At 43.9% G+C, this 71939-nt stretch overlaps 2 protein-coding genes across 3 annotated transcripts; both read right to left on the bottom strand.

Moving 5' to 3' along the window:
* Positions 1 to 13266: 13266 nt before the first annotated feature.
* Positions 13267 to 44556, bottom strand: LOC104337234 (potassium voltage-gated channel subfamily A member 1-like). 2 transcript variants are annotated; one of them, XM_075441805.1, is made up of 4 exons: positions 41041 to 44556; positions 16277 to 16407; positions 15703 to 15838; positions 13267 to 13929 (listed from the first exon to the last, which is right to left on the bottom strand). In XM_075441805.1, exon 1 carries the CDS (start codon positions 44377 to 44379, stop codon positions 42532 to 42534), a length of 1848 nt encoding a protein of 615 aa, XP_075297920.1. In that variant the 5' UTR covers positions 44380 to 44556; the 3' UTR covers positions 13267 to 13929; positions 15703 to 15838; positions 16277 to 16407; positions 41041 to 42531. The 2 variants fall into 2 exon arrangements, with proteins under 2 accessions (XP_075297920.1, XP_075297912.1); XM_075441797.1 differs by lacking the exons at positions 13267 to 13929; positions 15703 to 15838; positions 16277 to 16407 and adding an exon at positions 27682 to 28251 and having other exon boundaries at positions 41041 to 44462.
* An 8728-nt stretch (positions 44557 to 53284) lies between these two features.
* LOC104333015 (very long chain fatty acid elongase 4) lies at positions 53285 to 63549 on the bottom strand. Its single transcript, XM_075413481.1, has 8 exons — positions 63345 to 63549; positions 61673 to 61738; positions 59702 to 59889; positions 58550 to 58630; positions 57604 to 57663; positions 56345 to 56459; positions 55421 to 55548; positions 53285 to 54043 (listed from the first exon to the last, which is right to left on the bottom strand). The coding sequence occupies exons 2-8, from the start codon at positions 61728 to 61730 to the stop codon at positions 53873 to 53875; spliced, it is 801 nt and encodes a 266-aa protein (XP_075269596.1). The 5' UTR covers positions 61731 to 61738; positions 63345 to 63549; the 3' UTR covers positions 53285 to 53872.
* Positions 63550 to 71939: the final 8390 nt, after the last annotated feature.

Here is a 71939-nt window from a genome sequence, read left to right as displayed (position 1 = left end):
GATTATTTCATTCAACATGATTATTTCTACATCCCAAGGTAACTTCAGATTTTCCATTTTATTATGATTTTGCAGATTCATGCTCAATTTGCACCCCAGTGTAACTATTTGGTCATTTTTTACAAAAATATTTTTTCACCATTCATTTTCCAACTTGCTTTAGATTACAATTGGCAACTATATGAGTTCAAGTCCACCCACAATTCCTTGCTGAATTACATCCTACTTTTTTGGTCTTCCTTTGCAGAACTGCAAAGGTTACGCCAAATTCCAATGAGTCTCCCCAAACTGTTTGCACCTCTTTTGCTGTCTCTGCTTCTCCTGTTTAAGCTGACTCATGACTTTCACCCTAGCTTACTCCGCTGCACATCTCAGGGATGGAGTGGTTCTCCAAAGACAGAGGGGCTTGTACACATATCTAAAATTCTGCTCTCCTCCTTTTAATCAAAGTTCACTATTAAGGACTGCAACAAAGCAATAGGTTCTGTCACTACAGAGCTGGGAACAGGATTGTTTCATTTCCACTGCACTTGTTACATCAGCTTTATACATAACTTTTGTTTGTTCTGCAATGTCATATAGACCAAAACATGTACTACAGCTGGTGATCTTTAACCATGTACCTACTGACATCATGAAGCCCATGTTTCTTACACATGCATACTGGATAGCATGTTGGCACTTACACTATATATGCATGTGTCCTGCCATGATGTTCAAGAACTACCACTCAGCTCAGACACGAGTTGGACAGAAATACCTACCAGAACGGACATCTGTATGAAAACCACACACATCTCTAACACCCACAGGTTCCTCTTAGAGTCATCAGAAGAAATGAAAGAATCCCCTTGTTTTGTTTTCAGGGAGAAGCTATTGACAATACTTCTTTAATAAACCATTTATTTTCAAATCTATTCTTAAAACCAAGTTTGCTAGCATCGTAGAACCACCAAAACCGCTCTACACATTGAAACATCACATATCTGAAAATGAATACCTTTAACCTATACCTGATATATTCTTAACACCTGCTTCAAGATCCATCAAAGTCAGTGGACTTGGACAAAGAGGGAACAATGTGAGCGTGCATGGGCCAAAAAGGTCCACTTACAGTGATCCGATTCCAGGCTCAAGTCTCAGAGGAGAAATTAGAGGAAAATAAGAAAAGCCATTTTGAATTCCAGCTATTACTACTGGGTACCCATTTTACAAAATATATTTGACAACTATTTAAAATAACAAAAAAGCACTCTAAAATAGTAAGATATCAGCCCAGTGGCATGCTTAGTCTGATTGCAGGTTCCTTTCTCTATACTCAGCTTGACAGTCTGAGAATGATGAGAAACCTCTATGATTGCAAGTCCTCCATGTATCTTACACTGGGGAATGAAAATGCTTCAGAGCAGTCATTCCAGAGCAGATTTCCTGTAATGATGTTATCTGACTATGGGGCCTCTTCCTAATTATTTTTCATATTCTGTACCCGGACAGATTTCCTTTCAGTGGCATCCACTGACTACATGGAATCTTTCACAGAGTAGAAATATCCCCACACTCTTCTTTTTGTCTGTCTTTGTCATTGTATCCTCCAACTTGTACCCCTACCTGTCTGCCTCATGTACCCATTAAGTTCTGTATTCCCTCCTACCACTTTGAGGTTAAGCTTATTAATGTTTTGATTATTTGTCTTCCAGGACTATACAGTACCTTCCCCTCTCCTGCCCATGGCTGTACTGTGGTGGGAATTTCACCCTTACAGAGAAAATCGAATAAGAGAGCAGATGTGTGGCCTTTGCCAAGAGTCACTTCTGGAGAGACCATCTGGGGGGCCCTGCTGTCCCACAGAATTTAAATTGGGACCTTTCAGCAGCTCGTGATTTTAACTTGAAAGAGAAAAAAAAACAAAGCTGTTGAGAGAAGTTTCCCAAGTGAAACTTAAGACTCAGAAGGCAAGGAAAGAAGGTTCTTTTTTAAAATATAAACTGCTATAAACTATAGCACTATAAACTGCTGCTCTGGAATTGAGATAAATTTAGTATGGATTCATCACTGAGAAGTAACTTCTCCTGGTATGTGAGCTATCTGCGAGCTTTTAAAGCTGTCTTCACTGGACTCTATAGAGGAGTAAACAGAATGGCATGCATCTCGCTGTATACGTGCGCTTGCATGGGAAAATCCAATTTAATCCACAGAATTTCAGCTCTCCACATTCTGTTCCTAGCCAGGCAGCTGCTTTTAGAAAAATCTTTTATCTTGAAGGAAGACGAGGAGCAAACATCACTGACTGCAAGTGATCAGAAGCAAAGTTTCTACTGCAAGCACCAAACGCTTTGAGCTGTTCCAAGCATCTGACTTCTGGTTAGAAGTGTTCTGTGAGCAAAGGACAGCGGACAAGAGAGAAAGGAAAGAAATCAGAAAACAGAGGGCTGATTAGGGATCTAAACAGATCTCTTTTTGTTACAGAGTCTTCTTAAAGTCATTTCATGATTTTCAAGTTTAAAGAACAACATACACCATAAAACATATCTACTTTGCCAGATCCAGCTCAGTGAGTCAAGAAGTTCACATTTGTAATAGTTGTTTCCCATCTTTCAGTGCTCTGCTGGCTGTCAAACTAATGCACATCTCATGGTGCATGAAGCAAATCACTGGAGAGAAAGGGGAAAGGGCCACTGAGGTCACTGATCCTGCAGCTAATGCAAGGGCAGATTTTGGTTTTGTCAGGTCAAGTTTTCTTCATGTTGTGATCAGTTCAGCCTCTTTGGCCTAGAATCTTCTCCCACTCACCTGATATGAACTCGACTAACATATCTGAAGACCAGCACTTAAACTTCTCCAAGTGTGACAAACAAAGAGAAGGAGAAAGTTTTTCCACTGGTCCTGACTTTGTGCATTTATTCACACTTACACAGACTGAGTGCAGCTTTGTAGTCTTTCACGCTCATTTCATATTTGCATCCGTCAGATAAGTGGAGAACAATCTAAATTTAATCTATGGAAAAATAATTATTGTTGGGCCACCCTGATCACCAAACATTAGTAAGGAACCACAATCATCCAATCTAGGTTTCACAGCAATAGATATAAAAATTATTTTCTTAAACGTCCAAGTGTGAAACACAATGTGTAAATAAAGAACAGTCCAGAGACAGTGCAGGACCTGTTTCTCTATGGTTTCCAACGAATTGATGGAGGTGCTTTCAGACTACAAGGACAGAGGGAAGCTTACAAACAGGCTGACAGGGATCCTGGTTGTGAGCCATAGAAAGCTGACCACATACATCAGACCAGATAATCTTCCACGGCAGGAAAAATGCAGACCTTATTTACTCTCAGTTTCTGTCTTGACCATCACTGTAGTTTTCTCAGTCTTTAATTTCCTGGCAAATGGGAGATGTCTCATCCAATTTTGAGCAGAAAAGGAGCTAGTTTCATCCAACGTAACAGTAAAGTTTTGTTTCACCTTCTTATCTGATTTCTATGACACAATACAAATAAGATTATTTAAGTGTAACCATAATTTCATACATATTCTGTTCATGGCACTGTGTCTCATCTCAGTTATGAAAAAAATTGCTAGCTTATAAAATATTTCAGTCTGAGCTTTCAAAATTTTCAATTCCTTTCATTAAGAATTTTTACTTCTGTTCTAACTTTGGGACAAAACATAAGGGGAAAGAAATCAAACTATGAGAAGTAAGAATTTCCCAAGTGATACAAAAAGTGACTGTCTAGAAATAACTATTCTGAATCAATCCACATCAGGAGAAAGCCAAAAGCCTTTCTGAAACAATCTGTGTTTGAAGTCACTCACACTGCGGTGTGCCTCATGATCAGAAATCTATGTTGGAATGGAGCTGAAGCCTTTACACTATTTCTAGACTTTTTTAAAAAGTGGTTACATTGGAAATGTGGCCCTTGAGTGAAGCTGCTTTTTGCAATTTCTTTGAGGAAATATCATGAAAACTGCTCTCAATAGCATGGCTACTTGAGACAATAGTCTTATGGAATCTTCCTGTACATCCTATTGCCTTTTCACTTGAGATATTACCAGCAGACTCCAGTTCAGAGATACTAGTATCATTTGTACTCAGGCATTTTACTGAAAGGAAAAGGCTAATGAAATCAGTCCACTCTGTGAAAGAAAGATAACACTGTGTCTGCATCAGCCCTTTAATTCACTGAGATCAGTTCATTAGCTGCAACTTTTCTCCTAACACAGCCTGCTGCGATAAATCTCAGCACTGTGTACGCAACTCTGTGTCAGCTCTTGTTGGCCGCCTTGTTTTAAAAGCCAGGCAGCTACAATTGGAGATGTAGGATTACAAGACAGCGTGCACTAGGTAGCTGATGCACACTTAAATATGTACTGACACCCATGCCACAGCTCTGCTTCTGAGCGTTTGTTCGTTGACACAAACTAGCATGTTTGAAATGGGTAACAGATGGTTTCACTCAAAAAATGCAGGCTAACGGATGAGCACTTCTGTGATTGCTTTGTGCATGGAAAGTCCTTTGTAGCAAACATTTTCCCTCCTGAGCACAAAGCCCGAGATGACTTTCAACACCAGGCTTTTTTTCCAGAAGTTGTGTTGAGGAGATTGGCTTTGGAATACTAGTTGGCGCAAATTTTCCCACTTTCCACTTCTCTTGCATGCATTGTTCCGTGACTAGCGGAGCCACGTTTTCAGCACAAAGCAGAGAGACCTTAATGGTGTCTGATTCAGACCATCTCACGACAAAGGTAATTACTATGGCAGCATGGTGGGAAATCAGTTTGAAATAGACTGATTATTTTGAAATAGACTGATGCTATGGAAAACTGTGAACTTCCAGAGGGTTTAAAATAGCAGCCTTAAGCCATAGGACTGAACAAAGTTTAAAGTGAAAGAAATCCAGTGTGATGTTCACTTCGCCCCATATCTACTTAGATCTTGGGAGGTTCAAGCCAGTCATCAAGAAGTGTTTCACCAAGATGTAGTGCAGCCCTCGAGCAGGTGACCCAGCAAAGTGATTGAAACTCCACTCTTGGAGGTTTTCAACACTTGGGTGGAGACACCTGCAGCTGATCTAATCTAGCATTGACAGGAGTCCTGCTTTGCAGCTGAACTCCAGACCTCCAGAGGACCTTTCCAACCAACAAGTCTATGATTCTATGATACTTACACATACACGTAATAAGAACTGTTTTACAATGTTGGTATCAATACAGTAAAAGGTAAGGCTGATTCAACAGTCTGATTGCTGGCTTTCAAGGCACCCACAAGCCCACACTACTTTTATGTTAACAAGCTGAGAGAAGGGATATCATTGGCCTTATAACACCATCTGTGAACTGCAGTATTAAAAATCATTTGCCTGTTTTTAAAATTCACAGGTTGGGTACTTGACTACTCTCTGGGAGACACCCAGAAAACAGTGCAGTTCATTGCACTGAATTTATGAGGCTTCAATTACTTTTTTTCCCCTTACATTATTCCCTATTACTTTCTTCCCCACGGTACCACCTACTGCAAGCCGTCTTTCTCCAAGTCTTTCATACTTTCTTTATAACACTGTCAGCAGCCTCTAGACTAACCTATTCCTTTATGAATTTGATGCATTTATTTGCTCAGATGGAGCGTGCCATCTTTGGTGCTCACTTCTACACAGAGAAAAGGAAGCGTTACGTAGCCTGAAAACAGCTTCAATTTAATCAAAGCACCTTCTTCAGAATAGACTTGCTATGTCTTTGTGTCCAAGGGGAGAACAAGAGAATACTCTTATCTCATTTTAACCTGCTTATCAGCCACCCCAACTTCCTTGCAAAAGAATCTATTATTACTCCATATCCCATCCACACGCTTTCATGTGTTTCTACTTTTACTTAGACTATAGCTCTCAAAAGGATGACTTTCAAATGCTTTTCCCTTGTGCCTACCCTGAACATTATGTGAACCATAATAAAAATGATCAATTTCTAAACTAGACAGACACAAGTGTAAAGACCCTTTGAGGTTTGAGCTTCATTTTTTCGGAGGCTGGGTCAGGAGATAATTAGCTAGATTTTATTCTTGGAATCTCCTTATATTATGAATAAAGTTGTGAGGAGGAATTTCTAGTCTTATTTGCACCAGTGCAAATACAGAGAATGGCAATGCTCACCACGGAGTTCTTCAAGACATGCACCACTATCATAGGGTAAGTGTTCATCTCGGTGGAAGGCAAGATATTTTGTTTTACCAGCAATTCATATAGACAGAGTCAGGGAAGCCAGGTCTGCCCCTTTCTTTTTCCCATTAGCTCTTGTTCATATTCCACTCAGAAAATCTGTTAGATGTTCAACAGTAAGTGATAAAAGCTGCCTCCTATATAGGTGTTGCAAATCGCATCCTGGTGCATTAAAATGCTTTAAACAGACTTCAAAAAACCCAAACATAAATGTTAAAATTATATTGCTATGAAGAGTTCTCTCTTCCAAGATGCCAAACCTTACCTAACAAAACCTCAATTTAAGTGAACAAAAGTTTGGTCAGCTATGAACTGTCAGACTCATTATATTTATTGTTATTTGTATTTTGAAAGTTTTCAGTACAGGCTTTATTTGTGGACATTTCCAAAGGAGGCTGATCTGGGGGTGCCAGTTTGGCAAAGCAGGCTGGAAAAAGCTAAGGAGAAAAATATATCCCTCAGCATTTGAAGATCTTTATTCTTTTCTACGTGCGCATAGCAAATACATGCAGGGAGCAGACTGCTTTTTTTGGTCACACTGATGAAACACGAAGGGCATGGAAAAATCAAGCAAAGCTGAAGCAACCCACAGGCTCCCCTGGGTGCGGGTGCTGAGGCTGGGAATTCTCCACCTGCACAGCCAGGCAGTGCCGGGGGGCCCAGGTATGCACAACGTAGGATGGAGAATGGCATTGCGAGGGCTCTGATGGGTGAGTTTTGTTCTCTGGCTTACCTTTCTCATAATGCACAGCTGAAAAAAGGCAACTCTAATCAGACAGGAAGAGGTTTGCTCTTACATGCTATTTGCATTTCAGCCTGGGCTGTGAAGAGAAAATGAGAGAAAGAGTTGAAAGAAACTCACGGGATATTCGGGTAATGAATTCTAGCAAACAGCATAATCAGGCTGTTGTGCGAGAATTCTCCACTGACAGATGGGAATTTTTTTTTTTCCCCACAGTCTTGTTTGTGGCTCTCTGATGAGTTGTTTAGATGGATATCTCAGCTTCAGACTCTTGCAGATGACTGTAAAGCTTGAGGGAGCTTCTATTTGTAACTCAGTAGCCATGATATGCCCTGCCCACCTAAGTCAGATGGGTATTTTTCTGTTACTCATACCCGGTCAACTTCTAAAACCTTAAAGCTCTTTCAAAATGGCTACAATAACCCTGCTACTGCAGATACCTGACAACCCATGTGAATAAGTCATTATAACCTCCAGATCTACAAAAAGCTGAATCACAAAAATATGTGAAGAAAAACAGGTTTCTAAGTACTTTGATGAGTTCACAGGAGAGTAAATAAGAGATACCTGGCAATTGGTCATCTTTCCATCTTTCTTACACTTTAGGAGCATGCACTTCTCAAAATGGCATTTGCGTTTCTTCTTTCAGTGAGTGATCTTGCTTAAATTAACCCCAATTACTCATTATCCTTCCCAGAGGCCTGTAACCTCTATGCAGCTGAGGAATGATAGCTGTGATCCATTTATAAAATAGATATTACCTACGTATAAATAGCACTGAAGCTGCTGGCATCCCTTCAGTTCCCAAAGGCTGCTCAGCTGATTTCTCACTTCTTAATACTTCTTCTCTAGCAGCCTTACTGGAGCTTCAGAGTCATGGTTCAGACTGGAGACTTGCCTATGGCACAAAAGCAAGCCCTCCACTGTGTTTCCCAATCAAGAAGGGATGAGCTCACTCTTCATTAATTAGCAGAGCACACATCTGTTTCTAATTTCCACACTAGCATGCATTTCACTGATGGGAGGGGGAATGAGGCAGACCCCAGGGTTACTAGAGGAAAATGAATTCCTGCCTTCTAGCTCCTTTTCTTCCCAAAAGCTACTTTAAGCTTTACTCACTATGGATAAAACCTAAGGGCCATTGACTCAGCCAGGAGTCAGCATGGTACAACAAGATACTCATCCTGTCCTTCCCCTCATTGACACAGCAGGGAATAAGGGGTCATTCTCACTAAAGGACCCCTCTGCGCTGATCCTTCTGCTGCCAAAGTAGACCAGATTTTGCCACTCACATGCTAAAAAGCTCCCACGTGGCCATCATACTCACAGCCCATTAACTCAGCTTGACTCAAAACACCAGGTTCAACTATAGCCTGACATGCATTTTTAAACCCAGAAGCATATAAGCACAGAGCTCCTCTGCCTTGACTTTCTGGGTTAGACAGGTTGAGGGCCTGGGCAAAAGCTCTTACTCCAACCTCAGAGTGAAGCAGGATGCTCACTGTGGAACTGGACCTGTTCATCTCTGCAGCTACCAAGGTCACCCTGACCCCATCTAGCACCAAATAAATGTTTTCCTCCTTTGTCTTCTGCAAATTACTTAAGCAGGGCACCCCTCTGGAGCTAGAAATGAGGGCTGCAGTGGCTGCAGCGGCTGCTACCTATGAGGGAGGAAGGGAGAGGAAGCAGTGAGTGGAAAGAGACTGGCACAAGCAGAGCAGCTTCTGCTGCAAGTGAAGGCTCTCCAGCTGCGGCTGCGTGGGAGGGAGCAGAGATTCTGTCAGCAAGCAGAAAGATGGAGTGTTTGCAGTGATGTGGCTTTGGTTTTTTTTAAACACAAGCTAGTTTTATTCTCCTGTGGCCCCTTCCTCGTGTGGAGCTCTCAAAGACAGGAGTTCGTGACACTTCAGACCATACTGAGGACAGGTTACCCGACTGGGCAGATGGGGGCTGTATCAACAACCTCAAGCACTTTAAATCAACAACGAACAACACACCCAAAAGTATCCACTCCCTATCATGAACAAAACATGTTTGGTCATTACCGGATTTCTCATCCTAAGGTGACTCCTGATGTCCTACTTTGTGGCCTGCAGAGCTAATGTGGGTACATGCGCAAGAGACAGCGAAATGATAGCCGAGATCCTTTTAAAGCTGCGAAAATCCGGCATGGTTTCAAGGGGGTTGAGGCGGGGGGAAAGAATAATAAAAAAACCCCAAATAAATCAAACTCCTTATGCTTCTTTCCCACCCTCCGTTTATCTACTCTCCATGAGCAGGGATGAGAGCAGCTCTCTCAAGAGCGCTGCATCAGTATTTTCCGCCCGCATCTGCTGTGCCCAGGCGAAAACGCCTCAAGGCCTGCCCAGCTGTACGTCCCCCACAGTGCAGCTAATGTGCTGAGAGGCACTGTTTTGCCCTAGTAATTTTGTTTACACATGTTTCCGCTGTGTTTTATTTTCTGCATGCCTGTGCTGTCATCTTATTTACCAGCTTTTCAGCCCCAAAGGTAAAAAAGCAAAATGACATACCAAGAACAAAAATGAAAAGGCAGGAGGCTCACAAGAACGCCCTTGCTCGTCTCGCGTAGGCAGTAATATGCTCTTTCACCGCTGCCCTTGCTGCCACGTGACAAACTGCACCTCTGTACCGAGTGTTCCCCATGTCCTGCCTATTTTTCCAACTGGGCAGTGCAAAGTAAAGGGATTTGTGGAGTGACAGTTAATTCAGATAATTGCATTTTCCTACTGCCTGCGTAACGGAAATGCCAGAGCTCTGGGGGCAGAGGATTCCACGTGCACTTGCATGCCTTATGTAGCGCACCGTATGCCTGCAGCTGCCCTGCTCTAGTCCCATCTGTTGGAGACTGATGTTGATTTTGCTCATCTTGCCTCCTAAAAACCCAGCAATGATAATGAATGAACTTAGCAGAGTTCAGCAGAGTGTTGGCAGCTGATACACCTGGGCATATTGCGGGCACGTGCTCTGCAAGGTTTCTGTGCTGCAAACATGCTCACAAGTCTATGGATCTAAATCCAATGACTAAACATCGCAGCCAGGTCTTTGCACCACATTCAGCTCTGTGGATTTCCGTCTATCATCTTTCTTCTTATTAGGAGACTTTTCTGTTGTGTTTCCTGCCTACCTTGGACATTTTTCCTGCAATTATAGGCACAATGCCCAAGCACAGGGGCTAGGAGCTGGTTAGGGACAAGGTCAATTTCTAAGCAACCTCCCTTTTTCAACTTCAAGATAGTTTCATCCAAATTGATTTTTTATTGTAAATTAAAAGTTGATAAATAGAATCAAAGTGATTTGATTAGCCTAGTCTGAAATACAAGCTTTTTAAACCGTGAATATATTTGCTGTTTTAGCTTTTCATCCCAGCCCAAAGTGGAAATCATCCTCAGAACCTCCTGATTCTCAAAGAATGAGTAAACCCAGTTCAGGTACCTATGTGCTTTGATCCTGGCACGCAACATCGCAGGCTTTCAAGTCTACCATGGAAATATTTATCCATCTAGATGTACAGCTCCTACTAGAACATCTCACATAGCTAAGATTATAATTCTTCAATTATCATTTTGTCGTTATCCTTTGCTTGAACCCCCTTACCAGTTTCTTCCTTTAACAAGAAATTCAGTACTAGAGCCAAACAAAATCTAGTCATCATATGGCAGATACTTAAGGAGGAATGTTAGAACATATCCTGGCCCCAGTCAATCAATTTTAGGGGACTTCCTGAAATGAGGGCTGCACTCTATGATAACTGTTTCTTTTTGAAGATTTCTATCCAGGCTGTGCTCTGCTCGCTTTACCATAGCAAGAAGCAGACACAAAGTCCTGAGTTTTTTTAACTACGCATATGTTGCAATTCCATGCATTTGTCAGAATTCTGCAAAAGTTACAGTAGCAACTGAATTATAAAAAGAAGCATTATCTTTGGATTGCAAGAACAGAGGACAGCGGACACTGTAAGCCGTGACTGTCCTGGCAGGGTTTATCAGAAGAATGAAGCAAGAAAGGTAATAAAGAGAAAGGCCATTTGCCATACCTAATAAAAGCAATTTGTGAAAACAAACAATTTCCTCCAGGAGGTCAAAATATGCTTTTTATCCTCTAATAATGACAAGGAGAAATTAGAAAGAAATTAACAAACATGCTTTTGGCAAAATAGCAGCAGTAGTTCACATAAATGGAAGAAGATGTCCTGTAACTAGTAACCCTAATTATAAGCCAGCCCCAGCTCTTTGTTCACATGAATATATCTTGTTACTGATTGGAGATCTCTAGATGTGTATACTATACCTCCAAGATGTAACAGGAGTCAGAAGCTGTCATTTCTGGGTACAGGATAAAATATGACTGCAGTCAACAGTGCAGTGAGGAAGATATGTCTTGGTGTAGGTAAGTCTATAGAGTCAGACTAGTCACCTGTCATCATGACTACTGTCATCTCTCACAGTCCCCAGACATCTCACTGGAGGTCCTATTGCCCTTTCCCTCTGGCAAACATCCTACAGAGTAGCAGACAGAATAGACAGAATTGGTTCAGACTTCATTCTGTTTAAATGGAGCACTTTTCAATTTATACAATTTAAAATCCTGAACATAGGCTTGGCATACAGCATTAAATGGATAAGGATGAGGAATGTCTTTACCACTCCGAATGCTTTGTAAATAATTGTATTTGATGGAGCAAGGATTTGTCCACAACACATTGAAGCTGATAAAAAAAATTTCCCATTGACTTCCCTAAACTTTGGAGACAGCAGTAATAAGCTACTATTGTTTCTCCTGGCAGTGAACATCTTCTAACAAATACGCCAAGAAAAGCTGAATCTCCACAAGGCAGAAGAGACATTGGATGGTTACATGTCCTTGCTCTGAGGCATTTTAATATCTATGAGTGCTCATAGCCCACAGAAGTTTAAGTTCACTCTAAGCTCAAAGCCTATTTCCAGACACTCCAAAATGTACTCATTGAAGCCTCAATCCCGCATCCACTCGTGCATGTGTGCAGTCTGTTCATGTCAGCACAGAATTAACTGTCACTAGATCTACCCACTACAAAAGTGAAGCACAGAATACCAAGGGAGTTGTACAGAACTTGAACATCCACGTGACAGGTGTGCAGGTCCATCAGTCAAAGACCTAAGGCTTGCATCAGCCCACAGACTCTCCAGGTCAAGTTACTCTTTTCTTTTCCTTACTAGAGAGGATAAAAAAAATGTCCTCCAAAAAGATTGTGCTTCATATAAACAAGTTGCATTTCAATGCAGCTAAGCTCTCAGGTTTTCAGTGACTATTATCCAGAAGAGCTCCACTAATGTCAAACAAATTAGGCTAGCTCATGCCAGTGGAGAATATGCCTTAAAGACTCTGAAAAGGCAGAGCCAGGTCCTACAGCATTCAGTTCAAAAAGTACCACAAGAAAGTACTGTCCTCACACAAATTTCTCAGAGCCTTCTCTTTTGCATTAACTTCAAATGGCGGAGCAAAACAACCTCCATCCTTTGGATCTGCTCTTTGGTTCTCTCTAGGCTCACTCACCAAACAGCCGTTCATCAGAAGACGTTGGCTTTGTCTGTGCTCTGCCTCAGACGTAGGGTTCAGGAACAAGTCAGCAGGATGTGGATTCTCACAGAAATTTTAGGTAATGTACTCAGATGAGTATTTTTTAACTTCCAACGAGAGCCACATGCTTGGAACGCATCTAATATACCTCCTCTCACAAAGGAAACTCATGCTAAGCCATTCAACACAACCCAAGCCTTTGCTGTTCCAGGCCAGCGGCAGATCTCCTGGGCTGTACTCCTTCTTAGTCATACAATGGCTGAAAGCTCTGAAACTTTAAGCTAGCACTCCTTAGAAACTTGCATATTCTGTGACGAAGGATGTACTGCAGTCATTATTTATCCCTGAGCTGTAGGGACATAAAAGACATGAGCAGCCTGATGAAATGGGTGACACTCCACTGGCTCACATGGCTAATACCAGTTCTAAAGAGCCACAGTGAGAACTGAAATAAAGAACATACACCTACAGGAAACAGAAAAAATCTACTTTTCAAGTACAAATAGCCTTATGAATAATTATTCCTGAGCTGAGCTTACCACTCACTGGTAATTTTTTCACCATCTCAAATCCTACATCAGAAGAATTTCAGGCTGTGGCAGACAGATACAGATTCAAGATAGATATAAATATAGATATAGATTAACCCGTTTACAATTATCAGTCATTATTATTCAAAAACTGTTATCACTATTATGCACATGTGACATGGTTCTGCAGAATGGAGACATAATTTTATTGAGTTATAGATGGGAAAAAGGCATAAAGAATACAGATAATGCACATTTCTGAAATAGCAATATAAACATAAACAGAAAAATGTTCAAGTCAAAGCCACATTTAAAATTAGACTAATCTTCAGATCCATTCTAGACGTGTATGTACAGCATTTTTACTCTAAAAGTAGAAATACAAACTCCAGAGATGCAACACATCTCAAGAATACAAAATAAATAAAGATGAATGTCAATAAAAGAAAAACAACAAATACTTGAATCTTCTTCCAGAATGATGAGAAATTTTGATATGTAAGAACCATGCTAGAAGATGCCCAATCCATGACAAGAACTCATTTATTTCCAAACAAAATCTCAAGTAGTAAAGTCTTCCTGTGCCTGGGAGTGAGTTCAAAGCATTTAAACTTCTTTGGGACCCCTGGACACACCTTTTGTGGTGCTGAACAATTCCTCTATGAGAGAAACCTCCAAGCAGAACAGATTTTCAACATTTTGCATGAAGAAATCCAACTCACTGAGAGTATATGCTTGATGGGCACATCACAGTTATTTATCCAGGAGAAAAGTTTTCAGTGACTTCTGACCCAGGATGACTTGAGAACAAGGAATAAACGAGTTTGGTTTCAGTCTCTGCAGCAGTGTCTTCCTAATGGTCAGTATCTGCAGGAGGAAAGCAAAGCTATAGCAAATATCAAGAGCAAATCCTCAGGCTCCACACTGGATACAGAATTATGGCTTAGAACCAAGTGAAAGATGCACCATTGTTTCACTGTGCTTTCAAGGGCGTTAATGTTAATTAAGTGACACCAAGCACCATCAGTGGTTTTCCTGCTGGAAATGGCTTCTTCATCAATTTGTTTGCATAACCAAACATCCTAGAGAAAAACAGTATAGTTTCCAGTTCTTGCAAACTAGATTTTTACAGTAGGCTTTTTTCTCTTCAGAAAAATAGGTCAGTTCCCCTGCAGTAATATACACAATCCAAGGTTTACGTTTCTGCTTCCAACCAGTACGCTGAATGCAACGAACCCTTCAAACTGGGCATTTGAAAATGCAACTGACTCCTGCAGCTGGTCAAATGACTGTTTGCAAGGGACAGATTCCCCCTGACTTCAGAGTTGAACCGAGGCCTAAATACTTAAGCCTTTTTCTACTCTCAATCTCACTGTCTGAAAATATGGACCATAAATATCCTGTCCCAGGAGATTAGCCCTGGAACTTTATTGGAACTTAAAATTACGTTCAAACCATGTCCTAATAAAAACAGTGACTATTAAATAGTAAATAAAATAGGTTCCAAGGATGTCAAATCATGATTACAATGACTTCCATTTTTGTATAACTTCAAAAATAAGTGTTTTTTTCTTTACATATTGGAAAATAAAAAGACTTGATATACAAGAATAATTTAAATAGATGGGAATATAAATGTAAAAAATAAGAGAAGATTGCTTAAGAACAGTATTTAAAAAATAGAAAAGACATTCCCAGGTAGCTTCCCAGGCAGCCTATGTAAGAAAAAATTAAAAAAAAAAAAGAAGAAAAAAAAGGGGATTTTTCAAGTAGTTTCTACTCGGTGGGATCAAAGAAATTGGTTTCAACAGGGTGTGAAAGGGAGCACAGAATACTCTGACCATAACCGCATATCTGAACCATACTACTTTACACACACACTTGCCTTAAATCAAGTGACTTTAAATCAATCATGATTAAACGGCGGCTTTTTTCAGTGTGTGTGCAAATGCTTCGCTTCCCCAGGCAGCCCTGAATGTGCAAAGAGGAGGGAGAGTCCCACAAAGCCGGTCATTCACATTCCGAGTGCGGCAGCACGGGGACCACACGGCCACCGCGCTGCTCGCCAGAGAAGGTTGCCCTGGCATTCGTCTGTACGTTCCCCAGTTTTGGCAAAGTTTTCCACAGTCCTGACAAAGCCTGGAGGTGACTTACATGAAAAGAAAGCAAAGTGAAATACTTTTGAAAGATTTTTGAACTGAATCTGTGTGAAATAAAATAAAAATTTCTCCCCACTCCCAAAAAACAAAGACACAGTTTCTATCAAAAGAGCTGTCCATGTGTTAATCTGCAGTGAAGACTCCGTGCCAGAGCTGGCACCCTTTGAAGTTAACGGAAAAGCTCCTGCTGTCTTTGTGATGCCCAGATTCCTGACTGAATTGAAAAATAACATGGCATTAGACTTCCTAAGCTCCAGATAGCTCTCTGAAGATCACTGTCTTACTCCAGTGATTACAGGAGAGGTCAAGGTGACCGGGTTAGATGTTGCACTCGCACACTTCAAACTGGCTGAGCTGAAAACAGTCGCTCCCTAGAAGGGCTCCTGCTTTTGTTGTGAGTGAGCTCAGAATGAGCCTCAGCCAGGACAGAATGGCAGATTTGAGTAGAAAAATAAGAATTCACATTTCAAAAATAAAATACCTGGCTTTTCTTCTGGTTTTATTGATGCTACTTTTTCTACTTTTTTTCCTACTGATCCATGTTAGCTGGAATCAAAGTTGAATTTTACGTCAGTTTTTCACAGTGTTTTTATACTTTTCTTCTTTCTTTTCTCCTCCTGAAGGAAGAAGAAGAAAAAAAGAAAGGTTGGAAAAAGAGAGGGACTTTAAAAGAGACATTATTTTAATTTTTTAATAAACACATTTATTCAAGTGATGATAAATTAACTGAATTTGATGTTGGCACGCAAAATACAAAAAGTATGAACGTTGCAGAAGTGGCATTTCGATTTGGTTATATATTTTCTGTTGTGGGAACTTTTTGATTAAGAATTTTCAGCCAACTCAAATGCACAAGTATTAGAAGTCCCTGCAATCTGACATCATGAGCCATAATCTTTCAGAGTAGCATGGAGAGATCTGTTTCATGCAGCAGAGCATCTACGGTATAACATAGTAGTATATGTAATACAAGCTAGGATAACACAGGGTAAGAGATTAATATTCTGCATCATACTGTGCTCTGTTATTTTTATCCTGCTGTTTCTTTCACTCACCATCTCATGACTCACACTCTCCCCATGCTGGAATTTCTGTTTCAGTCTCGTGGCTCACTGGTGTGTTACGGAAGACGATGCTGTGGAAAGCCATCTGGAGAATAACGCTACTGCACAAGCTCCAGGTCGCGCTTAAAAACAAAAGGAGACAACGTCACTTCTTTATCACATAACTGCTCTGACTATTGCAGCCTCTGTAGCAAACTGTCTTCAGTATTTGTGAGGGCTGCAGTTCTTCCTCTTTTTATAGCCTTGGTGACGTTGCTGGATATAAGGTGGCGAAAGTGTTCCAAGTTACAGACAGTCACATGGAACACGGACACTGCACAAACCTTTAGAAAAATTATAGGACTCATCCTGGAGGTGACAGGGGCTCTTGTGAGACAGGTTAACGGCATTCAAAATCAGTAAAAGAGATGCTCCTTACACGTTTCTTCATTAACATTATCACCTCAGGGATATGGTCTTTGATGCCACACTAGACAGACCATCGAGGATCTGTGCTTCATGAGGCCAAACCACAATTCCTTGATGTGGAATGGGAAGGCCAGGTCACAAGAGGAATTAGATGCTTAAATCCTTACTAACTGCATGCATGACTACTGTGATCCAAAATGCAGAACATCAAAATCCCAGTTCAGTCTGCTGCTTATAATCCTGTACTCATACGTCTTAGTGGACGCAGTTTCCCAAGTGCCTAGGCTCTGGCCTCTGTTTAAATCCAGAAGTAACATGGCGTTTACTAGTTAGGAACCTAAGTTCTACCACATCCCAGAAATTAGGGTGATCAGAGGAAGCATAATTATTTTCTTTTACCTCTTAGCAGAGTGTTAAGAGCCCTTGCTCAAGAAATCTGATTCCCTCCTTTGTCTGCCTGTATCTGAACTTTCATCTCCATCTTCCTGAGGGCACTTTCTAACCACTCAGAAGCCAAGATCACAGAGGGTTCACACTTTACATGAACAAGAAAATACTCCCTATGCTAAAGGGAGTACTTCAATACCATTTGAATCAGCAATTTGACACTACATAATCCTTAAAAAAATATTCTTACCAGAAAATAACTAGCAATTCTCAGGCTGGAAGGTCATGTTTTCTACTTTTATGCCCTGTCACTTTAAAAAATGAACGTCATTGGAAGCAGTCAAAGAAGCCTTGTTCACAGAATATCTACATCTTGCGAAAAAAGGTAATTATGTGGGGAAAGGAGAATAAAATCCTAACTCAGGGATGAGAATTCCACTCAATAGCAAGATTCCTCTCACGTAGCTAGTGGAGGAACGAGCTCTCCACAGACCTTAGTGTGTATCCAGCCAAAGTAATCTGCCTTTTTGCTGAGATGGTAGGTAGGAGTCAGCTTGATTCTGGAGTAAGGTTAGCAGAAGGATCATTTATACAGGTAACACTGGAAAACACAGCATATTTTATTCCTATGACTGCTATGTTCTCCAAATTTGCCTTGGGGAAAACTTCCTATTCTGTCACCTCATGTGCTTCACATGGATTTCTGATGATGATTCAGAGAGTAGTCTTTTGCTGGTGAAGTAGCCTAATCCAGCAGAGACACTTTGCTGCTCAGCATCCAGACGCCAGCTCAAGTCACCCATCACATCCTCTGCTCTCTTTTCTTGTCCATTCCCAACGTCACTGGCTGCCTGGAGGGCAGCAGATGTGCATGATAGAGAAGGAAGACTGAAGGCAGCACATTCAAATGTCAGGTCTTCCCTGAATCCAAAGGGCAGAATCTTCCCTCAGTCCACCCTCAGTCTTCAAACGTGACCTCAACACACCAGTTATGTCACTTCTCGCAGACAATTCCTCCAGCTGGAGGACAATCAATGCAAGAGCCTGAGGAGAGCCCGAGAACGTGATTAGTGACCTGAAATGAAGGCTGTGCCAACTGCAGTAGAAGCTTCCACTAGAATCTCTTCCACTAGAGTCAGCACCTCAGGACAACAAATGCTGCTGCAGTTTGAAAGATGATTACTGAAGGCAAAAAAAAAAACCAAAAAAAAAAAAAACAAGCTACAGGGAATCGGAGTAGCCAGAGAAATCTTGTTAAAACAGCAGTGTCCTGCTGTGAGCAGCTGTGAGCCTTCTGTTCAGGCTCCTTGGTACCACTGTCCTAAACAACAAGTTTTTCCTTGTCAAACTCATCTCAGCAGCCCTTCAGAGTAATGTTTGTGCTGAGCTGCAGTCTCTTGTCTCGAACCTGCATTTGTCTGCAGCTGTTCTAATCTGACTGTACGAATTAAAGTGGACTCTTCACAATATCTTACTTGTCAGCTTTGTCTCACCATCTGAGAGGCACAAAAGGCCAGGAAAGCAACTGCTCAGAACAGTCAGGAAGCTGCTGGTGAAGGGGAGCTCTCCACTCACACAAAGTTGGTACCGAGTCTCTGCACTCCCTCCCACTCGTCTCCTCTGAACACAAGGAAAGGAAGATGCAGGGGCACAGTCCACTCTGCTCACTTGTAGTCAACTGGTGTACGGGATAGAGCAAAGCAAAGGACTTTCTCAGTGAACCGTTTCCTTTGGAGAATGTTAGGTCCTCAGAAAGGACATTTTTCATGGAAACATGCCTGTTTCAGTTCAGAGTTCTCTGAGAAAGGTTTTCCCAGTCAGATGGGAGGCGGGCTCTTTACCAGCTCTAGCAGACAATAACTCGCAGTTCCTACAAGCTCGAGCAGACTGGTCTTGAAACATCTCTTTGTGATAGCTGCTTGTATGTGGCTGACGGGCCACAAGGCCTGAAAGACCACATATCCTGGATTATAATTGTACAATATTTTCTGGACCAGCCTAAGCATGTTGCTAATTAGAACAATGCAAAGAATGGTCTCACTCATTGTGACTTCACAAGATAACAGTGAACATTATCAAATGCACAGCAGAAGATCACAAAAGACAAATTAAAAAGGAGGACTGCTATGTTTCGCCGCATTCCCAGACGCAGCAACCAGGAGATCAAACAAAGCTTGGCCTACACTATTCTTTGGTACATGTTACACACTGGATGGGATTGCTTGTGGGCAAAAAAAGAGACTGCAACAGTAGAAATCCAACCCTTTCGCAGATATCCCCTTGGAATTTTAAAGGGCCAGTTCAAACCCCAAGTTGGCAGCAATCTGATGATGAACTTGAACCTGAGTGTCTAATGTTGATTATAGACCTGAGTCTCTCACACTGATGAGGTGTGCTATCCTCCTTTCATCCCACATGAAAAATCAGACAGTTGGAGTTTATGGAGAAAGGAAAACTGTATCCCCCACCCAGGGTACTGCACCCAGGTACGCAGTGAACTCTAATGTGGGTCGTAAAAGACTTTGGTCAACTGGCTGTCAAATAGAGCAGCCCACAGTTTTTTTCTCATTACTTCAAGCTTTCAGGAGGTTTCCATTCAACTCTGATAGCTTAAAACAGCAAGACCAACCTGCTTCCCCTTCATGCTCATTCAATGGGAAGGTCAGTGACGCCCTGATTCTATGATTCTTGGTGTGTGTCAATACAGCCTTCTAGTTTGCATATTTACATCCTTACTTGAAAAAATGTCTTTTCTCACTGTTAAGCCCTAAAGCCATGCATGTACTTTTCTCTTCTGAACTCATCCCATTTTAATCCTATGCCTTTCATCCTTATCTGCTAGTGGATCTCCCATACTCATTTTAAACAAGATTTTTAGTAGGGATTCTAGAAAAAAATAAAACTAACATGATTTTCTAGTAGTGATTCAAAAGATGGAGTTAGGGCCTAGAGGGTAAACTAAATCTTAAAATATATATAGCCACTATAATTTCTGGATAGCATTGATCCAATTACACACTGCATCCCCTGTAACTGCACCTTCATGGCAAATGGAGGCCCACCGCTGGATAGAAATGTTATATGGCACTGAAAACAACAAAGAAGGATGTTAGTTCCTTGCTCAGTGCATCACGGGAAAGCACTTAAAGTGCAAGAATTTTGCCTTGAAGTGTAACTTCATATACTATGAAGTATAGTACTATATTTGAAACAAGAATTAGAAGGAAAGGAATCTGCAAAAACCAAACATGACTACTTGATATGTCGGCACCAAAAGTGTGTGAGATATTTCTCCATCTTACAAAGAGTTTCTGTCCTAAGAGCAAAGGCTCATAGTTTGTTTTTCCAAGAAACTACAAGTAAGTTTTAGACTTACCAGTATTAACTGATTTATGCAACTTTTATACTTATTCTGTCCATGAATCAATTAGTTGCCAATCTCACTGTATTTTAAGTGAGATCAGCACCAGATGGAGAGCAGACTTGCTTATTAAGGGGTTTTATCAAAAGAGTAATTCAGCAAATATACCTCTGAAACCCAGTATTGATATTGAAAAGTCTAACAAACTTTCCTAAGAAATCACCTGATACTGTGGCAACTGGATTCAGTTTTAAGTTATTGGCAGAGATCGGTATCCCCTCCTTGAACTGCGCTCTGTCTAAAATAGAGCACTGAGCTCAGTTCTGACCCCCGCAAAGCCAGTGGCACAGCGCCAAGCGTCTTCAGCTGCATCAGGACCGGGACTATTGTTTTTAAGACAGACACTGTCGATTACCTAAATCGCACACTTTGACTCCCATGGTAAGGATTAGATTAGCTCTTTCATTTCCATTCATGGAGTTTAATTAGATCGGCCTTGATCTGTTCAGCAACATGAGAGCAATCATTCCGAGGCATCGTTTTTCCTCTATTCCTGCTTCTACGCAGGCTCTGTGAGAGTAGACTTTTTCTCTGTGAACTGGGAATGTAGACCAGGAGCACATTCACATCAAAAAAACACAGAATTTGCTGAAACAATACCAGCTCCCTTAATATAACGTGGCATCAGGCCAGGTTCCTGGTCCTGCAGCTACCGGCTGCCTGTCTGCCAAGGCAAATGCAGGCAAAGGCTGACAAGGCAATGTTGAGTCTGACAGCACAGAACTTCAACAGGTGTTGCTGGAGCCTGGAGGAGGTGGTGGCTCTCCGAGCCTCGCAGAGGCTGTCAAAACCAGCGGGACAGCTTGGCAAGGCAGCCTTGCTAACGGCTCTGGTAGTTGTACAAAGAACCAGGCCATTCATGAATTGAAAAAGAGCAAAAGACGAAAGCATGTTTCAGGAGAGTCCCACACACCACAGTTTTACTTCCGCTACAACACTTGAACATCTCAGAACTAAGATTATTGCGCTCAGCGGAGTCCTTAATCATTCACCATCCTTCCTCTTGACTTAAAGCACTCAGCAGCCTAGCTTCGCCTCCTAAAATCTACAGAAATAACCAGATCAACACAGCTAGATCCGAGCAGGTCATAACCTTCTAGTTCTTATTCAGAGGACAGTCTTCCAATGAATGCTCTAGTCATTTTTTCCTGTGACATCTCCACCTGCTTCAAGGAAGGCTGAATGTCCACTGTCAGTGACACGTCTGGTGTAATCACGGAGGAAGACCAGGTAAGGGTCCCCAATGGTCTTGTTACACTGAATATTTACATCCTCTCTGGAAAGGCAGAAGTGAGATAGAGTAGCCTGCAAACGCTCAATTTATTTACAGCAGTTGGCACACAAAGCAATTTTAAAGTCCTTCAGAGAAAGAGGAAAGAGCTAGATGAATGCACACCAAAATGGCCAGTGAAACTTGCCACCACATAATTTGTAAAGAGAAAATCCTCATATGTATTACAGAGATTTAAATATTTGCATGCGTTCCAAAAAAAGGCTTGAGCACCTCTGGGTATACCTATACAAGCTGTTTCAAAAGAAGCTAATGTTCAACATTAGCATTTAAATCTGAATCAGCCTGACACTCGCCACAGTGAACATTCAAGGGATGTGGCTGCCACCACATTGGGTCAGTGCTCTACTTCAGTTACTGAGAAAGACCATCAGTGTGGACACAGCATTCATCACCTGCAAAGTGAAGGCTTGTGATCGCTATGCAAGCTGCAGCCAAAGCTACAGAGATGCTAGGGTGCACGTGGAAAAGAGAATGAAGCTGAAAATGTCACATCATCTTTCCATTAATCAGTGGGTCAGCCCCTTTTGGGATGCTGTGTGCAGCTTTAGATGCTGGAGCTCAAAACAGATGAGAAGGTTTACAGGAAATGTGCCGATGATCCAGGGTCTCGATAAACCGTCATACTGAAAGCTGCTGGAGAGACTGGATTGCTTGCCTTAGAAAGGCTACAAATAAGAAGACTGGGCAAAATGTATGGTATATAGAACCTGGCAAATCAGAAAGACTGGCACCTTTTGTGCTCTGAAAAAAAAAAGTTCACGGACAATGACTAATATAAAAGGCAGGAAATGTAAAAACAGGAAGAGGAATTACTTTTTTACACAAAATGAAATTAAGCTATGGAACTTAGTGACACAGGCAATCACACAGGCCAAAAACTTCAATGGATTCCAAAGGGACAGGACACTTATAGGAACATCCAGATTATCCAGAGTTATAAAGTACAGACAATAAAAACATGGAATAGATTGCTATCCGAGCTATCTTCTCAAATACTGAACACTAGTGTGGCACGCTATGATGCTACACAAGGCCTTTAAACATCATTTCATTACTTGTAACCCTTCAGACAAGTTTTCTTCAGGAAAGTCCAAAAGTCTCATTTGCCTCAAATTCCTTCTACCTTCTGAAGCTCCTTTTTTTCCAGGTTAAGCATTATCTACTGACGGTCACACCCAGCCTTATATGATGCCATGTGATGCCATTCTAGAAAGCACAGAAACAGACTGAATCGTAATTTAGGCTCAGAGCTGACAGTGAATAATAATTATCTCATCCTCACCTCACCCTTTTTCAAAATATGCTTTCTGTGGCTTTTCTTCACTAGTTCAGAACAAGGCTCACACTGACTGCTACGGCACCCAGCCAGCAGTGGGAAAGTTTACTGAAAGCAGCAGCAGCGCTATTCGATCCTACATCTGCTGAAGCCAGTTGCAAAATTTCCATTCAGTTCTCCAGTAGAGGAACAGGCCTTCAGAGTCCAAACACCATTTGAATCAAAGGAGAGTGGAGCAGGCATTTCTTTGGTCCAAGTTCCAGCTGTCAGCATGTTTTGCAGATAAGAACGGTAAAGGTTTTTGTCATACTTTACACGATTAAGTTACTCTTCATTCAATACCCATGGAATTTGGTAAGAGCTATGATATATCTGCGTACTGAGCAGTACAAGTCATTCTCAGTGACATCTGTCCTTCATCATGGGCGATACCAATTGCCCTCAACACCCACAGATGACAAACGGAATTTAGTGCCTGAAAAAAATATTGCTCAGCACCTTGTTGAATTGTGCTCTTTGTGTACAGCAAATTACAGAGATGGCATATCTGTTCTCCAGTGACTTCCAGTGTCTTTCCTGACTTCTCAGATGACTTTTAAAAACGGGGATTGTCTACCTAGGGAAAAGCCATGTTTATTCTGGTTAGTCTCTGCACAGTCATTCTCCTTTAAAATAACAAAGATTAAATTTGTTTTAGCATTCTGAACTGGACTAAGTTACACATGAGTCAGGCCTACCTTTATTTCAAATGTGATCACTCTGAGGGTGACAGAGCCCTGGCACAGGCTGCCCAGGGAGGCTGTGGAGTCTCCTTCTCTGGAGATATTCAAGACCCACCTGGACAAGGTCCTGTGCAGCCTGCTGTAGGTGACCCTGCTTCGGCAGGGGGTTGGACTGGGTGACCCACAGAGGTCCCTTCCAACCCCTGACATTCTGTGATTCTGTGATTCTGTGATTATTCACAGAGGAGTATGCTCCACTTCAAGTCATCGTACCTCAGATCTAGCTTTTTTTTTCATTCAGATGACACTTCCCAGGTGTTGCCACACAGACAAAGCCTTACAGCTTTAGAAAAAGCCTATGTCCAATGGCTGGTCTTTCTCTACAGCAGGAAAATCGCTGTAAATTCCTCATAGTAAAGTCTGAGGAGCCATAGTAATTCCCCTGTTACATACACTGCATTTTCCCCAAATAAATGCAGCTGCACCAAAAGAGGTCAAAACTCTGCAACAGAAACTGCAAGATGATTCTCAGAACATACATATGTTGTGGCAACGCCCCAGATACACTTCTGTTCCCAAATACCTTATGATTTATCACCTATGGGTATAACAAAAGGTATGGCTCAACTATCTTGGGATCTGCCTTTTCCTTTTTTTCTGGAAGATATGCTTTTGTAAGATACTCCTTGCTTTTAGCCTGTGTGCTTATAGCATTATTTTGAAAAGCCACTAGGCAGATGGTCCCCAAATGTGAGTTAATAACTTGTAGGTAGCTTTTGGGGAAGCTTTTAGAAATCCCTTCATGCAAAATGATTTTGCAACATGCCTGCATGCCACTTTGGCTATTTTAGCAGACTATTTCAAAATGGTCAAGAGAAAATGGCAGATTATGTTCTATTTGTTTGGCAGCAGACTCTTACATTTATTTTGCAGTAGTAAAAGAATATAAAGGGAAACCAAATCACGCACAAGGCTTTTACTGAAGGTTTTTCTTGAACCTGGAAGTCCTCACTGGCTACAAGGCCAGGATGTTTGGGCCTCTGCCCCTCTTCTGCAGCCCTGCTACAGCATTTCTTACCATTCGAAGTAAGGCTGTTTTTTAACAAAATAGGACAGGCTGAGTATTCAACAATCATGAATCAAACTTCATAGCATCATGAGATTAATTTAAAAATCAGATTTCAAATGTGGGGCTCTTCCTGTCTACCTTTGGCTTGTTAGAGATACTGTATTTTTCACATGGTATACAGTTAGAAGTATTGCTACTGCCTGACCTGGTGAGCATCTCCCAGTGTTTTTGAGCAGATTTCACAAGAAATCCATCACTATACTGAAGACAAAATGCTGCGGTCTTTCTTAACAATGTCAGCAGATCAAATGCCTTCTAATCCCCACACAGATCTGTCTATATGTGAAGCATTCAAGTTTAATTGCCTTACCTCCAGGGTGATTCGTAACTTTAGAAAACAGAATGGAAAAATAGAACATAGAGTATTTTCAGTTGGAAAGGACCTACAATGATTATCTAGTCCAACTACCCGAGCACTTCAGGGCTCACCAAAAGTTAAAGCACATTGTTAAAGGCATTGTCCAAATGCCTCTTGAACATTGACAGGCTCGGGGCATCGACCACCTCTCTCGGACACCTATTCCAGTGTCTGACCACCCTCTTGGTAAAGAAATGCTTCCTGATGTCCAGTCTGAACCTCCCCTGGGGCAGCTTTGAACCATTCCCACGTGTCCTGGCACTGGATCCCAGGGAGCAGAGCTCAGCATCTCCCTCTCCACGTCCCCTCCTTGGGAAGCTGCAGAGAGCAATGAGATTGCCCTAAGCTTCCTTTTCTGCAAACCGAACAGACACACAAGTCCTCAGCCACCCCTCCCAGGCCATGGCTTCCAGCCCTTCCACCAGCTCTGTTGCCCTGCTCTGGAGGCATTCACGGACCTTCACAGCCTTCTGAAATGGTGGGGCCCAGCCCTGCGCCCAGCACTCGAGGAGCGGCCGCACCAGCGCTGTGTGCAGCGGGACAGTCCCCTCTGCTGGGGGCTGGCTGGGCTGTGTTTGATGCCCCCGGGGTGCGGTTTGCCCTCTGGGCTGCCAGGGCCCGCTGCTGGCTCCTGTGGGCTCTCCAGCCGCTCCTCTCCACGTTTATACTTGTGACCAGCGCTGCTCACCCCAGATGCAGAATCCGGCATTTTGACTTGTTAAATTTCATCCCATTAATCACAGCTCAGTCCTCCAGTCTATCCAGATACCTCTGCCAGGCCTCTTGTCCCTCAAGAGAGTCAGCAACACCTCTCAGTTTGGTACCGTCAGCAAACCTGCTAATGGTGCATTCAAGTCCTGCATCCAGATCATTGATAAACATATCGAACAGAACTGACCCCAGAACTGAACCCTGAGGAAACAGAACTTTGGCCCAAGGTATTAAAAAATCAGCTTAGAGCTCCAAGTTGATAGTTCCAATTTCTTCCTCAAGCACAGCAAAACCTCCTACCACAAGGGACGAGGAAGTAACACCTCCTTCGGGATAGGGCCAAATTTTGGAGGATGAAGAACAAACTCCAAGATGTACTTTCTTCTTACAAATCACACATCACCAGTACATACCTATCTATATTTTCTTCTTAAATACCCCAGCTGCTTCACTGCTTACAGCACTCATGAGGAGAGGATGAGAGAACCAATACACACGGGCTCTTAGCCACATTTCTTGTGGCATCATTGAAAGGGTCTCATCGACAGAACTGGTGATGAACACAGTATAAGAATGTAAATAAAACAGATTGCATAGGCTAGACCAGAAGGGTAAAGTCTAGTGATTAGAGCAATAAACATGTTTGCAGATAACACAGAAAAGTGCATGTAACAGCTATCCTACTAGAGAGCAGTAAATTGACAGTTATTTTGGCTAGGTGTACCTTACAGATTCATTTTAGTTTATGACTGTAAAATATGTGGGCAAAAAGGGTGACTACATGGTCCTTAAGTTTAAGGTATTACCCTCCTCATCAGGAAATGTGTCCTCTCTTCTGCGTAACAGCACTGTGTGATCTTGGGGAAGTTGTTTAGAGCTCAGTTACGCTTTTCAGGTGCAGTCTTAAACACAGTATAGTAATATGCTTTGCTTTTCTTCCTGTCCACTCTCAAATCAGGCCAGAAAGTTCTATAGCAAATGCCACTAGCGGGCATAATACATATGGATATTTAGTTAGTGAGTAGCGAAGAATCAACCAACACTTTGCAGAGTGCCTTGTGCTTAGAAAAGCAAATAGGATAAGCTATTACTCATCTCCAGGAAGAAAAGGAGCTGCAGCTAGTACGGCTGCTGTTCAGGGCTGCTGAGGGGCATGCAAGCCAATTGACTTAAACCCAGTCTATTTAAAGTCCAATAGTAAAGATCCAGTCTTCCTGTAAACTCTTCCCACCCTTCCTTCTACCCCTCCAAGCTCACGACTGCAATGCAGCAGAAAAGGATACAAGCTTTAATTTTAAGGTTTTGGTTCCTCAGCTTGTAAAACACCAGGATGGCATGAGACGGACTATGACAAACCTGACCCCCAACTCACTGAAATCAAGAGGGCTCTCTCTCCCTGCCACCCCCCCCTCCCCCCAATTACAACAGATTTTAGACCAAATTAGAAGTCTGAAAAATGTTCTGAAAGTACTGCCAGAAGAAGGGAAGGAACTCTTTCAATATGCAAGCCATTATTTGCCTTATTTCTAAGCACAACTCTGCTTCTTGCTGTATTCTATAAATCCCATCTAATCAGTATTTTCTACGCTTCAAAGAAGTCTGTGAACATACCTGGGTTGACAGTGTATTTCATTCACCATGTCTTTGCTGCTTTGACAGAGCAACAATCTAGAAGAGTTAACGCCACAGGTTTTCCCTAAGAGAAGCAGTGTTAATTCAGGTCTTTCTTTTCCCCACGCAGTCAGCTACCTTTACAAAAGTTGTCAGAAAATATTTTCTTCAAGGCTGGTGTCCTTTTGCCGAATCTGATCGAAAATAGCCAACAAGCTCAAAAGTTACTGATGAACAAAAGAGTGACTAAAAAAACTTTGTTTCCCTTGGAAACCACCAAACCCTTCTCCAGAATTATCCAGAGTGAATCCAGTTCAGTTCAACATACTGTTTTCTGTAAGGCTGATATTATCTATTTCTGTGGTGCTCCATGCAGCAGTTACAGAGCAATCCCACCAGCAAACGATGTGTGAAAATAGCTGTAACTAAACTTCCTGCTAAGTCCACCACTGAGCCACCATGTCCCTGTGTGGGGAGCCATCCACAGCGTAAACTGTCCCAGGAAGCCCTGCCAAGGCCAGAATATGCACTCCATAGCCCACGGGCTGGTGTATGCAGCACCAGGCACAGCCACATCCATTCATCCTTGTCAACATGTGAACATAAGGTGAACAGAAGAGAGATGATGATGAGTAAGAGACTGCTGACTCTGCAAAAGAGAGATAAAATCAGGAGAACGATCGTGCGTAAGACCACGTTGCAAACAAGCACCCTGCCACGCACCAGGGGAGAGCGGAGGGACGGCTGCGTGCCATATGCCCACCAAAGCACACGGAGAGCCGCTGCTACGGTTGAGCACTGACCCATGGGGCAGCTCAGCAGATTCTGCTTCTCACAGGGGCAAGATGCTGCCAGTCAGCAGGCTGGGCTTGGCACTGAGCTCAGCTGGAGATGCAAAGCCCTGCCGCTCACCGAGCACTGTTTTGCCTCGGTGAAAAGCACCAGCTCCTGACTCCAGGCTCCTACTGAGATCCAAACTCAATAGAGCCAGCAACTCAGCGGGAGCCAGCTGTAGCTCTGGATATAGACATAGCCAATCTGTTCTCAGCAAGCACTAATTCTGCACCCTTAGAGCACGCCCTGCACTGATTTAACCCCTGTACAACCCCCTGTTCACTTAGGGTGGTCTGCTTCTCTTCAAGGGAGAGCAGCATGTCACCTGCGCTTTGTGAAAGCCTAGTATCTGCTAATGAGACATTTGCTCTGAAGAGGCAGTTAAGATGAGCATGCTGAAAAGTCTATAAAAATTATTGACATTCATAGCACCGTTAATCAGCTGCATTCATCCTCGAAATTCTACCACCTCACTGTGAAATGGAAAGCTGCAGGCTTGATTCACTGCAAATCAGCTCAGCTCTCTGCCGTTTTGTCCCAGTCGCGTCAGCACCAAACTGGAAGGAACAGACACGGATCAGGCAGATTCGTCTGAACTACTTTGTTTGTTATCCTTGCAGCTGAACCTTGGAAAATCCATTTTTTGCCAGGAGCTTTTGCTGCAGTTGTTCCTCCCTTTGGGAAAGATGCTAACTGGCTGTTTATCATCTGGTCACACAGGGGAACTGAATATGGCCTGAATGAGTCACAGTCTGCTGGAATGCACTCCTGCCCTTGCCTTAAATTGAGCAGGTATCCATGGCACACACCTGAGTAGACACTTCATGAGTAAGGCTTCTTTTCAGTAAAGGTACCTGGCTCATGTTTCCTGTTCAACAGAGACTAAAACTTTACAGAATCAGCCCTTGGCAGCACTCCCAGGATATTTTTCCATTCGCACATATTTCTAAAAATGTCAACGCCAGTCTAACCATTCTCATCTGGGAAGCCTGACATCAGATGTACACTACCCCGGGAAAAAAAAAGAAATCCAAAATGCAAGCCCCTTCTAAAAAGGAAAACAAATTCAAAGGATGCTGCATTGGCTCCTGCCTCTGAGCTCTACGTAAATAACAGGAGGAAATTTTACAATGTGATTTTACACCCGTGACAATTCCATTAGAAAATCAGACAAGGGAATAGCATGGGTTTCGGGGATGAGAAGTGGATGGTACGTGAGATTCTTATTCAGGCATGATTCCTATATGTTTGGGTTTGTCACACAACAGCAGACAAAAAAAGTCCCAGGCAGGGCCTTAAGAGCCATGCTCGCTTTGCAGTCCTGGAATTAAACACCACTACAACTGACTGTGGGAGAACTTCCCCAGGGAGGAAGCATTTTGATTTAAGCATTTTGTTCCAGTCATTGGTCTCTGATTATTTTCTCTTCCAGATTTGGACCCCTCACCCACCTTTCCTGCATCACCTGCCTTGCCTGAGAAACTAGTGTAGAAGAACAAGACGTGCTATGCTGCCATTTTGCAAGCGGAGTTTGGGCAATAAGCAATATTGTTTCCACGCTCTCTTCTCCCCACAGCACGTGCTGTCAGCATGCTATCACTGTAAGAGAGATCTTTATTTAATTCAGTCGTCAAGACTCAAGGAACACAAAGGATATGACTGCATCCCTCAAGCCTGTCAGAGTAGGATTCCTGGAATGGAGCAGAAGTTGTCTTCAGCAGGACTAATCCATAATTAGAGTGAACAGAACACAGGATGTGCTCCTGAAATATTTTAAATATATATTTCACTGTCCATCAATGCTGCAATAATGACTTTACAACTTCTCTCTCCATGAGAAATTAATAGAAAGGCCCTCTCCCCTTACTGGTTCCAATTATGATTTTTTTCCAGTTACCTTCAAGATGTGTTTGGCTCTTGAATTATACTTTTGCTTTCTTGCAAATCTACATGCTTTTTACATGTCCATTTTAAGTATGTATCCTGTTTCTAAATATTGCATAATACTTAAAAACGTTAGAGTTTTTAACCTTACTTGTTGTTGAAACAGACCTTAAAGACTGATGCCCTGACATAAAAAGTTCCATCAGACTTTCCAGGCGGTGGACCTCAGCTTTCAGACCCCAAATTCTGGTGGTCTTTGCTATAGCCACCTAAGACATGACCCCCACACTAAGCCGTCTGCCGTCTCATCTGCTGGAGGAAACCACCTCCACAGCAGAAATTCCCTCAGCCACCAAGTTCTATTGTCCAGAACATTTGCCATCATCAAGCAGGCCTTCAGTACTTAGAAGTCTTATCCTGTCACTCCTGCTGAAGGATGACAACCTCTGTCAGAGGAGTGAGACAAAGGAGAAAACTTGAGTTGTTAGAAGGACTATGTTCAGTGGAAGATCACATGGGAAGCTTGTGTACACAACAACTAAAATATGAAAGCCCATTGATAGGTTCACCTGTCCTTAGTGGTCCTTTCAGAGGAACTTGCTTCTCACTCACTTGTTGGGGTGGTTGACAGCAGTAATATCTTAAACTATTGCAGTTAGAGCTGTCAAGATCCATGAATTACAGTGTCAGAAAAGATTTCAAATGGGAGTTTACTTCTAGACATGCACTCTTACTTATCAGTTTGACTGAATTAAACTAATGTTCCAGTCCCTAGGACCACAGCAGAGCAACTGCTGGTGTATAGATTAACCTTGAAGTTACAGAAGAATTCTAGTGGTGGTCCACTTCTTGCCGACACTGGGTGGTCCATGGTTTCTACAGCACTAGAAGCAGTAATACAGTTACACATACTTGTAACAGTTTTGCTTCAAGTATTACATCTGAAATCCCAATGCTTTGTAGGGGAAGCTTGGTGATGCTTTCAGACCAGTCCTTACTTGCATCCTCATTTTTTTCTGAGGCTATCTCAATGGATTTAGAAAAGCCCAAGCCATTTGGAAGCTAACAATGCTCAGAAAGCACATATTTGTTTTGACCTTTAGTTACTCTCCTTTCAGGTTGCAATTAGTTTAGGACCAAATTATCCTTTTAGCACATATACAAAGGGAACTAAACTTAACTCCCAGTGTAAACACCGTGGAGCAGCACAGAAGGGCCTTGTCTGTGTCAGGTACAGGCCACACAAACATCTGCAGAAGACCATTTAGGTGAGGATGATCATCTCTTCGGGAAGAAGGCTAATGGTCCTTGAGTGAGATCTATGCAGGTCTCATCCCGCCTGAATTTCTTTGCATCCAGTTAGGAGTGTCTCCCCACCCCTTTCCTTTTTTTAGTGGTTTTTTTTTTTTTTTTAATTTCCAGTTATTTTCTAGTGTAGCCTACCAGACAGCAAGAACAGGGGATGTGCTTGGCCACCAGGGCCTCAGCTGTATCACAGTTCCTAAGCAGAATTACAAGATGCAGTGACTGAAATACAAGGTATAGCCTCCACTGGGACCGTGCAAAAAGGAAAATCAGTCAGTCAAAAAACACAGAAACAGTATGCCACTCTCACTGTCAGATTCACTCATGCTCCTCCATTTGCACTTAGAAAAGACAGTGGTTTGTGTGCTGACTTTTAGCATAGTTGCATATACACGAGCTCAGGTGGAAGCAAAATTAGATGAGCAGATTTCTGCAGCAATAATTGTGGCCAATGAATAGAGACCGATTATTGTTTAAGGCAAGAAAGTACCAATAGGGGGAATGTGTAAAGCTTTTAAGATACTCTGAGAAATTGCCTGAGGGCAAGATGCCAGGTACCACCAAAGCAGGGCGTACCTCGCAGCCTTCAGTGTGAAACTGAGCAATAGCTACGCTTGTCAGTTAAACGGTTTGAGGGAATGTTCCCAGGCAATTAATCATAATCAACTCTACTGTTAAGGGCTCCTGGTCACACTTGTAGGTCTGTACCAGCAAGCTCTCTTCCAAACACTTCCTAGGACACAATCTGGGAATCGGCACAGGCCAGGAACTGAGCCCATTAGGCAGTCTGCCTCCGGCCACCTTGTTTCAGAGGGAGAGTCTAACAGTATGAACGCAGGCTGTTGCATGCCAATCGACCTCAGTGCCAGAGAATGGTCCTGGGCACATTTCATTTTCTAATATAGATGCAGTCAGGATGTCTATGGGAATTCATATCTCCTCCTTAGTGGAATATTCAGCTTCCTTATTAAGAACAGAACCTACCCCATTTTCCACTAGCAAGAAGCAGTGCAAATTCCATTTCGAAACACACAGTGTTTCCAAGCCTTCTAGAGGGATTTCTCTCATGCTCCAAAATTCTACGCTCCTCAGCCGCTGCTCTGTTATCAGTATGCATCACTGAGATCCTTCTTACATTCCCTGGTATTCTTCCAGCACCTGCTTAAGATGGTTTCAGTTCAGGATGTCAAGAAGACAGCTAAAATTTGAAGAAAAAAAAAAATCCTCCAAAACCCAACCTGGACAAGCTTGTGAACACTCTGCTACACAGTCAAATGAATTCTGCTATCAGAGCAAAACTATCAGACCAAGTTAGAAAATTAATTAGTATTTGATAATTAATTACTTTTTTCCATTGTCTGATAATATTTAGCATTACCACAATGGTTTACCTGTGGCAATCCCTACATGCAAACAAGCTATGCCTACCTGTTGGTGCTCCTCTGTGCTTCACGAGTCAGAGAGAGAGATAGGGCCACTGAAATATCGGTGCTGCACTCAGCTCCGGAGAAATCCAGATTGAAATGCCTTGGCTACAGAGATTTTTTCCCACAGGGAGGGTTGCGACATCTCTAAATATTCAACACACTGGCATCACAGCCACTAAAGTTGGCATCTTAACCCAAGGAACGTGTCATTTAGAGATACCCTGTGAGACCAGTGGCCTATGGGAATCTGACCAAAATTTTGCTGTTTACTGGGACATGCTCCACCAGGCCTGCAGCAAGATGCCACTGTGTGTTTTGGATCCACACTTTAGCACACTCTCCTAAAGACAGGTACCTGTATCCTTTCTTTCAAAGCACTGAGCAGACTTTTAAAACATGATCCTGAGAGATATCCTGTAGGTATTTTGCCCAGTAGCTGAAATCCAGCAACAATTCTGGGAGCCACCGTCCCTTTCTTAGGCAAATGCCCTAATATCTCAGCTATAGACTCCTGTTCTGTTCTTCCCTTCCCTTCCCTTCCCTTCCCTTCCCTTCCCTTCCCTTCCCTTCCCTTCCCTTCCCTTCCCTTCCCTTCCCTTCCCTTCCCTTCCCTTCCCTTCCCTTCCCTTCCCTTCCCTTCCCTTCCCTTCCTTTATTTGGCTGGAGGAATGTTGTGCCCTTCAAAGCACAAAGGCTAAGCTTTAGCTAGAGGGTATTCCTTCCCAGGACAATCTTTGTCACCCTCCAGACTGACCATTTCTTTGCATCAGTTGTCTGGCATGGCCAGAATTTCTCAGCACGTTAAAGATTATATTTCTTCATTAAAACACTCCTAGAATTAATTGCATAATAATAAAATAATAATAACAACCGCATGTATTTTCACATTAACCTTTCTTGTCTGTAAGTAAGCCTCTTATGCATCACTGCCTTGAAAATTATAGCATTTTCCGAACTAAGGAACTCATAAAATCTGCTCTGCAAATTCACATTAAAGCCTTCCCTCCATTACACCCCCTCAGATTTTCAAATAATTTTAAACAAGACATAAAAAAATTACAAGGCTACACTGCTTCAATAATTCAAATAATTTTCAGCTGTGCTCCCCCATCCACATGTGTTTCTACTTACAATTAAACAGGGAGGAGAGAGAGGAAGAGGAGGTGGAAGAGGTTTTAAATTTGCTGAACTTGCTTGAGAGAATTAAGCATGGCAGAATCTAACTAATCCCTACTAACTCTGCAGGGAGCAAAGAAAACCCTGGTATGGATACATGTGATTTTCTGTAGGAATTACTAAGTGCAAGGACACCACTATTTAAGGGCAACCATACAAAGGAAGGAATCTTAACATTACCAACCTCTGGTCCCTGTACACCCCTCAGACCCTTAGATAGCTGTGCTACCAATCTAGCATATTTAAATCACACCACTTCCTCCAGTACCTTCATACAAACTGCAATCCTGAATAAGAGTATTTATTATGCAACTGCATTCTCATGAGAAGCACTCCAAGGTTTCATCGTACTCCTCACCTACAGGGAACAGGCCACACAGAAACCACCACTGCCTGGCCTGGGTTGCAGACATGTTCTGACGGAAGAGACTGTAGATCTCAACATTTATCTCCAAACTGGCTTTGTCAGAAAACTGGAGAAGGGTAGAATTACCACTGTCCTGAAAGGGGAATTATTATGGATTTCCATCCAAGGTGGCTTCTCTAGCAACATGCTTTCCTCTGTCCATTTTAACATAACCACCTTCAGCAGCTCATCCATCTGAAACTGAAGGGAGGCAGCTGTAGAATGCCCAGCGCTAATCACACGTACAGCAGCAGGACCGCTCTGCCACTTACTGCTTTGCAGTAATGACTGTTATCGCTGTCAAATACACTGTGTGACACAAGTGAAGAAAGAAAGTGAGCAGCTGGTTATTAATCCAAAGGGTAAGAGCCAGGGTAATCCAAGAACAAAATAACTGGAGTTGGAAGAGAAAGCAAAAATGCAAATTACTCCTATTCTCAGAAGCGACTCTTCATCTTGCATCTGCATCTTCTCAGCTAGTATCAGTGAAGACTGGGTAACCTTGAGCCTAAGTCATTACTCCTGTGAGAAGGACTGCAATAGGTGACATAAACTACAGAGGAGAAAACAACACAGATTGTTTTATAAAAAAAAATCAGTTATCCTTGGCTGCTTAAAAGCTGTTTCCCACAAGATCACAAATTACAGTCTCCATGGCACACTGTAGTTGAAACACAGAAATGAGATATATTTCTTTTTCATCTTCTGCATGTCAGACATTGCAGGTTACAACCTGCATTGACTTCTTCGGAAACATCCTCCTGATGACAGTGAACATGAGTGAATCACTACTGCAGAAGAGAATTTACAGAATACTTACGGTAAATTCTAAATTCTGTGTGGAAAACTATTAATTCTGCAGTAGTCATGTGTGCTGGGAAGCGCACGCTCTAATGGAATCACTTTGTTGCCATCTAGAAAGCTTATTAATATTCCTATTAGATCAGGTCATTTATGGAAATCAGGTCAATTCCCTGACAATTCAAAGTAACATTGTTCCATTGGAAAGGGTAACTCATCTTCATGTCACACCAAGTCACATAAGGAGAAATTCACTGAAAACCAAGGATGTTGCATCTCTTTCAGAACTATGGAAACAAGATTGCAGTCAGAGCCACTGGATCTTAGCAGCGCTGTTTTGGATTCACTCAGGCATCAATAAGCACAAAATTCAAGTATCTGTCCCTAGCACAAAGTTCTGAAAGAAAGCCCCAAAGCTGGTGATGCAAAGCTAGTCCGAAGTTGCACTACCTGTTCATTGTGCCCTGGAGTGAGATTTTAGAGGGCAGAATGGCAAACTCTGTGCTGAGTCAGATTCATCACGTTGACAAAAATACACGATCATCTTATTGCGGGCAGCCAAGCCGTAAGTTCAAAGGAAAGTGGCACACAAGCTGGTAGTAGCACAGAATCAAGCCCCTTGCTTTACAACAGTGGGGAACAAAACAAAGTTAGTCAGTGCTGATACTGTGGTAAAGAATCTGGAGCCGTGGCTGCTGGGTTCCATCCTTAGGTGATTTCAACAAAGCCATGCTAACTATACAAACATGCTTACTTGCAGTACTGAAGACGAGAGAAAAGAGCTTTTACGGCATCAATTGGCATCACTGAGAAAAGAAAAAAAAAAGCTTCCAGGTAAACAAGCCATCTTCAAGGCACTGGTTCACACCAGCTCTGGGTCTGTCTGGTTTCTTCTTTTTCAGCCCTGGTAAAAATACGGTGCAGATAGCTGGGAATCAAAAAATACCAAACAAGGGCACTACATTACTGGATTCCAGAGGTGAGAAAGCACTGCAACATATATGCTAATTGTGTATGAATGCTGTTCTTTTTCTTTAAACAAGTTGACATTTATCTTTGCAACTTCTACTTCCAATTAATTCTGCAGTCATATCATTGTGAGCTTTACTTTTTTCCTGTTCCAATTAACATAAAGCTTCTTATTTCATATGCTTTTAATGATACCATATCCAAACTTTTCACAGTGTTTCATCATACAAATATGGGGGTTGCTCTGGCCAACGGACCCATAGGTAGTTACTGGAGAATTTCTGTGTTTATTCATACTATGAACTGACACACTGACGTCAGACGGCATGACCCAGGTTCACTGAAGTGTATCAGTACCCTTCACTCCCAAATTAAGGCAAAAGCAACGAAATTTTAACAAGCTGACAAGGAGAACTGGGAAGCAGTCAATACAGAAAGAAAGCAAAAAAAAAAACCCCGGCATCTTACAAAAGCTACAAACGCACCAAACAGCATGTTCTAAAAAATATTTTGTGGTGCTGAATATTACATAAGCTTTGGCAGAATGATTTTGGAACAATGATTTTTATTGTTTATAGGGTATATTATTATTAAGACCTTTTCTAAATCATTTTTTTGTTTCTTTGTAGCTAACTTACAGAGGGAGGTTAGCGAAACTGATGGTCACACAATGACAGGCTAAAGCCACACCAAAGGCAGGCAGATGCCATTAAAGCTTTATCTCACAGTTTCCTTGCTGCCCCTCTGTCCTGGAGAGCATCAACCTCATTATTAGCGAGGTCTCTGCAGCACACTGCCTGCCGTACAACATACCGATCCCATCACGGCCAACTTCTTGATGAGGTCTTTAAAGCCCTCCGTTCATTATTCCCTCAGCGTGGCAGCAACCTGCCTGCAGGCCCTTGTCAGATTTCACTAGTGGTCATGACATCTTGCCAAACGACCCGAACAAATCTCAGCTAGGCAGCGACATTCCTCGCTACGTCTGAGCAGCATTGTCGCGTGCTGCAAAGCGGTCTCCCTGTTTTGCCTTAGAACTAGCTTCACTGAGAAGTTTCACAAGAGTGAGACTTTTTGAGTACGTATCTACCCTCCGTGAGACTGGAAGTGCACTGATACTCGCTTCATTACCTAATTAGACGTGAACGGCAGCGTGTAGAGAAGGGAAGCTACTTCAGAGCAGTGCTCAGGGGGCTGTGAATCAAGAGCCCCCATCACCACCACCACCAGAACAGCAGTGCTCGCAGCGAAGTGCCGTCTTCTCCTTACAGAATCCAAATAAACAGAGCACACGAAAGAGGGATTTGTTCGTGCTGCTGAAAGCGGCATTAACTCTCCCTCTGTGTTCAGTGACCCCACCAGATGGGTCACAGTGCACAAATGCTGGCATACAGCTTTCGCCTGCAGAGCCACCAAAAGCCGCGCAAGAGATCGGAAAGGAGACCACAGGCTGAACCTCTCTCCTCCCCGCCTCCCTCCCTCCCTGAGATGTCATGTTTTAGATGTCCCACTCCAGCCAAGCCCACTCACTCTTGTGTTTCTCCTTGCCCTCTCCCCCTTTGAAAGGTTCGGTCTTCCCTTCCACAGCCTTTTCTTTCCCACTTTTGTATGTAGAAGCTCATTGCACTGCTGTCCATAAAGCGCTAGGAGATGAACGGTGTTACATAACTGCTAGTTACCGTTTTATCATGTTTAGAATGATGCAAAACGGGAAAGTAGACTCTCCTCAGGGCCAGGCTAAGCAAACTAAACTTACGTTACTGGTGACCCCAAAGAATATTCACTTCAGCATCCCCAGAATGGCAGAACGGAAGGGTCATGCATTTCAGCACACACTGCCCCGCACAAAGCGACAAGCCGTTAATAGCCATGGCGTATAGGCATGTGTGGGGTGAGAAATCTCCCGTGATGTAGCTGCTAGTCAAACAAACTTACAAAACAGTGTTGTTGTTTTTAGTTTTTTTTTTACATTTGCCATGATTTGCTATTCATTAAGCTCGGCTATTTTGTGGCTTTTGATACTCCAAAGAGGTTATATTCAGCTTGTTTTTCATTCCAGGTCAGCTAACATAAAATCAATAACTGTTTGGACAGATTTCCTTCTTTTAACGAGCCTACAATTGACATACAGAGCTGAAACTCTCCTCCTGTTTCGCATTTACAGGAGCTTTCTCAGACTGATTTGGTTCTCTCTTTCTCTTATATTCTTTTGCAGCAGAAATTCGGATTGGCACGTTACAAGGCACTGTTTGTATCCTCGGCGCAGATACATGCTGCCTACTGAACTCAATGAAGCTTCTTGACAGCAAAATCAATTACAGCAAAATCAGGTACTTTCTCACCACTGGAAAGTGCAATGACACTCTCAACGTTCTCAATTGCAGCCAAAGCTACAATTCTTCATGCAGACAAGCCTGGTACCCAGTTTGCAACTGATCATGTCAAGAGGACTGCTCTGATGAGTAGCGGCTGCAGGAGCAGGCACTCTTTCTGTAGTAAGAACCTGGCGTTCCGATTACAGTGTCCTGCAGCACCACTTGTTTTCAGGCTCACAAACTGTACCACGGACCTCAAGACGTGCACCAAAGCCCAGTGGGAACTGATGGCTCTAAGGCTTCAGCAGTATGTATCTAGTTCATCTTCAAGTAACAATCTCCAAGCTCAGTGCATCCAAAATACCTGCTGATCAATGCTTTACTTCAGCTTGTGCTTAAAGCTGAGCCCATGCTTTGCTGAACTGTGATCTAACCATGTTTCTGGTTGTATTACTCAGTCTCTGGCAGCAACCTCTCTCATCAGAAAGCAAATCCTTTACTGCCTTATAAGCCAATAGAAATTAAGCATCCTTCAAAGAAGGTGTCAAAGCTGAGTTTTCCTGAAGTGTGCTTGACAACTGTTAAGAAAGACAAGCAAAACAAATATTTTCAACCATATTTTGAGAACAACTGGTTTTCTTTTTATTGGAAAGTTCTGTTGGTTCATTATGGAAAAACGCAGCATGTCAAACTGACAGTTGTAGAATGATTCAACAAGCTACCATAGAACCCTATTTTGCTCTCACAGAGCTTTCTCTTGATTGGGACAAATTCTGCTCTCTGTTATGGCAGGGCACATATGCTGGAATCCAGAGCTGAATTTTGCAGACTGGTCCAGCGGGAAGTTAAAGGCCCCCAGCACCTTGCAAGACCAGGTCCTGCGGTATCTCTGCAAACGTGAAGTAGGGTTTGACAAGCAGCTGTGATTGATAACCTCACAGTTCACGGCCACTGGAGGGTGAGGATTTCACTCCTCCCTGCTTCCTCACTTCCCTGCACCACTGACCTTCCCCACCCCTTCCTTTCACGGCCTCTGGCACTCACTTGGTTTCCAACTCACTCATTTGACAGAAAAAGATCTACTTTGTTGTTGTTGTTGTCGCTGCATTGGATTTTCTGCCAGATCAGGGAGCTCAGGCAGCTCCTGGAAGAGAAGGCAGCACTTGCAGATGCACTTGCACAAGGACAGAACCAGTTCAGGGCAGGCAACAAAAGGGCACAAAATGGGAGGAATTAAACTGAAAAAGAAGGAAGAAGACAAAGTCTTCCCTTTCCATCAGATATGGGCTTTTAAGATCAGCTCAATCCACTCCCCATAACCCTGATCTGCATCCACCTATATCAGTTTTACACCGGTGTTACCCCACTAATTGCAATAATTACTGTTATGTAATTCAGACCATTAATACCCAGAAGCCCTGGCAATAAGCAGGGTTCTGCTGTTAAACAAGAGACTGTACATGCTCCGAGGAGCTGACAGTCTAAGTCAGCACAACGCGCAATCAGAAGAGCAAACTACGGAAGACAAAAGTGGTCAGGAAGGTGGGGTTACTAAAGTAGAGGAAGACACAACCAAAACTCGATCCTGAAAGACTCACTGCACTGTTTGGTACTGACTCAGGCGAGTCACATGGATTTAATCACTGAAAGTAATCAAACTATTTGAGCAAAAAGCTTCACTCTAAGTCCACCAGCGATCTAGACCTCAGCATGTGCGACAGGCAATTATACCACTTCTTTGTTTCATTTTAGATTCAGTATCACCGAAGGGCGAATTCCGCACTTCACCTGGATGCAAAAACTCTCACTAATGCAAACAGGAGATCTGCCTGCGTCTGGGGTGCAGCCAGACCGGGCACTTTGGCTGCCAGTTTTGTTGCAGCCAGTTTCTCAGTGTACTACATCATCATTCCCCGTCTAAATCAACAAGCAAACCAACCAAGACACCAACACCTAAAATTAATGTGAAGGATCCTGTTCTCTGTCATCAGATTCAGCCTCCTTCCCTCTCACCCCTGCGTTTTGGGCTGAGCTCTGTGTGACAGCTCTCTATTCCAAACATCAAAAACACTGCTTGCTTGGCACTTACCGTGCCTGTGTTACTGAACAGGAAGGAAAAACCTCATGCATTTGGCCATCCTCATTAAACGGCATGGCAAGGGACGGGCAAGCAGAAGTTGTGTCTGGACGAGAGAATGTCAAAGCGCTGTTTTTCAAAGCTAACTTAAATTTATCACAGTACATCTATCTGAGGTACTTGCATAAATTATAATCCTGCTTTACTATGTACTTAGTTGTATAAGAAAATGTTAGAAACAAACCTGGAGCGTTGACAATCGAGACTCCTCTTTCTGCTAGTCTTGCTGAGCCACTGTGTGTGATGAAGGCATGAAACATCCTTCAGCAATAAAACAGAAGTTTGCAGGGAAAACAGAGACGTCCTTTGCAAGGAAAACGATAACGCAGTTCTCTGATTTAAAGTAAAGAAGCAACTTTGGGTCAGTCTTCACTAGTAAGCTGTGCCGCGCTGTGTTATCACGATGAAGATAATGTGTCATTCATCTTTCGACAACAGCTTAACTGTAAAATCCACAGCACTGAAAAGGTTTTGTTTGGAAATAAAACAAGGATGTGTTTTGATGAAAGGTGATGCTTTCCATCTGAGTCCAAGGTGTAAGCCACGCAGTGGTTATTTAAGTAGCACGGCATGCCATGTCAGACTCTTTAAGTGCCGTCCGTTTCCAGTCTATGATAATTAAAACCAGTGAACTGTGTACACAAACGGTATGGATACATAAAGGTGACTGATACACGCGCCAAAGTAATACGGAGTGCACAATGAAAATAGTTTTGCAGATATTGCACTCGCATTCTACTTTCTTGTTATATCTATCCACTCCCTCATGTTTTTCATCTGTTGTGCACTTGGATCGAAACCAGTAACAGCAGATAATAGTTCGGTCTCAAAAACATAATGAAGATATCAAACTGTAAAACTAAAAAAAAAAAAAAAGCTGCACATACATTTTTTTGGACTGGGGACAGTAAGCACAGGACTGAATTATTTAGAAATTCTGAAACAGTAAGGTAATTAATAAAATTATTTATAAAGAAGTATATCTACAATATTTAATAATTTAAGGCTCACAAGAAACAAACATATCAATGACAATTAAATTTTTCTGCTATAGGGTTAAAAGCACCAAATTCACTTCACATACTAGATACCCAGATCTGTACTGATCACAAGTGGAAAACTGAAAGTGCTGATCTGCTAATGTTCCTAGTGCTTTAACGATGTCGTATTTCACAGGAATAAGAAATCCCCTTTCAACCATAAATACAGCTATACAGGTATAAAATATATTGGATTAATTTCAGTTTGAAACTACAGTACAAAAAACCTGAACCTCCCTCCCCCCCCCATCCATTCATTCTCCACACACACATCCCCCAACTCTTTAATACTAAACTTGGAGCAACCGAATTGTTTACAAATGACCCACTTAAAACCAACCACCATTTGCTAAAATAAGTTTCTACAAATTAGATTTTGCACTGTCATAATTTACCAGCTCCTGCATCATGGAGCGTAGCTTATTCTTAGTCTATTTTAAAAATAGGTGACCCTTTGTGTCATGGAAAAAGAACATTAAAACATGTATTCCTGGAGGACTGCTCAGGATAGTGATCAATTTATAAAATATAGCCTGATTTAAAAAACTAACCGGTACCAAAAGAACAGTTATAGCAGTCAGCTTCTGACACCAGCAAGTCCTTCTGCATTTCTGAACTCTACCTCTCTCCCCTCCTTACAGGTCTGTTTCCCTATTGGTGTCCAGACAGAGAGCATAGAGGGATTTTCTGAGATCTACATTACTTTTTGCTTTGATATTGGTCTTCTCTAAGGAGCTGGTGCCATTGTTGAACCCCTCACTGTTTTCCAAGTGCACAACAGATTTGTTCAGAGAGTTTCTACTGGATCTTCTCTTTGCATCTCCCCCCGCTGTGCTGCCCTGAGCGCTACTGTGTTCGTCTTTGAGGACAGCTTGCTCTTCATGATCAGTCTCTCGGTGGTAGAAGTAACTGAAGTTGGACACGATGACAGGGACAGGCAGGGCGATGGTGAGCACACCCGCGATGGCACACAAGGAACCCACAATCTTGCCCCCCACGGTGACAGGTCGCATATCCCCATAGCCCACGGTGGTCATGGTTACCACTGCCCACCAGAAAGCATCAGGGATGCTGGAGAAATGAGACTCGGGGTCATCGGCCTCTGCAAAGTAGACAGCACTGGAGAAGAGGATCACCCCAATAAAGAGGAAGAAGATGAGGAGGCCCAGCTCCCTCATGCTGGCTTTCAAAGTCTGTCCCAAGATCTGCAGCCCCTTGGAGTGCCTGGAGAGCTTGAAGATCCTGAAGACTCTGACCAGGCGGATGACTCTGAGGATGGCCAGGGACATGGCTTGCTGCTGGCCCCCGCCCCCATTGCTACTGCCAGCCCCGGGCTGCTGCTGCTCATGGGCCAGCTCGGTGCCCAGGGTGATGAAGTAGGGGATGATGGCCACGATGTCGATGATGTTCATGATGTTGCGGGAGAACTCGGGTTTGCTGGGGCAGGCGAAGAAGCGGACGAGGAGCTCGAAGGTGAACCAGATCACGCAGGTGGTCTCGATGATGAAGAAGGGGTCAGAGAGGCTACTGGGTGGCTGCATGGGTGGGGAGTCCCCGGTCGTGCCATTCAAACCTCCGCTTTGTGGAGGCAGGGGCACGGGCATGTCCCTCTCGTCCCTGAATTCTGGCAGCGTCTCCAGGCAGAAGGTGATGATGGAGATGAGGATGACCAGCACAGAGACGATGGCGATGGCCCGGGCCGAGCCAGAGCTCTCGGGATACTCAAAGATGAGCCAGACCTGGCGCTGGAACTCATTGCGGGGCAGGGGCTTCTCCTCCTCTTTGATGAAGCCCTCGTCCTCCCGGAAGCGCTCCATGGCCTCCTCACCCAGCTGGTAGAAGCGGATCTCGTCGGCGAAGACGTCGATGGAGACGTTGACGGGCCGGCGGAGCTTGCCCCCGGACTGGTAGAAGTAGAGGATCCCGTCGAAGCTGGGCCGGTTGCGGTCGAAGAAGTACTCGTTGCGGAGCGGGTCGAAGTAGCGCATGCGCTTGTCGGGGTCCCCCAGCAGCGTGTCGGGGAACTGGCTGAGGGTCCCCAGCTGCGTCTCGAACCGCAGCCCGGAGATGTTGATCAGCACCCGCTGGTGATGCATGGCGACCCGGTTCGCCGCCGCCGCCGCCTCCTCCTCCTCCTCGCCCGCCGCCGCCATGGCCATGCCCCGCCGGTGCCCCCCCTCCTCCGGGGGTCCCATCTCCGCCGCCCGGCCGCCGGGGCCGCCCGCGCTGCCGCGCCTCCCGCCTCCTCCCCGGGGGACCGCCGGGGCCCGCTCCCGCTCCTCGCCCGCCGCCGGGGCCGGCGCTGGCCGGGCGCCCTCCCCGCCGTCGCTCAGCCGCGGCGCGGCGGCCGAGCCGGCCATGCGGGGCACGTCCCCCCGCCGCCCGGCCCGGGCGCTGCCGCCGCCGCCGCCGCCCTCCGCATCCTCCCCTCCCGCGATGGCCGTGGCGCCGCCGTTCTCCAGAGTCACCAGCGCGATCTCCATGGGCAGCGGCGGCGGGAGGCGGGCGCGGAGGGGGCGGCGGGCATGCTGCGGGCGGCCGCCCTGCCCTGCCCTGCCCTGCCCTGCCCTGCCCTGCCCGGCCCCGCTCACTGCGCGGCGGCGAGCGGCCGAGGGCGGCCCGGGGGAGCCGCCGGGGGACCCGGATATGAACGAGCGATCGTTCTGTTACGGTCGCTTGACGTCAAGGAGGATCCCTTCTCCCCCGGGCACCGGGATGGCGAGTCCCCACCCCCGGCACCCCCCCGGCAGGGGATGGCGGCGCGGCCCCCCGGCGCGGATTACTCGCTGGCGGGGTTGCGCGGAGGGAGCGCGGCGGCCGCCAAGCCCCGCTCACCTGTCAGGAGCATCATCGGCGGAAGCCCCGGGGATCCCCGGCGCCGCTCGGATCCCGCCCCGCCAGCGCAGTGAGAACACACGGAGGGACGGGGTGGGCTTTTCCGCTTCGCTGTGCGCTCCCCCCTCCTCACCCCAGTTTGCGGTGGGACCGGTGCAGCCCCAGGAGGGGCTCCCGAGGCCGGCAGACGACAGCGTCTGTGCCGGGCTGCCTTCGCGGTCTGTGCCGGGCTGCCTTCACGATCTCTGCCGGGCTGCCTTCGCGGTCTGTGCCGGGCTGCCTTCGCGGTCTCTGCCGGGCTGCCCTCGCGGTCTCTGCCGGGCTGCCTTCGCGGTCTGTGCCGGGCTGCCTTCGCGGTCTGTGCCGGGCTGCCTTCGCGGTCTCTGCCGGGCTGCCTTCGCGGTCTCTGCCGGGCTGCCTTCGCGGTCTCTGCCGGGCTGCCTTCGCGGTCTCTGCCGGGCTGCCTTCACGCTGGCGTCTGCAGCCCGGGACCGTGCTTTCCCCGCGACGCGTTCTTAAACCCGCGCCCCGGGCTGAAGGGTTCCAGCAAACGCACGTTTTATTAGAGAAAAGGAACTGGAGCGGCTTTGCACGATGACTTCAGTTACTGCTCGGTAATACAATCAGTGCTGAAGATCTTATTTTCTCTATTCAGACCACGAACTCTTCTATTCTATTCTATTCTATTCTATTCTATTCTATTCTATTCTATTCTATTCTATTCTATTCTATTCTATGTCTGCAGGGGAATATACTAAATATATATACAAATACCGCAGGATTAAAACCTATATACATATATATACCACTCCGTTTTTACAGAATTTCTGGGTTTCTAACACAGTCAGGTATAGAAAACGCTAAATTAAGTGGAAAACAGTTTTGCCTTCCAGTTGGCATCACTGCGGTGACATTTTTACGGAGTCCTTGTGGTAGCAGTCATACGCTACATAGAACAGTTTACCTAGATTCGCTGGGATTAGTGGGTTTTCACTTAAAACATTACCTCTGTGCATGAAATATGCCAAAAAGATATTAAAAACAGCGCCAAAATAGAAAACCATAATTATATGAAATGGTTACTGTGAGTGATGATTTGCCTATGACGTGGCCACGTTCTGTGGTTTACCTCCAAGAACTGAGCACAGAATCGCTGACCTGTTCTGCCACTGTGCCGGTGAGGGAAAGGACCACTGTACTCACAAGTAATTCCTAGGAACAAAATTACAGAGAGGTTTTCTAGAGCAGCCCTTTGAAAATAACGGCCCTTTTGATTCACAGTTACTTCATGGAATAATATATCAAACCCACAAAATGTAGTAGCATACCCTTTGGGACTAGCAAACTCCGCAATAAATACAGACATACCTGGTGTATTGGGTCAGCCCAGCACACCTGGGCACCCACATAAATAACAGCTGATCTGCTATCAACACATGTCAGGGATTATAGCCAGAGGAAGAGCTTGCACGGTGGAAAATTACTCCGTTTTTCCAGCTCTGCCAGCTCCTGTAATGCAAGATACTCTCCCTCCAAGCCTTGCCTCAGGAATAATAATTTCTTTCCAGAGGAAACATCCCTGGACAAGTTTATATAGATCTCCCAGAGGCAATGCCTGTCAAAATTAGTGACTTGCCACCCAGGAACTGTGTCACTTGGCCATCACAACAAACACCTTCGCAGTCTGCTCAATGAATATCTCCCTTTCACAGGGCCAGTCACAGGCATCTGCAGACACTCCACTGTGCCTTCATCTGCACACGAATATAACCCACAACACAACACAAAACAGATGGGTTGCCAGCACTTGTGCCTGCTCCCTCATCTCTGTACTTTTTTCATTCAGGCTGCTGTTCCTGTGTGTGTTTGAACTTATACATCCTCCTCTCCATCTGCAAAAGACCCTTTCAGGCATCTCCTCCCACGAGGGTTACATTTTGCCTTTGCTTGCAACCACCTTGCGACCTGTCATTGCATCAGACAGCTCTGAGCACAAAGCCCAACCTCTAGACGGACACATACAGCACAGATCTCTCCCCCTCCTTCGAGCACCCCTCAGAAAAAACCGACATCCCTTCTCAATCTTGTTCCTACGCTACTCCCTCTCAATCCTAGGGGCACTTTCAAGAATTCCCCTACACAGTAAGTACCCTCAGGACTGTGGCAGCAGCCTCCTGGGGACACAGCCCAGGGGGGCTGATGGGGGGCCACTGCGCAGGGTGGAAGGCAGCGCACAGAGGGCTGCTCAACTCGCTGCGTCTCCAATGGTCATATCCATTCTGCCATTCCTGCATCAACAGCAGTGTGCAGCACTTCTCTGATGCCTGGGAGAGATTACGCTGCGTTTAAATCCTCCCCTGATTAAAACCCAAGTTCCCAGCCCTTCTAAATGTTGCGTTGCAGTGTTCGCATCCGGAATTTGCAGGCAGATGGGATTGTGCCGACGTTGGGACAAAAAGACAGGCTTGCCCACATTCACCTTGCTGAAAGCCTCACTGGAAACTCTATGAAGAACGTGTACATTATTAATTGATACAGCAGGAAAATACAGCTGCTCTGTATAGTATTTGAGTGGAATATAACTACTTTCTTTGCAGCTTTAACAATTCTGAGAATCTAACATGGTACCTGTGTACGTGGGTACAAAGGAAGAGGGGAGAAAGCGGTGAAGAGAAAGTGGGAAGATGATGTTAAAGGGGAAGAAACACCTAGTCCAAGCAGGGAGTTTTGAAGGGCAATTATTATTTAGCATCTCTAATTTTTTGAGTGTGATGAAAAGACTCTGAACACTTTCTTGAAGAGCAGCCCTATCAGCAGAAGGTCAGGGTACTGGAGAGAAAGAATGATATACAGAATAGTGGGACATATCAAGCGCTGAGATATGCTAATGTTATAACCAGGCACTCCCTGACAATTTATTTCTCCCCCTGCTCATGTTGTAGCCAAAGGTACTTTCTACCCTGAGCGCATGTACACACATGCAATCAGTCCAATACACTCCAGCACAGCCACACCAAACCTTACCATTTTCTCCAGCTTCTACTGCCACTCCGTTCTTCCAACCCAGTTAGAACGCCTGTTGTCACCCCCTCTGACTCGGGTGTTACTTTCCCCCCTCCCCTGGTCCACCCAGCACCATTAGTGGCTTATTCCACAGCCTCATTTGCAGGTTTTCTCCTGAAGCTGGACAGGTAGCTGGTAAGTGGGACTCTCCTGGTTAGGCATCATCAAGAGGCCACCTAAATGCCATTCTTTTAAGATTCCCTACCTTACCAGCTAGCGCTTGTGAGAGGCTGATACAAACTTTGCAGAAGAAGAAATGCTGTCCAAGCTAAAGAATCTCTATCTTTCACCTCAAGGCAGGCTGCATCCCCAACGCTGCCTTACCAACACTTCCGTGGGGAGAAAAAAAGGATCATATCCTTATGCCCTGTACAGCCATCATGCTCGGGGCATGAATAATACATGCCCATGCCCAGACCTGTGCAATCATCTGCACCACGGGTCTTCTGTAGTTCCCCCCATCATGAGGGTGACGGAGCCCTGGAACAGGCTGCCCAGGGAGGTGGTGGAGTCTCCTTCTCTGGAGATATTCAAGACCCGCCTGGACAAGGTCCTGTGCAGCCTGCTGTAGGTGACCCTGCTTCGGCAGGGGCGTTGGACTGGGTGACCCACAGAGGTCCCTTCCAACCCCGACCATTCTGTGATTCTGTGATCTTCTGCTGCATTTTCAGCTTTGCACTGGCCTCCCCTGGCGCTTGGATACTGGGACAGATGCAGCTGGCTGATCCAGGCTGTCACGGGCTGATGAGCAGCACCCAATACATGCCATTGCATAGCAGGAGTGGCAGCAGCGTGGCTGCTGGGAGCTGTCATTCACTGGGACACTTGCACGCAGCAAAATGAGTGACCCATCGCATGTGGGGGTCTCACGTGTTGAGAAATGGAGGTAGTCTGCTGTTATGGGTTTGCGTGGCAAGGTTTTGGTAGCAGGGGAGCTATAGGAGTGGCTTCTGTGAGAAGCTGCCAGAAGCTTCCCCCATGTCTGATAGAGCTGGTGCCAGTTGGCTCCAAGATGGACCCGCCACTGGCCAAGGCCAAGGCAATCAGTGACGCTGGTAGTGCCTCTAGGATAAGTTATTAAGAAGGGGGAAAATAACTCTGCAGAAAATGGCAGTTGGGAGAGAGGAGTGAGCCGATGTGAATGAAACAACTTTGCAGACACCAAAGTCAGTGAAGAAGGAGGGGGAGGAGGGTGCTCCAGGCACCGGAGCGGAGATTCCCCTGCAGCCCGTGGAGAAGACCTTGGTGAGGAAGGCTGTCCTCCTTGCAGCCCATGGAGATCCACAGCGGAGCAGATATCCACCTGTAGCCCGTGGAAGGGACCCCACGCCGGAGCAGGGGGACGCCTGAAGGAAGCCGTGACCCTGTGGGGACCCATGCTGCAGCAGGCTGTTCCTGAAGGACTGCACCCCATGGGAAGGACCCACGCTGGGGCAGTTTGTGAAGAGCTGCAGCCTGTGGGAGGGACTCACATTGGAGAAGTCTGCGAAGAACTGTCTGCTGTGGGAAGGAGCTCACGCTGGAGCAGGGGCAGAGTGTGAGGAGTCCTCCCCCTGAGGGACATGGAGCAGCAGAGACAACGTGTGATGGACTGACCGTAACCCCCATTCCCTGTCCCCCTGTGCTGCCCAGGGGAGGATGGAGAGAAGCGGGAGTGAAGCTGAGCCCGGGAAGAAGGGAGGGGTGGGGGGAAGGTGTTTGAAGGTTTAGTTTCGTTTCTCACTACCCTACTCTGATTTGATTGGTGATAAATTAAACTCTCTTTTTCTCCCTAAGTTCAGTCTGTTTTGTCCGTGACAGTAATTGGTGAGTGATCTCTCCCTGTCCTTGTCTCGATCCACAAGCCCTTCATCATATTTCCTCTCCCCTGTCCAGCTGAGGAGGGGAGTGATAGAGCAGTTTTGGTGGGCACCTGGCATTTATCCAGGCCAAACCAAAACATCTGCAGAGGCTGCATTTATCTAGCCACACATACACACACACTACACACACTCCAGTATACTAAGGACTACGGACACCTTGGGGACATCCAGTCTTTTCACAAACACTCCCTCTTGGGCCACCCCTATTGCTAACAGTGGCTGTGGAGCTGCAGCCTCACCAAGATAAAAGTACGATGCTGAAATGTGGAGAGACATACACCAGCATCTAGAGGCTTGATCTGCCCACAGCCATCCCCCTCAGTGGTGGTGGGACTAGATGTGTCTGCTCTGACACATTTTGTGGGGACAGGAACCCCACAAATATGCCTCGTGGGATGACATGGGTGACTCCTTTTTTTCTTTGCCATGACTAAATAACATTCCCATCATGGCAGATGGTGAGAAAGTCATCTGAAATCAAGAAGAAACCGAAGGGGTTAAAGGCAAATCCGTGCCTCTTCCACTTGGTTAATTCCCCAGCAGCCTGATCCTGTGTTGAGATGATTCAGGCCAGAGAGAGAGAGACTGCCACAGCCCCCAAGGGAGACCCCAGAGAAAAGACTCTTATTTCCTGTTCGGGAGGATTAAGTACAAGGCCATTGACAAATCACAGTAAACATCTGGACGTGAGCACTCCATCCATCAAGGCCTAATCCATGAAGTTATTCGTTAATGAATTCAGCAAATTCACACTGTTCTATATATAGGGTTGGCTGATCTTTTTTTAATGTTTGGCTCGGAGGTGTTCTACATCTGCATCAACAGATTTTTATTTATTGTACAAAGCAATCTACTGTATTTTGGTTTTGCTTAATTAATTGTTTAGCATAATTCTTCTGCCTTTTTTTAAAAAACACACAATGCCGTATTTTCTGGTAATATTAAAAAATCCAATAGGTAAAACCCAACCCTGGTCCTGCATTTTATGTTGTTTTGCAATTTTAAGCCCAAGTTCCTCTGAAACTTTCCATTATACACTGATGGAAAAAACATTAAATAGTAATTGATTTTCTTTTCTGTATTTTGTTTTGATTAAAATTAGAATCCCTCTCATTTTTCTTCAGAGAGAATATAAGCATTGAGTAAATGGTCTGGTTAATTCAAAAGTAATTTGATCAGAACATCCATAATTTACATTGACTTGAACAGCAGGAAAGATGCTGAGTACTACTACCAGATATCAAGCTTATTCATTTAAACAGACTACTTGCATTACGCTTTACATCTTGTGAATGTAAACTACTCTTAAGAACACATAATGACCCAAACCAGGCCGTGTAGCTGAGTGCATTCTTTTCCACACAGCTGTGCCATCTTGTTTCCAGTGAAATCTGCAGGCTTTGTCACTGATGCTGGTGGAATCAGCATTTGGCCCTGAGGTTTTTACAAAACCAGCTGCGACAGGAGATTTTCAATTCACCCTCAAAGCTTTGGCTCTGCCAGGCAGCATGAATCATCCAAACTTGCAATTTATAATTTCCAGCCCTTTTGACTTACAGTGCATTACTGTGATGTAACCTTTAGGGACTTGATCTTCAAGGGGAAATCTCATTGTCTGCCTTTATTCTCTTCTAAATTCCAGGAGCACGTACCTCTACCCTCAGGTTTTGCTCTTGTCACAACAGGGTGCCTCAAGTGGACAGGACCAACTGTCATATCCCAATATAAAACAGAAGAATGAAGACGAGCAGGTGCAATCTGAAGAAGCAAAGAATCAACACCTGCGGAGCCACTCAGCGATACCAATGCAATTTTATCTTCGCTGCTAGGGCAAATACTCTCACAAGTGAATTTTGTTTGCATCGATGCTTTTGTAATGGCTGTACTCCAAACCAATATCTATTTAAGTATGCAAAGCATGGTGTCTCTGGGCAAACTTGATCCCTCTTTATCACCCAACTGAAAATACTTCTTTTTCACCCTACAGCCATTGAAGTCATGCTGACAAAAAGTTCTTACCGTATCAAAAGTGCAAGATCAGGCTACTCACTCAGGCTATGGGCAAGAGGGAGAGGAATGGCTAGGTCAAAGGTTGCATATCTAGGACAAATAGTTACAGTGGCATGTGATTTAGGTGGTCAGTCACTTAATACAAGTTGTCAGGTGGCAAATTCATGCATTTGTATTTTGCTACCAGCTATATCAGAATCCACTGCAGTAAGCTCTGTCATACACAGACACAAATTAAGCTGCACAGGCTGCTTAAAAAAAGCCAAATGACATGTTTACAAATTTATATATTTTAAAGAGGAGTGGATTTGCAAAAACATTGAGTAATCTCATCCAAATTTCCTGCTCATTTCTAATTTGTAAGCGGTCATGAATTATGAATGAATCAAGGAAAATTAAAATATTTTATGCTCATCCTGGTATAAAATTATTAGTAAAGCCCTTGAAATTATTAACAACAATCTGAAAAAGCTTATGTGAGGGGAAACTCAGGTTGAGACCTACTCGTGATCCCCTCACATATAGGAAAAAGAGCTAAATTCATTAGATTTCTCTATAAGCACAGATAATCTAGCCAGCTGCAGGAAGGTATTGTCTACCATGAAACTAGAGGGCTAAATGTACTGATGGTTTAAGCAGGATAGGGTCATAAGTGAATCATTAAATGGGTAGGAGTAATGAAACAGCTTTACTTGCACTAAGTCTTCAATGCTGGAGAGGCCTCTGGGGAAACCGTCAGCATGAATACAGTATGTTAAATACACAGCAGATTTTTTTTTTCCTGCCTTACCAAACAAAGGGAAGAATAGAAGACCCACCCAGAGGTTTATTATTTAAAGCTTTAACAAAAGTAGCATTCTAGTATGCAAAAGCCATACAATATATATAGTAGGTAGAGGGGAGATATATTTGGCTTGAAGAAAAACAGCTAGCACATAGATGTAAAATCAGCCCTGTTTTGCTTTTCATACTCACCAGTGAAAATCAGAAGAAAGACTATTCAAATCAATGGAATGACATTTATGATGTGTCATTGTGGTCACGTAAACGAATCCTTTGTGTATGTGTGCGAAGGGGAGGAGGGTAAGCAATGGAAGAATACTGTTTTATCTTATACAGGCGCATGAGGTAGCTAAAGAAAAGGTTTTGCCTAAGAACCGGTGATGAACAAGTTGCTCTTATTTTGCATAGCCACTAAACTCCAGATTGCTGTAGAGCACACAGGTTTTTTTTTGTGTACACCCAGTTGCTAGGTTCAGCTTAGTACCTAATCCTCTAGGCGTTCCCAGAGGAGTTAGACGTCTTTACATTTGAGGTGAATTTGGCTTGGGAATGGCAATGCATCCAAGTTACTAATTCTAATACTCTCCTTCAAGAACTTTATGTTTCACCTGTGAAAAAAATCACTGCTCCGTAATACTAGTTTTAATCAACAAAAGTAGAATGCAGTAGATAAATACCACATTGTAGTTTAAAATCTGAATGTAGCATTTTCAAAGCACTACCAGATCAAAACTTTAACAGTGTTTAACTGTATTTTATTTAGCTTCAGAACAGCAAAGGAACAGAGGCACCTGCCCAGTTGGACAATATAATATCCAATTTCCTTCACGCTTTTGCTAATATAAAGTTAAACCATCAGAGCCATATAGCTATAATCCACCCCAGTCTTACTGGGAGCTTCCTTAATAGGAAAGGCTGGGATGTAGCATACAGGTACGTGCATCCTGCAGTCCCAGTGAGTTCCTGGCTGTTGCTGTTACCTGGACATTGCTTTCAAGGCTGGAGGCACCTGACCCTGCCTGATCTAGAATGATAAGCTGAGATGATTTTATGAATGCAAAGAAACCCTCTATAGGCTACGAAATGAGCCAAGGAGTCCTGACTGGATGCTAGACGTTGCAAACTGAGCTAACAGATGGAAGGGAAGGAGGAGATCTTCTGGTGCTGGTTTCACAAAGGCTGCTATGTTGATGACTACTTGGCTTGGCTTTGTATCAGCTTAAGTGTGCTCCTTAATATCTTAATCCCTGAGTTTATGTCATTCCTTTTTTCTTCCTAACTTGAGATATTTGAAGGCAACCATGAACCTGCAGACAAGCCTCACGCACACTCCCCAAACACATTTTCTTCATTCAATCATATTAGTAGCAGCAGAGAACGTGCAAGTTCATCAGATTGTGCTCACTCTCTTCTTTGATTTTCTTTAAACTATCTTCTCCTGTTTTCCCCTAATGTAGGTCCGATAGTAGAAGTGTAGGAAGAGAGCAATGAGGCTGATAATGTAGAGGAAGACTGCAGTGTTGAAGCCATCGGGGAACGAGCATTCTGTGAAGAGGTTGTAGGAAGAATGAGCAGCAATGGCTACAAACTGGCACTGGAAGAGGGGGAAAAAAGAAGCAGCCAGATTAGGGAACCTACACGAGACATACCTCAACTGACCATTAGGGCCATCATAAAGAGTATCACAACATATCAGTAGTGTCCTGAACCCAGACTATCACCTGCTTGCCTCTCCTGACATCCCTGAAAAACTTGTCTTTCAAGCCCAAGAGTGTTTTTCCAACACGAAAGGGTGTCACCTGTCAACCAAACATTGAGGCTTGCCCACTGCTGCAAGGAGCAGGTTTGGAATCCAGCCTCTCCTGCCTGGGAGCAGACCACTGCCTCTGTGCCATTTCTCTGCCATGGGCCAGTAACTGAGATCTTGGAATATGGAAACTAAAAGTGGGAGAGTCCTTCTCTTCCCCAGTGGTAATCAAACTGTTGTACCCATAAAAATTTTAATTGTATTTTAGCTTACAGAGAGGAACTACAGATGCTACTTCTATTTTTTTTTCTATTTTAGTAAGAAGTCATCTGTCTCAATACTCTGAAGCAATGAATTCTACCCACTGAAAGTATGTTAAATAAAACCTGATTTCCTATGCTATATTTTGCATTACAAATACCTTTTCATTTAATGCAATTCTTTCTTGTTCTGCTTTCACCATTCAGGATAAATAAGAGTTCCAAACCAGCCTCCAGTGCACCACTATTTTACATCTACCCTAGCTATTCCTTCTCTTCTCTGGTAACTGCATACTTTTTGTTCGCATAACCTTGCTTTGTGTGGAATGAACTCTCCCACACACTTAACTATAATCACTGTCCTTGTCTAGAACATTGCTTTTACACTGAATATTTGAAAAACCACTGGGTTGTCAGGATTTGTCACCTCTTTGGAGATGAAGGAAAGAACATCCAAAAGAATTCTCTACAGAAAAACTCCGAATTTTCTTTAACTTGCCTCTCTTTGCCTGCAGTTAGACATACTCTTCCTTTCTGAAGAAACAGAATGAAGGCTGCCCAGTGTCCTGCCCCACCAAGAATCCAAAGTTTTCCCAAGCTACCACCCCAAACCTTCAAAATCAAGCTGTGTTTTCAGGGCTCCAGAGGGGAAAAGGCTGCTATACACAACAGAAAAGGGAGAAGTCTAATTTTTAATTTTTCTCTCTCCTTCCCCTCACAAAGGTGGGGGCTTATTAGTCGATATGATCACTGAAGGCATCTTGCTGGTTTTCTGAGAGTACCATTCAGAGTAGGTCACCGATCAGTCCACCTCTCATAGTGGTACAGGAAGACATGTAAGGATATGGTGACTTCCATTGGCTGCAGACAGCAAGACTTGAGTTGGTGAGGGGTCAGAGACAGACAGCAGGGACCATCACAATGAGACACAGAAGCACAGAGATGAACACATGGAATTAATTACCAGCTGCATGATGGTTAGGTAACGCTTCCACCACAGGTAACGGTGCATCTGCGGTCCCAGGCTTGCCAGGGCATAATAACCGTACATGAAGATGTGTACAAAGGAGTTTAGCATCCCAATAAAGAAGGCTGAAAAATACAGAAGTCAGGATGCACAAGACACACAAACCATTCAAGACTAACCATGTGATGAGCTCTCAGCCATTGTGGTGATGCTTTCAAAATACATCATATCACCCCTATGCACGAACCTTCAATCCAGACTCTGCCAAGGAAGCAAATCACATTCTTCCTTCTCCTTTTGGCATATAACCATCCCATACCTAGTGTTTAGAGACCAAGAAAGAGCTTCAAAGGCAGAGGAGAGAATTCTTTGCCTTCTGCCCTAAGTATTTCATAGCATTCTGGTGGCAAGGCCATGCAGCCAAAATGGCTTCTCCAAAAAAAATATCGTGGTGTCTTGTACAGGTTCTACCGATAGTGGCCTAGTACTCAGATGCTTCTCCTTCAGTGGAGCAAAAAGGAGAAGCAGTCTGGATACAGACCAGAAAGGGAGTGAGGACTTTGCTGGGCACAGTCAGGGCAGAAAATGGAGAGCCAGAACATGGGCTACTGCACCAGGCCTACATGAATGGGGAGCAAGGGAGAGCTGGTCTGGGTGGAGATAAGCATAGACCTTGTACAGGATGTTATTGTTTCTGTTTGGACACATTCTGTTGGCACGTTCTCATTCTGGATAAGGTAGTGAACATAGCAGTCTAAATAGCCCAAAGAGCTGAGCAGATGGTATCAACTGAAACACAAATGTTTTTCACACCTTTGGAAGTAGGTGAGCTTCCTACCTGGCAGTCAGCCCATCTGCACTGTTTATGCTATCCCCACAGCACAAGAAAAAGTGAAATACTAGGTGTCTACAGAGACATACCTTGTCCTCCAGGCACATATTTGACCCCTGACCACCAGTTGAACAGCATGGTGCCATGATGGTACACATGCAGAAAAGTCACCTGTTCGTGTTTCTTGCGCAGAATAAAGAAAACCTGAAAGAAGCCAGACAAAGGAAAATCTTGAGTCGATTTGATAGGTTCGGTGTTTACAGGTACCAGAGAAAGATCCACACACAGAAGTGCTGTGTTGAATGCCCAGACCCTGCTGTAATTGCATTAGTAAAGAGAATAGTTTTGGCAGATGCATATGTGTCAGGCCACTGTATTTCTGCATGCACACACACACACCCACACAAAAAAGTGAATCTGTTTTTCAGGGACTCAGGACTGGCAAAAAGGTCCTTTTGTTGCTGGTGCAAGCAAAAGAGGATTGGTCAACCCACTGGCAATAGGCCTAGGAGGTCTCCACAAGCTGATTCACTTTTCAGACAGCGTGTTGTCAACTTCAACTCCAAAGAGCACTAGGCTGTGAAGTCTTAGACGGGCCAGGATACAGTTTACTGCTGCTGACCAAGCGGATTAGATGGGATTCCCTATTTAGTTCAGTCAGCTATTCATAACACATGGGAAGAGCTGAAGCCAAGCTATAACATGGTACTGTCTTCAGGTGAACTTTCAGTTTCACATGGGACACAAACCTTTAACCCACAACTTGGGGATAATCTGTGGCAGCAAAAACACCAGGACACATACTTGTACGTGTGCAGTTTCCTTACTGCCCAGATAACCACTATTATTCAGCCTGACAGGCTATGGCAGATCCTGTCTGGCAGCCTTAATCAACCGGTAGCTACAGTTTTGGAGGACCATATGGCAATAGCCATGGTCAAAGCTTCTCCCCTAGCACTGCGGTTCGGAGGGAATGCCTGCCCGCAAGAACATGTGCAGCCACTGGGACAGAGACGGGCAAACTGGACAGCAGCAGTTCTTTTCTTCTGGAAAGGAGCTTTTGAGGAAGCCTAGAAGCATGATATCCAGTGGTCGTGGTGGTCTCTTGCAGACCAAACGCTGTCAAAAACCAGCATGCTGAAGCTGTGCCCTGTTCTTTAGCATCAGCCTTCTTCCCACAAACAGGCAGAGCAGAACACATGAAAACAGCATTTACTGAAAAGCATCAACCAAATCAATACAGGTTCAGCCGAGGACATCAGCTTTTGGCACCCTGCCCCTTTCTGACAAGGGAGTGATTTGTTTACAGCACCAGTCCTGCTATGGAACCCCGCCGAGCCCTCCTTACCGTGTCAAGCAGCTCGATGACTTTGGAGAAGAAGAACCACCAACACGCTCTTGCCATCTGCTGGGCAGCACAAGGAAACGCTGTTAGACCTCCAGGCGAACTCACTGCTCAGCCTCGCTGCCTGAGGTTTCCTGCTACGCACACTGCGTGAAAACTGCCCACCTGGGGTCGACAGCAAGGGAGGAAAACCTGAGGGGCTCTTTTATGGATGTTGCTTTTGGGGGTTCTTTTTTTTGTTGATTTAGGGAGAGGAAAGGTATTCAGGGTTGCTTTGGCTGGTCAGATGGTTGGTTTGCTAAGTTGCTTGCTCTTTGATGAGACAAGGGTGAGCTGCTCAGAAGCTGTTTCTAGGCTGATGGCAAGCATCTCAAAAACTGAAAATATCCATGCTTGCGTCTGTTCAAAGCCTGGTTAGATCTGGAAGCAAGCATAATAGTTCTGAATTCAAACAGAAAAAACTCATGCGGCATTTTGGAAAGCTGAAGCTGGTAGGACCCCTGTGATGACCAGACAAGGAACAGTTTTAGCCAAATCCCTCTACTTAAAGAAATGTCGAGCAAGATTTATGTCATGTAAAGCTGAGGATATAAAAATTGGTTTTCTTGTTGATAGTGATCATCCAGAATCCTTATACAGCCAATGGAAAGAGCTACATACACTTCACAGGTAATTTGCAATATCTATACTTGACATTTATCTTCAGATAAATCAATCTCTCCAGTGATCAAAGAGGGAGTTTAGATGGCTATGTTGACTGAGGTAATTAATTTGTAGAGAACTAAAGCAAAGTGGAATAGTTGAAGCAGATAATTTAGTGAAATAGATTTACAATCAACAAACTGGAGTACAAGCCTTCTTAGGCATGCAAATTGCTATTTATGAGCAAAACAATCTGCATACCCGCAGGAGGAGCAGGGCTTAAAGCAAGTTTTGCACAGAACTGTACCCTCATTCCTAGTTCACTCTGGCTGTAATCCACTGGCTGGCACAGGTAGCTGTAGTCATCCAAGATTGAAGTTACCAGAAACTGAAACAAAAGAAAAGTGATAGACATTCATTTTCTGTTCAACGCGATCTGTTCCAAAAAGATGTGCGTCTTAATGCTAAGGTAACAGGGTCTCAATCTAGTACTCGCTGACAGAAAATCTGTGTAATTTATACAGCTGAGGAAATAGTAAAAAACTAAAACAAAGTACTTCACATCCTTGTTGGAATCTGAAGAAGAAAATTCGGTCTGGGCATATTTGTAACCCTCTATGTAATCACTGGAGTGCTCAAAAATGTGTCAGCAGCAATAGCGAATTCTAGGCTTCATAATATCTTTGAAAATACACTGTTTTCCTTTGCAAATATCCCATACTCTTTTGTTTCGGCTGGTTGCATTTACCTATTAATTGGACCAAGTCACCAGTGTAACTGAACAACTAAGCACAGACAAGCAATTTTCATACCTGTTGTCCGATCGAGAAGTATTTGCTCAAAAAAATTGCAATTTGCTTTAACTAAGTATAACAATTTCATTATAAATGAGAAGGGCAAATTTGTTGACATCAAAATGTTTTTCAAACCTGTTCGGCCATGTTTTAAGTGGCCTACATAAACTTGGGAGAGTCTTGTGGAAGGGCTTATGCATCGAGAACAAGCAGAAAACAGTGACGTCATTAATACTCTCGGCAGCAGGGAGCTGCAATGTGCTTGGCACTCTTGGAGAGGACTGCATAAGTCTGGAAAAGCATTTCTCCTTCTCAGAGATGGGTCCCTCACCAGACAGACCCGAGACGAAATGAGGAGGTTCCACATCCTCCATACACTCTGTGTCTACCAGAGAGATCTCAACTGTCAACTTGTTCATTCAGGAACCTTTCAATGTTAATTTTATGAATGAGACGAATATTGAGAAATGGGAGGAAACGAGGTATGCTTTGGAAATAACACTTTCAACAGGGCAATACTGGTCCTCTTGTGGCAAAACCTAGACAAGTCCAACTCTGCTCCCACTCCCTTCATTACAGTCTGTCAGCAAAAGCTGTTGAAATGGCTCTGGCTTTGAAACACTTCCCAGACACTTACCCAGGAGGGGCCAATCGTGTCTCCTCACCTCATAAAACGTGTAGCTTGATAATGTCATCATGGAGAGATTGTAGGCAATCAGCAGGCCTCGCAGCTTCAGCGGTTTCCGCTTACGCATGTAGAAGGGCCCCAGTGCCACGACAAAGAGGTAGAAGGCAAAAAGAAGCGTGACTGGAAGTGGAGAGTGGACCAGGGGCCATGGGTCCGTCCTTGGATCTGAAAAGCAGCACACACAGCCAAAGCTGGCACATCCCGTACACTGTGTGGCAGATATATTTAATGACTTCCCTTGGGCATGCTCTTTGTGGCTTACTCTCTGGCAAAAATTAAACTGGTATCTCGTGTGTCTGTACAAAGCAGTACCACACTCATCCTACCCTGGAGCTCAATGTGCCAGACTCCGCTAAAAGGCTTTAGCACAACCTGTAGGTTGGGACTGTTGTACCTAGAACACTGCTCTGCTGAGCACCGATCTTCCGCAGCACAGTCATGGAAAGACCCTTCCTATCATGAGCTGGACTCCTCACCACAGGCTGCAGGACTGAACTGCGTAAGGGCGAAAGGAGTAGTTCAAGACATGCAGCAGGGATGTACAGAACAAATGAAACAGTTCCTGGATCTTCAGGAGTGTAAATCTTTACAGCTAAATAATGAAATTGTTTCAATCACTGGTGCCGTTTCCTTCCCACCCCACAATGCTCAGGACATCTGAAATTCTCCATCTCTTCATTTTCACGTCTGCTCATGGTGTCGGCTCTCTTCAAAGCATGCCATTTCACTGGAAAATGACAAAACACTTCTGCCTGCTAATAATGCTACTCAGTCCTACTGTAAAGGGAAGCTCAATAGATTTTCTGTCATGCTACCTCCTCCTGATCCTGCCTCATTTCTGACCCACAGAAATTCAGGACACATTATCTCTGCAAAAACATCCCGGTTCCCATTCACGCTTTCCTCTCCTATTCCCAGCATGGTCACTAGGTCTGCTAAACTCCTTCAGCATCTCCCTTTGCTTCCTGACCTGCTAGTCCCAAGCCTCAGACCCCTCTCACTGTTCTAGGCCCGGGATCCTTGCAGAAGTCCTCTATTGAATTTTAGTCCTTGGCTCTCTGGTGAAGCCATGGGCCTTGGAGGAGGTTTTTAAAATGCCATCCTTCTCCACACAACTCTGTTAATTCTGGTCCCTTGTAAGCTTCCCAGTTCTTTACTATTCCTGTTATGGGCTGTGTCAAGAGCTCTTTGATATTCCACTTCTGGATCTAACTGTCCATCGGAAGTCCTGAATCCCAGTTCAGAATCTCTTCTGAAATTCAAGTCATTTACACCCTGAGCACTACGCCCCATGTCCTTCTCCTGTCAAAGCCACCATGCAGGCCTGCCATTCTACCTTCATGCCAATTTGTGGCTTTTCCTTACATCCAAGGGATCCAACAGAGCCCTGTGGCACCAAATTGGACCTGTAGGACCTCTAGTTATTGAAGACCTGAAGCCTCCTAAATGTAAAATGTCAAATCTCAAACACTGAACAGTGGTTTCTGTCAATATTTCATTTGATAAGAGGTTTTATTGGCGTCGCAAGGAATTTAAATCTCAAAGTATTAACTCTTTAGACTACTAAACTTTCCCATAACACATGAATAGGCATTTTTAAAAATTCGCTTTCTTTAATATTCCAGACCTAACAGACAATCCTAAGCACATCTTGCTTGTGATCCTGTGAGAGTCTGTTGTACATTGAACAGAAAGCTGTAGAGACTTCCCTACTATGGGCAGGGGACGTCCCCCATCCCTTCAATCCGTATACTGTGATCCAGTTGGAGTGTCCCTGAGATATATTTCAAGACTTAATAGAAGTCTGTGATAGTGGAGAAGGAAAAGTGAAAATCTGCCTAGTGGAAAAAAGGTGGGCTCATATGAGGATCATGTTCCTTCTAGGTTTGTTCTTCGTGATCATGTTATTTATATGGAAATTCCTATTTAAGACAGCATCTCTACCTACCTCCACTTTCAAGGACCCAGTTGTAGAATTCCTGAGTTTTCTGCCAAGTTGAAGCCATCAGAAGTTCTGGAAAGAAATTAAAATTAGCATCTCCAGGATCAGATTAACACCATTTGTCCTAGACTTGACAGAGTCTTGAACAAGGAGACTTCTTAGACAAAGACTCAGGACTACTGCTAATGAAAATAAAATAGTTTGCGCTCTGTAGAAACTCAAATTTTGGACCAGGATTAGAGTTATGTATGAAAAAGGAAGGAAGAGAAGCCACCTGTAATGATTAGCTGTTTAACTTCTATTTCCAGGTTTTGATATTTTGTTGAAGTTTCACCTCTGAAAATACTCAGAGTAGCTGCATGTGAAATAACATAGCCAGGAGCCCTGTGCACCATGTTGGGAAATCAGTCACGTCATATTTTTTCTAAAGCAGTGTAAACACAAGATTGATGCAAGGACATGAACCAGGTGGTATAACTGCATCCTTGTGCAAGAATTCTTGGGAAATTCATAATGCTAGCAGGCGGCTTGGGATTACTTCAGTTCTGCTGCAGCTCCAGAGAGGTTAACTGAGCTTTGCTGGTCATTTGACTTATTGAAGCCCATCTTACACATTAAGTTTGTTTTGCTTTATCTTGTATGTATTCTGTAATATAGTATATTAAAGTAGAATGCTCATATATAATATGATGCTCCTCCTCTTCCCTTCTTTTCTTTAGCAGGGAGATCTTTTCAACAGCATTTGGAAGTTCACCTAGAAAATTACTGCAGTTAGTTTCAACAGCTTGTGTTATCTGCCCTAGTTCTCTCCGTTAACAATTACACAGGACCAGCTTCCACCCAGTTTCGTCTCCTCCTGGTACTGAGAAAAGGACATTTTCTCCTTTGACTTCTCATAGACTGCAGAGTGTAAGAGTACCCATGCCTCCTTTGGACTTGTCCTGTACTCTCCTGTGCCTGCTGGGTCCCTGCAGCACAGTAGCTTGTGCATTACACAACAGGGAAAATTATAGCCCAATATAAGGCCTCTTCTACGGGTACAAATGTGTTTTAAGGAGCCTGATGAATACAAACAGTTTCTTAATACCCAGACCACATAGTTCTGCTGGAAATACAAACGCATAGAGCATGCCTGGCACTGTTTACCAACTGTACTTTTGACCTTGCACATCTGGACAAGACCTGTCAATATTAACAAGGCTTTGCTCTATCCCAGTTGTATACAGATTTACTCTGGTGAAACGTAACAGGCAACAAAACTTGGTATACCTACAGCTCCCTGTCAGCAGACCTCACAGCCTGACATGCAGCTGCACACACAGCACCGTGCCGGTGACAGAAGCATACTTGCACAAATTTCTCTCCTGCAATCGTTGCAGCTGAATGCCTTTTTGGAGTGTTTCTCTGAGACATACCCTCAGACCCTCAGCACAAGCATCTCTCATACGCGTCCTGACACAGAGACACACGCCCTTGTAATCCGGGCAGAATCTGCCAGTGGAGAGATTAGTCGGTGATTATCAGATGGCTCAGAGTCAATCCAGCGGGGATTTCATACGGTTACATGCCCTCAAACAATCCATACGCACTCCAGCTCACTCCACTCCACTTCCTTTGCTTCCTCCAAACCAACAGCCTGTAATGAACAGGAAAAGCCGGGAAGCAAGAGCAGACTTACCCCAGCAGTGCCGCCAGCTTCGTGCCTGCCTTTTCTCAGGGGGGTCCACAGCACACAGCCACTGCTCCTCTCACGCTGGGTCCATCTGGCACGCAGCAAAACAAGCTGCAAGAGCGTGTGCCATTAAGTAGACGCTGTGCTCAGCTTTCTTCTCCGCTGGCGAGGTGAGTACGTCACCTGCTGGGTCTCACTCAGATGTGGTGGATCTTCACACCTCGTAAGCACAATTCAGTCTTCCAGTGGTACCCACCATCAAACCACCATGAGCTGCAGGCACCGTGGTGTTGTCTCGTAACTTCGCCAGAGCGGAGGTTACATCACATTCTCCTCCCCCTCCCTCTCCTGCCTCTCCCCACATGATTTATCAGATTAGGGGACTGGAAAGAGGAGGAAAACGAATGCGGAAGAGGATGGGGATTCCACAGGAGTGAACCACTAACCTTTAGTGTCACGCTTGGGAGCCTGGCCAAGTGGGAAACAGGCCAGCATTTCTTCTGCAGGTTTCTTCAGGGCATGTCATGACAGCTTTTCAAACAGTGAAATGTGAGGAATCTTGCCTGGACAAGACCCTGGAAAACAGTCTGTTCAGAGTACTCCTTCATCCCATCACAATGGGCTGCCAGCGACCCTTTCGTGCACTCAAAATAAGTCCAAACCACAAAATGAGGGAGGGAAGAATGGTGGGAACACCCACTCACTCACTCACTCACTCACTCAAGGAAGGCAGAGAAAACTCAGCTGGAGTCACCCCCTCATATCCAGTCCCTGGGGAAGTCACAAGTACTGTTTTTACAGATCTATGAAAAAAAATTTTGAGGCGTTCAACAGTGACACCAAGCTTCCACCTCCGTGATCTCCAGCAACAGTAGCAAGGAAAAACGTAAAGAGCTTTATTCGGCAGTGGCTCAAGTCAGTAACTGCAGTGCACGTGATTCAGTCCCATGTGGAGGTACCCCTCCCACCAAGGAATAGTGCAAAGCCAAGTGATGGCATTCTGCTTGGTCACCTGAGGTGTACCTGCACCTGGGGTGTAGGTATGCCCTCTTATTTTCCTGCTGGGCACAGTTTATTAGGAGAACTCTGAAAAAAAGAGAGTAGCATCATACCTTGTACCACTGCATTGTGTCTGTCACCAGATAGCGTCCTAAGCACTTCTGAAGGGCAAAACACCAAAGATTAGCTTCTGAAAGCAGGAGAATCAGACATACCATGTGGTGGCAGTTTTTGGCTGAAACTCATCACTTGTTACTGCTGCTGGATAACTACTGTGTTTCCATGACTTGTGGGAGCTATGGAGGAAATTAAACAGATACTTTGCAAAAGGTGATTCAGGGTTTAGGCTTTGCATTTTGGGGGTGGGGGAGTCAGAAGGGCAACCCAGTTTAGGAGAAGGTTTGACTGACCTTTAGTATCGTACTGGTGGCTTTTTTGTTTATCCAGGTTCTTGTTGATTCAGATTCAGGGAGACAATGATAGTGAACTTTACATACCATTTTTTGCAGAGCTTCCTATAAAGGCCGTTTCTCAAAGTTTTCAACTGCTTGTTAATCAACAGGTTTCATTTCTAAAGTTTTGGTGCTCAAGTCCTTAAAAAGGTTTGGTGATTTATCTGTGTGAATCAATGGAGCTAATAAATCAGACCAGTCCTTTCTATCTGTCTATTATTTGTAGATGGGACTGTATTTAATTACTTCTATCTAGTAACTTTAAGCAATGTTTGTTGAGCTATTTATATTGACGTAGAAGACTCAAGAATTATAGACATAAATTTTTCCATCAAACTTTTTTACCCTGGTGAAAAAAAAAAAAAACAGCTGAAGTGAATTTTCACAAGCACATTTAATTTGGGGCAAAGCATTTTATTGTTCATGTAAACTGAAATTTTTAAAAAATGCCATGAAGCAGATTTCATTATTTAAAACCTGCCCTGCTCCTGAAGTATTCCCAGAGGTACCGTTGCAGATGTTCACTAGCATGGCTGGCAGATGGAGAGACGACATCAGTAACATGGTACTTTTACACTCCAAGAATGGGTGTCCTTTGATGGATGTCAGCACAACTGTGAGGGCAGCTCTGTGGGGACTACACACAAAAGCCATTGGGGCTTTCAGTTTCAGCAAAAGCTCCATAGAAAAAAACCTGAAATATTATTAGGGGAGCTCTGAATGCCAATGGGAATTGGGTTTTTAATTCAGTGACTTGTTAAGAAAAAAGGGTATTGCAGGAACATGCATGCTAATAACAGCCATAGTAATAAGCTACTCCGTTACGTACAATATATGACAACTCAGACAAGTCAATCAGAGATTTAAAAGACTGCATATTCTAACTAATTTAAAATGTGGGTGTTTCCTGCATATAACACGGGTGTTTGCCACAAAATCATTATCAATAACAAACAACAACAGTAAAACAATTCTGAGGGCTTCTAGACAGTGTAGTTGTTTGGTCCTCTAATTGCTGTTACTTCCAAACAAAACTGTACTAAAATAATAAATTTACAAAACAGACCTGTTTCAATACTTGAGAAAGACAAGGGGCAGCAGTGGGCCATTTTCATCTGGATATCCATGCTGTGGCACGATGATGCTCTCAAGACCACAGCAGAGGCTCATCAGATCCGACAGGCCTGCGTGCTTTACTTTTCCTACCTATACCTCCTACAAAGGAGATATACTGTGGTACATGTCGAAAGTCCAAAACCTAATGGGTTCTAACCTCACCTCTGGTAGCAATGCTTTCTGTAGCTGTGAACAATTTAAAAACTATCTGATCAAAATTACTTACCCACCTAAAAAGTTTCTTTTAACATAGATAAAATTGCTTGAAAAAGTAGAACTGCTTGTTGCTCTTAATCAAGGTGTTACATCAAATTTAAGACCTATTTTTCACTGTCCAATCTTTAAACCATTCGTATTTAATTATTTCAGTTATCCACTGTATCCAGGCCAGGTCCTATAGGGCAGGAAAGTCTCAGATCAGATATCCCATTTACATTGATTTCCACAGTGTTACAGAGGTATAAGCCACACTCATACCACACTGATAAGCAGCAACAAATCAGCCTGAAAAAAAAATGACTAAGTTTACCAATCAAGCAAACTGACTTTCTTTCTCAGCTTCTAAACTGAAGGGATGCACGGCGTGGTGGTGAAAGCAGTGAAAGGCAACCTCTCTTCTGCAGCAGAACTCACCTTGAAGTCGTATCACCAGCCTGCTGAAATCAACAAAACACCAAATAACAGCAGCAGGAATTTCAGTCTGGGTTGAAGAATATCTAACCAGTTAAGGCACCACAACCTTAACTACCAGCACATATCTAAATATCTGAGGTGGCCAGATACCTTCTAAAACTTGCATATAGCTGGCCCTTGGAAAACGTGAATGGCATCAAATTCACTTCATATGCAATTTAGCTGAACCAAACCTCGCAAGTGTTTTATGCATGCAGATATTCATATGCAGTGTTTTATATCCGGATATTTAAAATTACTTGTAACTTACGTATGAAACTTATGCCACCTGACCAGGGATGAAGTCCAAACGAAGACGTAAATCACTTAATTTTGCAGCATACCTCTCAGGTACCACTTTCCTGACCAGCTTCATCTAGCATGGAGAGTCCTGGAGCTGGAGAAAGGCTTCAATAATATGTAAATGTCAGAGCTGCAGATGCCACAGCACAGGAAGCATGGTGGAAAAAAAGAAATCTCTCCTTCAGCTCTTATCTACATCTGCACTCTTGCTAAACAAGGTCTACAGCCACTTATGGGATAACAGACCTCCTAGGGTGAGAAATTCAAGGACAGGAACAGATTATCAACACTACCAGCAGACAAAGCACTGCCTTGCTCCTTGGCAAGACTGTCCTCCAAAGAAAGCTCTGAACTTCTGTAATGGCATCTTCATGAGCATGTTTGTGGAAGGAGTTTGTGTAATCTCCCCTACTTCACGCTCTTTAACAATCCCATCAGCTTTCAATTGCTAACAACAGAAACAAATAACAGCTGTTTTCATGAGTACTCTCTCAACAATGGGTAACATAATAATAGATGTTTTTACAGCAATAGAATTTCCTACAGAATAATAATTGCATGACTCAGTTTGTTTTGCTAATATGCAATTACCAGCTCATATATGCTTCTGGAGAAATACAGTGATTTCAGGTGACGATCAACCATCACTAAAACACTCCAAAAACCTAACCAAACTTTTCAGTATATTTGGGGCCAGTCAACAAACCTCTTGTGCATGAAAAAAATCCGAACTCATATCTATTTAGAGTAAACAGAAGCCTGTAAGATGCACAGAGAAGCAGCGGAAGGAAGAAGCTCCTTCAACTTCTGTCACAAGGATTCTGTTTCTTGATCATCTCACTTATCCACCGTGCAACCGATCGCACAGACCTGGGAAGGTTTAGCAAAGGTTACGGGAAGAAAGGTTTTAGCAGAGGTGTTGAGCAACCTGTCCCTATGCATAGGACTGGAAGATTACAGCAGCTCTTTGTGTAAATTATGGTCTTAGACCCCAGAATTTTAATTTCACCAGCACAGATTTTTCAGTTTAATTATTCTGCATACAATATATGAAGCATACTCCATGGTCTCAGGAAAGTCATTCAGCCTCTCTATGCCTCAGTTTCCAAATTTGTAAAACAGAAGGAAAACTCTCCTGTCTCACAGGAGTGCGGTGAAGGTGGCCTGCAGTTAGTGTACAGCCATATTCGACCTATGTGGGTGCAAGACCAGAGTTCTGCTTCAGGCTTTGAGGCTACTATCTTTGTGACTTTGGGCAAGTGATTTCAGGTGGGAATCATCTTACAAGACATCTAAATTTAGGTGTCTACATCTGATTTAGCTTCTATTATGCTCAGGGGAGCTTTAAAGACTGATTCAGCTGCCCACACATAGGAACCTATTGATATTCAGGGTGCCCTAAGGTATCTCGCCTGACCTCCCACTGCTCCAGTAGGCAAAGGATTCCTGCAGGCTCAGTGCCAGATCTGTGAGCTGCACATGGATATCAGAGCTAGCTTAAGGCGTCTCCAGTGGTACTAGATACCTATATATCAGCATCTGAGTTGAGTCCTTTTTGCTTCTATACCTACCTTTTGTCAGTCTTGCCTTCTTACTTGACCAGTTCTTTGAGGTAAGAATCTTTTCTCATTATATGCTTTTGCGACCAAGCATCAGTTGCGGTTGTAGAAGCCTGAAAGAACATGTCTCCAAAAGTGCATTCCCAAACAACTTCTAGGCCTAGAGATCTCAGAAACCTTTGACTTTCATCTCAAAATCTACTGACCATTCATCATGTCTTGAATCAGTATTGTTCCAAAGTTGGACTATGACTAGTAAGGAGAAAAAAGTAATGAAGCAACCTTGAAGGACATGGTATACATGACGTTAGAACTGAGTTTGCACAGAAGCAAAGGTCAACCAGTGGACATCATGATGAAGAGTACGAACCTTCATCTGAAGACTCCTGACAACCACCCGGAGGTGCCAACAGACATGCATGAAAGACATTAACCTATGCTAATGACCTCTCAGAAAAACCACAAATATGATAAGCATTTTTCAGAAATGTAATGGATATGTATGGTAATGTAGCATAAATACCTAGTAATTATGTTTTTTCAGCACGTACACTTTGTTGGAGCTATCCCCTGTGCGTCCAGCACTGCAATAAAGAATGCCCACTTTCTAAAACTCTGAACTTTAGTTTTAGAGAGTGAATTATTATGCTGATTTCTGGTAACAGATTTTGGCCACCCAGGTGGGTTGCATTCCTAACCCATGCTTGTATCAGGAATAGTGTGGCCAGCAGTAGTAGGGAAGTGATCATGCCCCTGTACTCAGCACTGGTGAGGCTGCACCTCGAGTACTGTGTTCAGTTTTGGGCCCCTCACTACAAGAAGGACATTGAGTTGCTGGAGTGTGTCCAGAGAAGGGCAATGAGGCTGGTGAGGGGTCCAGAGAACAAATCTTCTGAGGAGCAACTGAGGGAGTTGGGGCTGTTTAGTATGGAGAAGAGGAGGCTGAGGGGAGACCTTATTGCTTTCTACAACTACCTGAAAGGAGGTTGTAGTGAGGCAAGTGTTGGTCTCTTCTCCCAGGTAACTAGTGATAGGACGAGAGGCAATGGCCTCAAGTTGTGTCAGGGGAAGTTTAGATTAGATATTAGGAAAAATTTCTTCACAGAAAGAGTGGTCAGGCATTGGAATAGGCTGCCCAGGGAGCTGGTTGAGTCACCATCCCTGGAGGTGTTTAAAAAATGTGTAGATATGGCACTTCGGGATATGATTTAGCAGGCATGGTGTTGTTGGGCAGATGATTGGACTCGATTATCTTAGAGGTCTTTTCGAACCTATGATTCTATTAGTAGTGACTTAATGCTGATCCCACACACGAGTCAAAAAACTCCCAGAACTGACCTCAAAAATACAGCTTGACCGATCAGGTAAGAATGCTCTCTTAGAGATAGAACTGCAGCCTTTAGGGATGGTGATAGCAATAAGGTTTTTATGCTAAGATTGTGGCCAGAAGTAAGAAGCCAAAAGAGAGAAAAGGTGAAACTGATGAGCTTTCATTTAGACATTAAGTTGAGGTTATCTCACCTAACTTCATATGCCCAGTTCTGAGCTGGTGACTCCAGGACCCAGGAATAGTTGCACAGAGAAATAGGATCCTCTAGTAACCTACTTATCTGCCATAACTTAGACATCAGTTTTAGAACAGACTTGCCCTCTGGACTTCCCACTCTCTCTCCATTTGCTATAGAAGGAGTCACTGATGCTGAACTCTGAATCAGGGCAATAAAACTGGAGGGAGGAATCCTAACCGAAGGGATGTCAGGAATATTGTTCTAGTTCTAGAGCTCTACATAGCACACAGAACGAACCAGCTTGCTCAAAGCCTTTGATGTAAGTTGCATATGGGTCTCCAAAACCAGACCTCATAGCATTTACAATATGCATGAGCCACGGGCAGAACACACATTTAGTTGCTGCTTCAACTAGTGCAGTATCCATGTAGTAAGACTACAGTGCTGTGGCTGTCTGCTCTGAAATGATGACTCCTATCTCTTTTTTTCCCATCCGAAATCCAGGGAATACAAAACTTTTATAAACCTCTGTCTTTGTAAGACTTGAATGTTTCAGTTCTTTTGAGAATTTTCCTCTTCCATTTCACTCCCACACAAAACCACCAATGGCACTGATCTGAGAAATTAAATCTCACCAGCTGTTCCTATCGAAGGCAAAGTACATAGCAATACTTGTCACTGAGCATCCACTGCCATCGGAGAAGGGATTTATTTTTCTGCCTGTACCCTACCTTCTGATATTCCTCCACTACGCACACCAAGATGATCAATGTCAGCCATACTAGATGCTGCTTCAGAGGCTGAAAAGAGATATAAACGGTGCATAGATTTTGTGCAGGCCACCTACAAATGACTGGAGTTCCCACTAGAGGAAAGGGAATGTTCTTGTAATTAAAAAGCTGGCATTAGAAGCAAATCATGCGTATTCTCGATATGAAATCAGGTGCTCTGAATTACCACACCAACATCTGTCAGCCTCATGGCATTCTGATAGTCAAAGACATCTAAGGCATTGTGTAAGGCAAGGATGATGCCCTTAAAACCATACTTTAACTTTTGGTCAGCCCTGAAGTGGTCAGGAAGTTGGAATAGATGATCATTGTAGGTCCCTTCCAACTGAACTATTCTATTCTATTCTATTCTATCCCTCTTCTTGTTCACCTGGCTGATACCCATACCATCTCTCTGCAAAGATGTCTATATCAAATTAGTTTTACCTAAATCAGTGGTGCCACCATGCTTTCATCCCTTTCTGTTTCAGCCCTACACCTGGAGAAACCTCTCTACAGAAACTGGTATGGCTACCATCTCACTCTTTTTCATCTTCATATCTTTCACTCTAATTACGCCTGCAAATTGCTGACATGTGGTGGTCAATAGGCAACTGCCAAACCAGGATGTCTCCCTAACTCTTACCACTTTACTTTCTATTCCTCTTTTGCGTACTCTTACCTTTATCCTGCCCGTGTCTGCAAATCACTTGATTGTTTCTACCATGCAGACTGAAAGATCTGTAGAGTCCAATTCCCCACACAGTGACTACCAAAGTACTTACAGTAGCAATAAGAATTGAGGATGCAAAATCCTCTTTCCTCCTTTAGTGATCTGGCACATCTGCTGCCCATGATCTGCAAGCCAAACAGGGCAGATATTTATAGGAGCCAGAAAATGAACAATTCAACTTTCCAACTTCTAATGGTGAATTGTGTAGCCAATAGGTAATACATAATGTTCTGATCTCTGTCCTTCTGATGCAATCACCGTTCAGAAAATAGCAGACACCTTCCTGGAATTGCTTTATATTTATAATAGCAAAAAAGATTCTGTTTTGTTATGGACCATCCTCAGTCTCCATCTGTGGATGGCCTATGTGAAATAGCAGACTGCCTTGAGTTAACATAACTCATAAAAAAAGGCATAGTGACATAGAATCTTTACTGGGGCAACATAGCTTCCTTCAAACTGAAAGAGCGGCAATTTCCTTACTGGGGA

The sequence above is a fragment of the Opisthocomus hoazin genome, chromosome 1 (assembly GCF_030867145.1).
Source record: "Opisthocomus hoazin isolate bOpiHoa1 chromosome 1, bOpiHoa1.hap1, whole genome shotgun sequence".
NCBI lineage: Eukaryota > Metazoa > Chordata > Aves > Opisthocomiformes > Opisthocomidae > Opisthocomus > Opisthocomus hoazin.
The sequence above is the reverse complement of the archived record's forward strand: the minus strand, read 5'-3'. Positions and strand labels throughout refer to the sequence as shown.

Excerpts from the sequence above, each read along its gene's own strand:
- LOC104337234 (XM_075441805.1), bottom strand. The coding sequence starts at position 44,379 with ATGGAGATCGCGCTGGTGACTCTGGAGAACGGCGGCGCCACGGCCATC.
- LOC104333015 (XM_075413481.1), bottom strand. The coding sequence starts at position 61,730 with ATGGCTTCAACTTGGCAGAAAACTCAGGAATTCTACAACTGGGTCCTT. Across the intron at positions 59,890-61,672 it reads CTGGGTCCTTGAAAGTGGAG|ATCCAAGGACGGACCCATGG; the intron begins GTAGGTAGAGAT and ends GCTGCTTTTCAG. Across the intron at positions 55,549-56,344 it reads ATATGTGCCTGGAGGACAAG|CCTTCTTTATTGGGATGCTA; the intron begins GTATGTCTCTGT and ends TGTATTTTTCAG.